Raw genomic sequence first — 54,602 nt, 5'->3', positions numbered from 1 at the left:
TAAATTTCAACTTCATGCAAAATAAATCGAAAGTACCAAAATTGGCTAATTTAAACCTAATCTAAAGTTACATAAACACGCATCTGATTTTTTTTTTCAAGGTAATGAAAAATTACCTTGAAACATGAGGATCGAAGGAAAGGAATAACATAAGCCGTTTATACAGTAAGCGAAACAACAATAGTACCACTATGCGTTTTTCTTTAGAGTGTCCATTTCCTAGCTATTTTCAGCGTTCCCGGGAATCGGGAAATCTGATTCCCGGGATCCCGGAAAATATTTGAAAACATGTAAAATATATGCACTTCGATTCAAATGTAGCTCATCGAACCATTCGTGCATACAAGCCCATAATTTGTCAAAAACGTACTCTTCCTTATGGGTTTTAACTTATTTTTCATGAAATAAATCATACTGTTTTCGATAATGATAAATAACAGCCAAAAAAAAATTAATGAAATAATATGAATACTTCAAATGAAGAATTCATTCATGCAATAAGGGGTCAATAAAATTATATCTTTTTATTTGTTTGATTGATCCAACCATTTTTCGTTTTTTTTGAACACTTTACATATTTGCTTTTCATATAAAAAAACATGTCTTCTTATTTTTTTAAGTTTTGAAATTCATCTGGCTTTCAAAGCCAAAGGGAAACAAGGGCATGATTGTAGCTTTCGAGAAAACACAATCTACCTACCTGTACGCGATTTTCCATATATTTTTTGAAGTGATGTGGGTTTTTGTTCAATGAAAACGGTGTGGAAAAGCATACGACTAATCTTTTTAAACTTATTTGAATAAAAAAAATATTGCACACAATGGCTGCAAAATGTCTTATGCTACAGGAATCGGCATACTCTCAACGAGTTTTGTTTGACTACATTTTCAAAAGTACAATAAGAATGGTTCTGGAGGCTATCAGGCCTTTCCAGAGGAACAATTTCAAACATGTCGGGAATTCCCGAGAATGAAACTTCCCGGGAATCGGGAATTTCAGATTTTTCAAATTCCCGGGAAATCCCGGGACGGACACTCTAGTTTTGTTGTTAAAATATGAATGATTGAAAATCACCTAATTTTACTTGTACTATTTGTTTTAAATTGTTTAACGGATAAATCAAGCATAATTTTACTTTTTTTTGGATGTACCAGCTGGCGTTGAGAGCCAAAAAAAAGGGTGCGAAATAAGAATAGTATCACTAATGTTTTTCAACAAAAACAAGATTATTTCTAAAAATTCACTTTGTAATAGTGAATAAAAATGCTTCTACGAATTATTTGAATAGATAACTGCATTTTAAGGAATTTTCGAAAATTCCAAAGGTTTTAAAAGGGGATTTTAACAGATGCTCTTCTAGGACAAAGCAATTTGAAATTTTAGCTGTAGTTCTATACCAAACTATTTACATTTTACATTAACATTACGTGAAATGATAAAACAAACATTCAAGGTTTATTTTTTATCATAAATAACAGGTTGGAACTCTAAAACTTAGATATTTTTCAGGAAACCACACTTTTTTCCAGTTTCAAGTCGTAGATGGCAGCACTAACTTGCATTTTAAAACCAAATTAAGTCGCAATATTGATTTTTCATGTTCATTTACGCCCATAATAATCATTTCAAGGTAATGTTTCGACACAGTTTTGTTGGAGTTCACGCTGCTTTTCCGAATTTGCAAAAAATCACCAGCACAAGAATATACCACCGCCAAATTTCCTGCTCATCTCAAATTCGGGGCAAATCATATTCAAATATCATATTTTTTCTTTTGGGATTTTCAGCAACGATACGTCATATTCATCCCGACAGATTTAGGAAACAAATTGTAAGTGTTTTCTTTTTATAAAATTGAATTTCCAGACTCTGAAATAGAAGGGATTTTTTTTTGTTATCTGACTATCAACGCCGGGGTTCTTCAGATCTTCCCAGAATTGAAATTTTTATTCATTTTTAATACCTTAAAACACAGGTTTTTTTTTCAAATATTCTTGTTTTTCAAATTAGATTCGGTAAGAACTTTTTGAAGATTTCAAAGCTGCATAACTCTAATTTTTTCTACGGAAAGCATTGACTTATGTAATTTTATTTTTAATTTCTAGATTTGGTTTGATAACCTTAGAACTGTTTCATTGGCAGTAGGTTTTAACTTCATAAAAGTGATATTTTCTTAGGCTGTTGTTTAATGTTTCTTTCGAACATATAAAAAACTATTGCGGAATAAAATAAAGAAATAGTTTTTTCCGGCTTTTTGATGTTTTTGCTAGATTGTTTGGGTTGTCCCAGTGGAACACTGCACGCTTTCTATAAAAATTCGAATTTGATTAGCATTTTTGGCATCTGGTTGTTTTTACAGCCAAAAATTCTAATAAAATTTTTGGAAGCGATTCATTCAGTCCTTAAAAAATTGCTATATGTTCAATTTTGTAAAGAATTAGTACTGGGATAAAAAAATTTCCATATAAAATCTTCATGGATGTATTCTTTGATTCTTGCAGTACATTTTATGTGAACAAACCTTAAATCTATCTTATACCCCAGAAAAGATATTTTATGTTATGCAAAAAACAATTCTAAATATATATATATATTTTATAATTTAAGCGTTTTAACTGCTTATTCATTTGATAGCTGTTTAACCGTAGAATGAAAATAGAATTCACAAAAAAAAACAAATTTGAACAGCCAATGAATTTGTTTACTTATTTAACTTTGAAAAAAAAACATTCCTTGAAATGTGCCAAAGCTCTAGCCAGCAAAACCTGCCACTTATAAATATTTTTTATTGAATTCAGACTTTTTTATAATAAAATTGAAATATTTTTTTTAAATGAAATACTTTTTTTCCTCTGCCAAAAAAGATGCTTAAACATAGGCAAAACCAATTATTTAAGACAAAATTCACTTTAAGCTTATTTGAATTTTCTGGATGATTCTTCTTCCATACAAATTAATTATGCTAGGTGACCCAAAAGACATTGAAAAAAAAACATATAGGAGCAAAACATATAAGAGCTGCACACACAAGAGGGTATATAGAACAAAAAGTTTACCAAAAGTGTTCTTTGATATTTGTACTCAGTCACACATTTGAATATCTAGGAATAAGATTATTAAAATATCATTAAAGTTCATAAAATTTACTTTTAAACAACTCAATTACCTAGAAGTGATTTTTGAACATTCTGTAAAAAAGGCGATATCATTATTGAATCCGCTTGATACTTCGAATAATATCTTCCATCTTGAATAATCATTTAACTATTCCAATTTTATTGTACTGATTTCTTCCAAAATTTGCGTCAACTAACTGTAGTTGATATTTTATGCAATATGCTTCAAAAAGATTCTACAATTAAGCTGCTTTGATATATGTTTCAGGATCTTTTTTGATTATTTTGTAAGCATGCGACCCTTAGTTCATTTGTGCTGCATAGATGAAAACATCTATAGGCTCAAATTTATGGAGTTTCTGTGTTTTTCTTCGAGTTTATTTTCGCCTTTTTGGACTAATACTATAGAGTTTATCGTGAAATTTCAAAGAGCCATTTTTCTCAAAACAGAAAGATTCGCTTCTATAGAGCCATCTCTATACTGCATGATCATTTTATACAGGTGATCTCTAAAATATACACGTTCATTCTGCAAAAAGAGTTAAAAATTTATTTGAATGAATGCTTGACATAAAACTCGCAAAATCCAAGAGTTTTTTTTGTTAGAATAAAAAAAAAGTAAATAGTTTTCAAAAATTTAAAATAACATAATGCGACTTTTATAGGTGTTCCAAGAAATTATCATCAATGAAAATGTATCATAATGTAAGTTAAATATTTGCAAAAGCACAAAAGAACATTTTCCAACTTTAACCCTTTAATGAATAGTGTTGTTTTAAAACAACAATAATCAAAATATCCCGAAAACAAGTGGATATTTTTGAGTAATGTATTCACAAAAAATCTTCTAGAGATTAAAAGAAATTAGCCAAACCTGTTAAGTTTTGTCATTCGAATCAAAATGTTATTATTTCACTGAATCAATAACTGCAATTCTCATTTTAAAAAAGTCATGCAAAAAAAGGTGACAAACATTCATACTTCAAAATTGAAAAAAATCACGAGTGCGGAAGTATGCGGAAGTTTTTTTCTGTACATGGTTCACAAAGATATGAATTTTCATTTTTTTTTCTTTTGTTTCGATAAAAGTCGTTTTAACATCTTTATGTCATTCGCGACTTATATCAACGATGAGGTTGCCGGACAAGTCATTGAAAAACTTATCCGGTACAACTGGGATTGATGTTTATTGTTGGGCTCGAACTTATGAATTTTCATATGGTTTCAAATTTGTTGCTAAGACTTGCCCAGAACATAAACAAAAACACTTTAAAAAAAAAACAAGCTTTGAAAACTGCAAACAAAATAAACAGTTTTTAAGTGCTACATTCACACCATTATATTCTCAAGAAATGTACGCTTAGAGTTAAGAAAAAAGAATTTTTTTCGAGGAAACATCAAGTTTCATTAAGATCCTATATGTGTTTGTGTTTGTTTTTTTTAAAAAATCTTAGTTGTCACGGATGAGAATATTCTAATGAATTTAACAAAGATTGCATGATTCTGAAAATTTGATTTTCCCTGAAATGCCTTTAAAATAAATAAAATTATGAGGATTTGCTTTATCCAATGCATGAATATAAAACAAGGTTAATCTCGTTTACTTCTTTTGCTTACTTAATCAAAGCAATTTATCACATTCAGAAGTGATTTTAAAAACAATATCTTATTTTACCACTTCTAAACATTTCGAAACATTAAAAATCGTTTAGTTTTTATAATTCTTTATTCTTTATTTTGTACCTATTACTCATACACATCAATAAGTTATTTTCATACTTGTATAAACAAAAGAAATGTTAACTTACAAGCCATTTTTTTAATTCTTCATACTTAACACGCGCATTTAAGAACACTTTCCTTGACCTTCCAAATAAAGAGTATTAGTAAGTTAGTAATTTGATTTCATTGAAGGTGATAAAAAGAATAATGTTGATCTTCGAATAAAGCATAGATCCGAATCCTCCATCTCGTTTCTCGAATTGATCGTTTCATCAGACAAAAATACATATTACACAAATTCCCTGCTATTTGATTTCCGTCGGAAACAAGACGCAAGACTTCCAAGTTCCACTCGTTTCATTACATCGAGCTCATTTCACCCGATGACGGATAATGATAAAGCAATGCGTTCCGAAAGTACTATTTATCAACGGGCTCCATCGATTTAGTTGTTCATGAGCCGACAATGCACGGAATCATCTTTCTCACCACCATTAACTGGGCGGCGAATCTTCATTCAGACCAAACCCAAAAGGAAAAAATTGCCGCCCAACATCGATGCGCGATGGTGGCCTTCATGATTGCTGCTGCGATGCGATCAAACAGCAGCATTAAAAACAACACAGCCATAATACAACAATCGAAGAATCTCTCATTAGTACGTCAACTTCCGTTCGTCGAAGCCGACTTAAGGCTTAACACTCTCGGCGCAAGGTGGCAATTTCTGCAATTCACCAACAACCCAGCCAAAGGTTCAACTTTCGCTTTCGTAAGAGTTGCACCATGGAATGAACGAAAAAAAAAGAATAACCATTGAGGTAGGCTCACTGCCCAAAAACTCATCATATTTTGGGGGGTTAGCATGCAACTTCCTTGTCGAAAGCTGTCGATATAAAAGGAAAAAGAAAAACATTCATCGGGGTGGCAGTAAATGACGTTTTTGCGGTCACTTTTCAAAAGAGGAAGATGATCATCATCCTGTCCAGTGAAGTGTGCAAGAGATAAGATACTGGCACTGCAACTGACTGTAAAGAAAGAGCAGCTTATTTCGGTAGGTTATCCGAAGGGCAGAGGTTGTGAATTGTCGTTGTGGAGTTTTGAGTTTGCTCGGTTGAACATTGAACAGAAGCTTTGTTCCGGAGAATTCTCAACAGTGCAGGACGGTTCGATTTTTACAACAGTCCGTCAGCCCTACCAACCTACAGCCGATTTGTCAGCTTGGCTGCCCGAAAAAACGATATAATAATGGCTCTGCCCTGACAGAAATGACAGCTGGTCTTTGACCTGTCCATATAGCCGTGTATTTCCGATTGTGGATTCCGATGTTTTGGCATTGTTGTCATATTTCGTGTTTGGATTATGGTCAATTTTAATTTCACTTTGACCTTCGGTCATGTGTCGAACCAATTAAAATTCATAATTTGGTTTAGCATACCAATTGAAATGTTCTCTTTAAAGGTTTTTTTTTTCTTAAAAAAAGATTTTTGAAATAAAAAACTGGCAATAAATTGTAAAATTTTTCGACACTAATAAATGATCTTTTTTTAAAAAAATATTTATATTGCAATATTCAAAAACCCTTTAATGCATAGCGTTGTTTTGAAACAATACAAACTTAAATCAATTTATTTAAGAAACGTGAGGATATTTTTGATTTAATAATTCACAAAGTTCATTGCAGAAATGAAGCAATTGACCATTATTTAGTATTATAATAACTGTATTTCAATGTATATAAATGTAAGACATAGATAATGAGCAAACAAATATTTAAAAAAATAAAATGTAGAAAAAGTAGTGGAAAGTATTAGTAGAAAATCGATGTTATACCAACAGATCTGGAAATTTCAAGTTATTTCCATTTCCAATCACAAACTTCTTGCTGCGTTAAATGGCCATTAGCCATTCTGACTCTAATGCGCTTTAGGCAAATATTATCACTCAAATAACCATAGAATGAATTAGCATTGTAAGCCTTCGATTTAAGCAATAAAAACGAAAAAAATGTCATTTTTTAAAAAAATCAGCATTTTCAAGGCAGTAGGAAGAACCGGCTCATGGGGAGGGCGTGGGGAGAGGGGTTTCTTAAAACAGTTTTGCTTGAACAAATCATAACATAAAGAGTTAAAAAATATGTAGGTTATTCAGCTTTGATTTTTGACAATATCAGTTGGGTATTTGTTTTAAATTCTATTTTTTTGAAATTAAGTCTTAGAAATATTGTTTTTTATTTAGATCCAAATAACAAATATAAGATTTCAAAGTTCAAATCAGATTAATATTCAACCATGGCCGTAGGAACGGGGGGGGTTTTGGGGGTTAAACCCCCCCCCATGAGGGTCCATCAAAAGCAAGCTAGGTGTTCTACTCTTCACTCCAAATTTGTTTTTTTCTTAAAATTTTAATGATGAAGTAGGGTTGTTCGATAGTAACAATCTTGACTCCTAACTGATGTCAAAACCTCGAAAACTGATAACAGCTTCAGAATTCAGCTACAGTTTTTTTTTAAATTTCCTCACTTATTGATAGTAATTCATTTCTGAATGCTAAATTTTAAATAAGATTTAACTCATTTCAGAGATTCTGGTTCCTTATAATCAAAATCGAAATTGTATTTGTGTTTTCATATTTCGGATTATGTATCCGGTTTTGGATTGAAAATTTTAATGAAAAGCTGTGTTTGAAATCGTCGTTTTAATTTGGTTTGGTGTTTACAAAATAATTTTTTATACAAAAATCATTTTTACAAAAAATTGACTCACGATTTTCGAAACTCATACGCATTATATAGTTAAATTTTTTTCCGTATATGATAAAAAAAAACTATGAAATCATATGCAAAGTTAAAAAAATAACAAAGCTTCAAAATGGCTATATAGATTCATCATTTGATTTTTTTTAATTTTATTTAGATTTGCCGGAAGTCGGATTAGAAATTTATTATTGGAATGAAGAATAATCTATAAAACCCAAAACATCTGAACTATAATTATGGATTCATGATTGAGGGCCATGACATTTATTTCAATTCTTGGGCCATATTTCTAAATTGAGAAACCGTTGTACATGTACATATTTAAGAAAACGTATTGAAATTCCGAAACAAATTAAAAACTCAAATTTTGAATTCTGCTCGTAGCTCGTAGATGAGTTCCACAATCAAAATATAATTAACAAGATGACTATTTCGGTCAAGAATTTAAATTGCAAGTGATCGCAGGCTTATAATTCTGAATGTTGTTCGATTTTAAAATTTAATCGAAATCAGTTCGTTGGTACAATTCAACCAAAAATGACAAAAATTAAGTAAAATTTGAGTTCATTTTGCAAGTTTTTACTTCTGAAAAACTTATTCAAATAAACCACAAATAAATTCACAAAATCGATTTTAAATAGAAATAAATTGATGATGACACATGTATCTTCTCTTAAAGAAATTGCAGGAAATTCCATATGGTTTGGCTTATTGTTCCACATTATTTATATTGCAGTTTGTCAAGAACCAAATTTTAGACTAAAATTTTCAACTAGAATAGAGTTTGCATAAATCCTATTCGAACTGCAAAATTAGAATCTTTATGTTTTAATGTGTAAAAAAAATTATAAGTTTTAATGTGGGAAATTGGATTTCTTCTTAAAATTTTTTCGAAATTGAGGGCTTTCTTAAAAAAAAAAACTTTTTGTAAGTTCAATAGTTCAAATTATATAAGCTAAATTAAGCTGGCCAGATTACCCCAGCCCAGTTGCACAAATTTGGTTGAAAAATATTCTGATTTTGTCCGGATACACTCACATTTTGGGAAATCAAATAAAAAATTAATTATTAATTATTAATTAATTAAATAAAAAATCATTTATGAATTTTGTCGCCCGAAAATGAAATTTCTTAAACTATAAAAAAAAAACGATTTTTTGGGAGTTCAAAATACAATTCAACATCTGGTAATGGTTTTCGATGCAAAAATGATACATTTTTTTCCATATTTTTAATGAATCGTTCTTGGATTTTTATCAAATTTTCCTGGGCAGTTTCCAGATTTGGGTTTCAAAATTTGGAAATAGAATGCCCGATTTTTGCCAAGTTTTAAATAAAATTGTCCAGATTTACTCGGCCCGGATACTTAAGGGAGAACTTTTGCAATCTTAAGCTAAGCACTCCAGGTTTTCAAGCGAATTTTAAGATTTCAACCTAAGTTTCCTATTTTGTTACTAAAGGATTCTTCATGCAAATCCTAATCATCATTTGAAAGATTTAGGGATGGATTTTCAAAAGTTTTTTTTAACACTAAAAACTATTTTTGATAAAGAACTTAAACATGAATAATCAAATAGTATTTATAAATATATTTTTTTAGTTCATACATTGTTTGAGAAAAAAGTCATAGAAAAAAATCGGTCATCAAAACCCCCCCCATGAGTCAGTTCTTCCTACGGCCCTGTATTCAACTGTTGTAAGCTCGATTTAAATTTAAGATTAAAGTTTATTTTATTTTATTTTATTTTTTAATAACTTAGCAGTTCGATTTTTTGATACTTCAATCTGTAAGGCCTTAGTCAGCAAAGACGGTGAATGTCTTTGATTTGCAATATGAAACCATTAAAATATATTTACAGCTCAATTTTCTCTTGAAGATAAAGTACAAGGTCTTTGACCAATAAAATTTCATCATAAATATTTTCATTCATGATTAGAGTGCTGTGAGTATTTTTTTAAATCAAAATGAATCCATTTTTTTAAATTGTGGTTTCTGCTGGTTTATGTTTTCAAAATGACTCTGATTAAATTTAATATTTCAATTTTGAATCCAAACTTAAAACTTTGAATCTGCGATCACTTGCAATTTGAGTCCTCAAATAAATATTTATATCGATATGTTTATCTTGATTATATAACACACCAGCGGAATTTGTATCTAAACTCTCAATCAGAAATCTTTTATTAAAATTTTTAATTTCAGCTCTTACTGTTTTTTTCAGTTATTTCCATGAAATGCATTTTATAAATCTAAATAACTATTGCGAATGATGAAACTGTTTCAGATTTTCCAATACTGGATAACCATTATAAAACTCTTTAGTCCCAATTCTGCAAAAGAATTAAAAGTTGAAATGTTGTTTTTTTTTTCACATTCCGAAATGATAAGTTTGGAATATGCAAAATGTATTTAGTTAAGGTTTGAAATGCAAAACCAAGACTCGAATCAGGTTTGTTTCCAATGATGATCTTAGCTGGATTCCAATTATAAAAAAAAACTGTACGAAATTTGATCACAGCCAACGTATTTTAATTTTTGTACGCCAATTTGGAATCGCAAAAACCTAAGCTTACCAAATATTTCCGGGACAATATCTAAATTATTTAGTAAAAAGTAATTTTGGGAAGCACTTGAAAACCTGTTCTTAATATCAAAACACTTTTATTAATTAAGATTAATCACCGTGATATATGTTTTGAAATTAATTTTTACGGCCTTATCGGTGAATGTTATGTTCTCATAGTGAGAACATTTCAAGAATTGAAAATTATAGATGGATAGAAAAAAAAAGAAAAGTGAAAATGCTTCTTAAAAATTTCTACCCGCTCATTTCAACACCTATAATTTTCTTCTAATCTTCTTCTATCCATCTATAATTTTCAATTCTTGAAATGTTCTCACTATGAGAACATAACATTCACCGATAAGGCCGTAAAAATTAATTTCAATATCAAAACACGTAAGTGAATTTTAAATCATATTTAAAGTTTTCAAAAAATTGTTCATATTAATATTGATCAAATTTTCTCAAAAAGTATGAACGTAAAATACTTATGAATAAATTCAATTTTCGCGTGGTAGGGTTGGGAGGGTTTAACCCAAACACCCCCCCCCCCCCCCTCTACCCGTTTACACATGATATAGCAATTTTTTTCACTCTTTGGTCTAAGGATTCAATCAAACATCTTAGGTTTTGAGTTGCCTGACGTTTCGACCATTTTGGTGGTCTTTCTCAAGGGTTCAACGAAATTGGCAATAGCAACGGACAAACAATTCCCTTGAAAAAAAAATAACCGAAGTTATGAACTATAAATTGACGAAATAAAAACTAGATATTTTGTTTCTTAAATCAAATATGTTCTATTGATTGGTTTTTCGTAATAAAAAAAATGTAACTTCTAAGAATTTTCCAATAAAAAAAATTGGGGTCTAGAAAGTTAAGTTTGCATTGAAATTCGGGCTTATTTTGCGAGTCAAGTGACGTGAATCACAAAATTTATCGTCGACGCCCTGAAAGAAAGAGTAGGAATAAAGGTTCAAATGAGCTTCGAAAACAGGTCGCAGCTCATCCGAGGTTAATTTTTTAGTCTGAGAGGGTTACTGGAGTCAGCATTACGAAATGAAATTTGGCAAGTTTCTTCACGTGACCATCAAAATAAGCCTTATTGCAGTTTTATCCTATATGTTTGAAAAAATGTAAAAAAATGGTTAGAGATTTTGCATCGAACTGGAAAAAAAATTAGACGATATGTAGACAGTATTTCAAAACAGTATTTGAATCAAACGAATTGGCATAAAACTATTATCTTAGCTAAAAAATAATTGATATTTTTGAGTTGCTGTTAGAAATTTTTATTTACTATGTGTATGTTTTGTGTACATTCAAATAACATGAAGTTGAAAAAAAAAACATTAATAGTTTTCCAGTTTGCGTTTTGTTTGTCTACAAAGAGTGATTAAAGATTAGCGCTATAAGCTTCAAGTGATTACTTTTTCAGCACATGGTTTTAGCAGTGGCAGTGGTTTTAACTAGCGATTGCTAACTTTGATGGAGTTGGCGATTTGATTAGCGGGGCAAATGTCTCAGTTAGCGATGCTACACTGCTTAGACTTCATCTTGACACTAATTGTTAAAATTATCTTAGATCACTTGATCATTTACTAAAGTAAAATTGATCCTCAATTCAGGGTGCCCTGACTCTAAGCGAACATCTGGTAAAATTTGAAGATAAAGGGTCTGGTGACTATTTTTTGCCATAGTAGTTCTCATTTCACTGATTTTGAATATCAGACAACGAGAATTCCCTATCCTAGAATCATTGCATACTTTAAGGCGCAATTTTCCAGTTCTAGATACAGTATTTTTAGTCCTTTTTAACAGATAATTACTGGATAAACATAAGTTATTGAACAGAAACTAGTCATTTCATAATAATCTATGACCAAGTTCCATTCAGAAGAAAAATATATCATTTTGAGCCCAAGGGATCAATTATACCCATAACATACATTTTGGAAACTTTTTCTTAAAAAAAATTGAAAGTTTACTATTACTATGAAAAAATGGCATAATTAAGATAATATTATACTCTAACGATTAAAATTTTGATATTTTTATTCTAATTTTTTCATGTGAGAAACATTTTGAAGTGATAAAAAAAGATTTTCAAACATTTTGTAAAAATTTCCAAACAATGTTCAATAACCCGAAAATAAAATTCCTAAAATTTGTTGAGATAACAGCTTTGTTGATTCGTTCTATTGAACACATTTTTCTAGAACATTTGATGTTTGTATGACATTCCTGTTTCGAGATATAACGAAGAAATTAAGTATACGCAGGGATCGAGTATCCCCACATTAATTTCAAGCATATACATAAAAAAAAATACAAATGGTTACGAAGTCGTAATGGAGGTGGATTTATAAAACATAAATAAAAATTTAATCAGATTGGAACGAAAATTGGAAAAATGGGGGAGTAGGCGTTGACCTGATTGCATCGCATTTTTTCAGATCCATGATTTTTTTTTTAAATTTATTGTTTTAAGTTGAATTTTTATGACAAATTATTCTAAAATATATAAAACGAGTATCCGTAAGTCCATAGAAAAACTTATCGTCAAAAGTGGTTTTTAAAACTACTTGTTGACGGGCTTGTGGATGTGTTTTAAACTGAGTCTTTGTGCAATTGTTCCATGGCATTCGGAGGTGAATTTTTTATTTCTATTCCGAAAATGTGAAAACTTTTTATAGGGCTCACAATCTCATGATCTAAAAATCTGCAGTTGTTGTTTCAAAAATGTGCTTAGCTGGAGTTTTTTTTCATATCTCATGAAAAATGTGAGTTGATCGAATTGCAAACATCGAATTAGGAAATCCATTTCAATGAAGAACAAGCACAATAAAGTTTCAAGCATAAATGTTCAAATTGATGATTGGATTGTGATTTTTGGGAAATGAATGGGCGTTTCATGCGAGTGTTAAGAAAAAAGGTTTCCCAATTCTGGCAAATGTCGTTAGGGTCTTGGCATGCTACGATCGGGTAAGTTTGTTTTTGTAAGATTTGTGATACGCTAAGAAATTACTGAAGCCTTATAATGATTCAATGATCATTATTTTAACATTTTTTTTCTATTAATACGATTGTTTTTAATGTATCAGGATTTTATTTTTAATTTCTCCAGATTATATCACTTGTTCACACTGCATTCATCCCAGGCTAAAAAGCAAATTTTATAAAAACCTTTCAAGTTCTTAACAGATCTTGGAAGGTTTTGTGTCCTTCTAACTTTCTTTTGAATTATTTTTTTTTAGAGCGAGATAAGGCGCATAAATTTTGGTCAATGACCAGAAACGATGGTATACAGAAATCCAGAATAAAACAAAATGATAAATTCGTTATGATATAATATAAACAATTATTACTTTTAATGTGTGTGTAAGAAATAACTCAATAACAGTTGAGAATGGGACATACTTCCACTAACGACAAAGAGCCATTTTAAACTATGCTTAAAAGAGTTACCCTTTGGAGTGTACGGTACAGTCTTCTTTTCCTTTGATCCTGATGACTTTGAATTCTCTGCTCCACAGTGGGCCCGGCCGATTAATGTTTCCTCTTTTTTAATGTGTTTATGTTAACATTTTGGAAAACATGAACAAAGACAAGAAGAGTAATTACAATCTTTTATTACTCTCCGGGATCAGGCATGAGTTCTGGCTGTGGAAGTATGAATTGTGAATAGGGAATAGTGATTGGATAAAATTGATTGAAAGTTTGTATACTAAGAAATCGAGTTATTTGAAATCGAGAATTTGAAAAAGCTTGAAAACAAAAGATGGTGGGTTTTTCAACTTTTAATTCTAATTTTCGAATAAATCCTTAGATTTTATTTAATTCTCGCTTCGAAACTTCCGGATGAAATCCCCCATTTGTTTGTCCTGATCCTCAATTCCAGATATTCCTATAATTTGAGGGAAACACTCCGTCAATCATGCGTCAGTCTGGTATTCAAGAACCATGATATTTTAATCTTTTTTCCAGTATTTCAATAGTCATCTTTATTTTTTTCTGAAAACAGCATGGTGTTGTTAAAATTTCGAAATCTGAAACGTTAATCCATTATGCGATCGTTCCTTTTTAATTGAATAAAACTTCAACTGTTCGAATGAATATCAAAAATCGTGAACCATGACGACAACAAAATCTCTTGTCATATTTTTAAGTTCTCAAAATATTTGAATGAAACCGGATTGATAAATATAATTTTTAATAAATGAAATTATCAAAGCCCATGAAACGAGACAGTCCCTGCATTAAAATTTTATGGAAAATAGTGTTCAGCATTCCAATTTTTTCAACATTATATTATTGTTGAGATCAGCATTTGCCTCATTTTTTCCAAAGAGTAATTGCTCTCGGTCCTTTCAAATGTTGCATCCTATACTAAGCTTGTTACTTTTTATAAACTAAGTTTCCCACCGCCACACCGGTAATTGACCGAAACAAATTGATTAAATGACTCAATACGATAAACTTAAACTTAACCCTCTCCATTAGCACATGATTGTTCATGGGCTTATGAATTTTTCCTTCCCCTTTTGCTGTAAGGTTGTCCTTGAAAATTACTTCAAAGAGCTCTTCCATAACTCTTCCGGCAACTAGCTAGTTGGGCTCAGGTCTCAAATGGCCCCCATTCTGGCCCGGAGCTTCAGTGCTGATGATAATGATGATGATTATGATAGCGGTTCAAATGAGAAGGCACTCGCCCGTAACCCTATCCTGGATGATCAACGGAATCTCCCGGAGGGCTCCAGAGGCCACTCTCATCTTCGGCCCAGCGGGAGTCTGCGCGAAAAAGTCTATTTGATATGTAACAATTCTCGTTTTGCATCTTATTACGAGCGATGGGCATTTCGGGGTGTGCGCTCGTTCTTCATATTTACTACGGCTTGCCACAATCACTTGCCTTGAATCGTGCGGTCAGTTGCGATCGACCAAGAGGTAGGGTCATCAGTACGTCATTCACTATCATCAACCCGGAATATCTGTGAATATTGTACGTACGTCGCTCGAAGATTGCAAGTTACCGACCCAAGAGCAGAGGTGGAGTGCTAACGATAAAGTTCCCCCCAATTTCGCAAATCGCGAAGTTGAACTTGACAGGCGTCATTTCAGACGACAAAAGGGTTGCCAGTTATATATTTTAGAATTTTTAACAAAATATTCATTTAAAAACGCTTTTGTCTGTTTCCTTTAGAGTATTTTTTTAAAATTTTTAACAAGGAATTGAGGATTTATTTACTTTAACAAATGTGGATAAAACTTGCAAATGTCGGTTTATTAAAACATCCGGAAGGCATTTCTTTTTTCTCAGTCATTCCGGCATGCGTCCCATGGGTCAAAATTTCTCCAACGAATGGTGTAAAGTGGTGTGGTGTAAAAATTTTATGCCTTCGATTCGCAAATTTCGCATCAAACCGGGAACAGCCAGCTAGCAGCAGCAGCAGAAGCAGCGCCGGCCGCTCGTTTGGACGCATCTTTTCGCAAATTTTACACATATCTACATATCCACGCTTCTTGTTCGACAACCGCCAAGCCACAAAACAGCAGACATGGCGAATGATTGTCTTATACCCTACTTGCCTCTTCGTCTTCCCAAGCAGTTCCCCCATCTGATCCATGTTCCGGAATCGCCTTGTCGCCGCTTCTTCCAGTTGTTGGTGAGGAATGCTCATGTACATAGGTACTACTACGTAGGAATAAGCGACGAACCTCGTTAAAATTTCGAACCGAGAAACCGAACAACGATGGATAAAAAAAGAATGCACAGCTCATTGGTCGAGTTTTGAGAATTTATGACGGTAATAAAGATTTGCCTTTTTCGGGACGAAGCTGCTCAGCTCTTGTTAGCCGAGGCCAGTTTGGTGATCTTCATCTTCCGGTTTTTTTTCATCTCTTGAGCTTCTCTACCGGGGTAATCCGACATCAGAACCACAACTTCCCGAGTTATTTTTATAGACATTCTTTAGCATGTCACCGAGATAAGCGAACAATTCATGCCAAATCTAAACTGGTGCAAAACATTGAAAAATGGCTCGTGCGAGATTATGATCTAGCAAGAAAAAACAAAAACTTTGTGATTTAAAGGCTTGGTCGTTTTTCATTCAAGCTGTTGTAGAAAGCGTCTAGCTTTAAGGAAAACAAAAATCGCACCCAACAAAAGAAGCATGACCGATGATGATAACACTCTGCTCACATAACAGGTTCTCCCTAGAATGAAAGAGCCGGCGAAGTCTGGGGAAGTTGAGTTACCGACAGGTTCGACTGAGACTAGGAAACTTAAGATAAGCTTCTCGCCAGTTGATTAAGAAGATTTTTTTTACATATTTGAATTTGGGTAGGGGAGGTAAGGGCATAACGAGCACCCGGGGCATAATAAGCACTCCTCTTTTCTACAAAAGTACATATTTTCTTGAATAAATTTTCATGAGGATTTGTTTCGTATTTCCTATAGTATTGATTTTTCACAAAAAAGGAATGTCCTTATCATCTTTACAGAGATATTTAAAAAAAATCAGCTTGGTTCTTAAGTGACGAAAACATTTTAATTTTTGAGCACCACTAAAAAAGTTTTTATGATCTTTAAATCATCTTGATCTATAATGTACGCACTGCAACATGATGTAAACATTGTTTCTCAATTTTCACCATCATAAAATTTTTGATTTTTCACTTTAATCAATTGTAAAACACGTTTTCACTTAAATTTGTTGGCTCGGGGCGAACAGAGCACTATTAATCGGGGAACGATGAGCGTTTTCTGCCGTAAAATCTTGCAGCGATTTCAACTTGATGTAGTTAATTGAATTATAGAGCTGCAGCTTGACTAGTTTACATCTGACGATGTGGCCTATTGGTAAGGTGTCGAAGAGGTAATCAAAAGACTGGAGTTCGATTCCTGTACGAGATGATTTTTTTTCCATTTACCATTCATGATCGTTTTTTTTATTGTGACATTATATGGCTAGTAGCATCATCCGCCAAATAAAGCGCCAGAAACATAATGTATGAGCGTGTGTGAACTGTTTGTGTTCTAAAAACAGACCTAGATTATTTTGCTATTGCTTTGCTTTGTTTGATGACTTCACTTTGACGACTCACATGACTTCATCGAGTTGAATTCACTGCTAGTTCCCCGACAGAAAACGCTCGTCGTGCCCTGAATAATGGTGCTTATACTGCCCCAGGGGGGGGGGTTCTTGATACGCCCTTACAGTGACTGATTTTCAGCTTTTGGCAATTTTTTTTAAAATGCATGCGTTTAAACATTTTTATCTATTTTTTCAAATAATGATATTATTCACACATCATAGCTGTTTTCTATGGTTAAATAAGTGTTGTTGTTAAGTTGGCCATTATGCCCTTATTTCCCCTATAATTGATGTATTTGTGAGGTGAATATGTTTTATGCATTGAAAAGTAAATATTCAAAAATTTCTTTAAAAACACAATTGAACATTTGATAAAATTATAAATAAGTTAGATATTGATGGTTTTTTTTTGTTTTTGGTGACACGCTCGTAAATTTTGTGATGCCTATATGGAACGAGGTTTGTCACATCAACAGTGCTGTTCTAATAATTTGCCAAGCCACCAAAATTTCAATCGATTCGTAAATTTTAATCCAACAATTTAAGGGAGCGTCCAATGAGTGTAATAAGTATCTTTCAAAAATTCGTTGAAATAAAAAATTTGTGATCATAGGGTATAAAAACTTACCCTGCTTCCAGGCCCCATAAACGTCCGATTTCCAAGCGTGTCCGATTTTAAAGCTTCAGATGTATTTAGAAAAAAAATTGATTCAGAAGTCAGATTCACAACACAAGTAGATTTTGATGCCTAAATCGATAGTAAAATGCTGCCAAATAAGGTATCAATACCAAAGTGATAGCATTTTTTGGTGTTGATTTCCATGCAATAGCGAGACGATGCATCATTAAGGCATCAAAATTTGCTTTTTCGGCAGCAAAATGAAACAAAATGGAGGTGTCACCAGAGAAATGATAGCATCATTAGGTGATGATTTTTCCATAACAGCAAATCTAGATATCAACTAGGCTCATTGACTCTCATGTTATAGCAAAAGAAAACAACCATCAACAGCTTAGTGTCAAGTTGATGTAGAATTTAGTCTGAGAGCTTAAACAGGCATCATTAAAATTATTGTAAATTTTATAAAATTCAATGCACAGTCCAAAATGAGATACCAAACACATTTTGTTAAAAAAATATATCAAAAGCAAAATTATGTACTGAAGTGGTTAAATTTATTTAAAAAAAAACGAACATTTTCTTAAATGTTTTCCAACAAACATAGAATCAAAAATTGAAATTGACTATCTTTTCTAAACAGAATTATCAATGCATATAAAAATTAATGTTTGTCTGTTTGTCTGTCTGTTCCCTATAGACTTGAAAACTACTGAATCGATCAATGTGGACATGGGAAGCAAGAGTTTTTGCAGTCGGAGATGGTTTCTAAAATACTTTCAAATCACCCCGACTTCAAGGAGGGGGGAGGGGATGCTTCCATACAAAAGTAATAAAAATATGACACAATTCAAACAATTTTCAGAAACTACTGAACTGTTCACGTAAAAATTGGTGTAAAGCCATTTTCAAGACCGGGAATGATCTCTATATTACTTTCATCCGAATCCAAAAATGAGGGGCTCCCAAACAAAAGGATCATGAATTTGACAAAATTCGAACAATTTTCGGAAGCTACTGAATCAATAAACGAGAAAATTCCCATACAAAATTTACAAAAATTGATAAAATATTTAAAATCTCTTAAGGATTTTAGTTAAAAATTTATAAACGTAAGCGTTTTTAAAACAACGAGATAATTTATTGAATTGTCTAATAACTATTTATAGAATTTGATGATATATTGTATCGTTAGACTTTTCCCATTTTAATGAATGAAGACTGTTATCTATAGAGTTAACAAATGGATTTCTGTTTGTCTTTCTGTCTGTTCCTTATAGATTCGGAAACCAATATTCTTGAAACTTGTCACTTGGGTGCAATTTTAGCCGTTAAATTTTCCTATAACAGTTTGAGACCCCTTTCTCTTGCTAAAAGAGGAGAGGGGGTCTCCAAAGCAAAATCAAAATGTTTGCATAATTTGAGAACCATTCAAGCAAATGGTAGCAAATTTGGCATGGGAGAGGATTCGGCTACGAGAAATATTTCTATGAATGATTGGTATCCCCCTTTTTAAGAGGGGAAATTGTAAGGGGAAAGGGCCTTTTTTCAGCTTAATTCAAGAATAAGTTAAGCAAATGAAACCAGGTTTGCCATGAGATAATATTTTGATGCGAGAAATGTTTCAGATATTGAAAAGGGGAGGGAAGCTTCCATACAATTTTAATTGTAATTTTTTGCAATACTCGAAAACTGATCGAAAGAGAGGAATCAAATTTTGCATGCGAGAGTATTTGGTTGAAGGAAATGTTCCCAAGATGGATTGAAGCTTTTCTTACCTTTCATCGGAGAAACATAAACGGGGAGAGAGCTTCCATACAGGTTTTTGCATGACCAATGAAATAATCGAATTAATTGAACTCAATTCAGCATGGGAGGATATTTGGACACTGAAAAAGACTCTATGGTTGTTTGAGACCCCTCCTTGATCCTAGTAAAAAAAAATAGGAAGAGAAGAGACGGGCACCACAATTTTTTTTAATATGTCGAGAGTTAATAAGTCGAAAGGCACCGAATTTGCATATCTATAGAATCAGTTATGCAAAAGAACCCATCTTTAAATGGGGAAGGTTTTGGTATGGAGAAATGTTTCTATGCTTATTCGGGAACGCTCCAGTGAGGGATAAATAGGGAAGAGAGGGCCTCCAATTCATTTTTTGCCTAACTCGATAAAAATTTCCAAAAATTTTCATAAAACTTATATATTTTATATTTTTTTAATTTTGTTTGAGTTAAATACTACACGTAAAAAATGGAAAATGAACCAAATTTGTATCAAAATGTTAAACAAGTAAGCTATTTCTAAGAAAAAAAATTTTTTTGGTCCTAAAATTTTGAATTCAACTGACCAAAATGTGTACCAAGCGTATAATACTGACCAAAATGTGTACCAAGCGTATAATATTTTTGAAACCAATGCCATCAAAAGATGCGGATTTTGTCCACTTAAACTTTGCTGAACAGAACATGTTGTTTGTATCATCGTGTGAAGAGCTATTTACGGTTGAATGTTTAAAAAAATCACAATTGAGGATATTTATTAATTTAATTTATCAAATTGTCATAATAAATACCTACTTTAAAATCAAAATACTTCCAAAGAAAAGACTTGGATGGTTTAAGGAAGTCATCAAAAGGCCATATGCCAAATTTGAGCGGAATCGGACAACAGAAAGGGGTTTCACTGAATCTCAATTGTGAAAGGGATTCTGAGACATAGTGTTCTAAAGAAGCATAAAAAACTGGTTTTTCATCATACATTTTTGCCTTTACCAATCGATTGCTTGATTATGTATATTTTATTAAAATTTCAATTCAGACTAACATTTCATCTGAAGACTGCAACTCGATTGGACTTAAATCAATAAAGTTATGGATGTTCAAAGATTGTATTTTGGTTACAAACTGTCCTGTAAAACGCAATGAGTAAAATGTACTCATTGTGTGTTAAACGACAATTTGCCACAATAATACAATCTTGGACAGTCATAACTTTTTTGTTTTGAGTCCAATCGAGTTGCAGTCTTCAGGTGAAATGTTAGTCTTAATTGAAATTTTAATAAAATATACATAATCAAGCAATCGATTGGTAAAGACAAAAATGTATGATGAAAAACAGTTTTTTATGCTTCTTTAGAACACTATGTCTCAGAATCCCTTTCACAATTGAGATTCAGTGCAACCCCTTCATGTTGTCCGATTCCGCTCAAATTTGACATATGGCCGTTTGATGACTTTCTTAAACCATCCAAGTTTTTTTTTGGAAGTATTTTGATTTTAAAGTAGGCATTTATTATGACAATTTAATAAATTAAATTAAAAAATATCCTCAATTGTGATTTTTTTTAAGCATTCAACCGTAAATAGCTCTTTACACGATGAAACAAACAACATGTTTTGTTCAGCAAAGTTTAAGTGGACAAAATCCGCATCTTTTGATGGCATTGGTTTCAAAAATATTATACGCTTGGTACACATTTTGGTCAGTTGAATTCAAAATTTTAGGACCAAGAAAATTTTTTTTTCTTGGAAATAGCTTGCTTGTTTTACATTTTGATACAAATTTGGTTCATTTTTCATTTTTTACGTGTAGTATTTACCTCGAACAAAATAAAAAAAATATAAAATATATAAATTTTATGAAAATTTTTGGACCCAGAATTTATTTAAAATCTAATCTTTTGAAAGTGGACTTTTTTCAAAGATCGCGCTTGCGGAACCTCCAAACATAATTTTTTTAAGTCGGCCCCATACAAAAGTTTGTTCTGCACATCCTAATCTACCATTTGGAGGGTGAGCCCCCAGATTCCCAGAAGTTATGCAATTTTGGGACACCCTAGTGCACATACTTTTTTTTGGAATGACTCGAGAAATGATCGAGCAAATTTTGCATTGAAGGGATTGGGGTACGAGAAACGTTCTCTTGATTACTAAACAAGGGAACTCTCATATTATTTTTAATGACTTGGAAAGTGATCAAGCAAATGGAACCAAAAATGGCATCAGATAGGATTTTTATTCAAGTTAAACAAACATTTATTATTGCCGAATTTGGAACTTATGAATTAACAATCTTTAAAAAATAAATGCAGCTGAATGAAATATTTTGTAAATTTCCTATGCCTAAGCACAAACTGAAAATAGTCTTTTTAATATGACGGTTTAAAAATAAGTTCTTAAACAACGCTTTTTCATATAGGTTTCAGTCCATTGGAAAGAATCAACGAAAAATACTTTACATTACTTTCATCGTATGGATATTGGTTCCACTGAAATTATGTTTAGATCAAGTTTAACCTGCCTTTTTTTAAAGAAATTTTGTAAGCAAAACGATGCCAAATTTGGATCTCATTAAAAACTAAAATTTGGCATCGCTGTGCTTCAAAAAATTCTTTTGAAGATGGTGCTAAAACAAGGTATCATTTACGTTTCAAAGAAACTTACACTAGGCGCGATTATGGTATCCACATTTGAAAATTGGGACCCAATTTTTGGCATTGTATCACCTATATTTGGGCAGAATTATACCAAATTTTTTTTTCAATTCATGATAGCAAAATAAGTATAATTTTTCCATAAAAGTGTACTCAGGGAGCTTGTTTTAGAAATAAATTCCTTAGTAAGCTTAGTACTAAATAAGGATAAAAATGAGGGAAACTTAAAACAATTATTCATTAAGGTTTCAAAACCACTGACGCGTGAAGTGAAAACAGTATAAAAAAAATCTATAAACAAGATAAGAGAACAGTTTTATTCCAAATCTGTTGAACTTTTTTGATATTTATTTCCAAAAAAATTATTCAGCTCTCATTTTAACTTTTATATAGATTGTTCTGTTTTAAAATTTGGTTTTTCAATTCATATTTTTTGGAAAAATCTTAATCCTGGTGGAACGTTCATTAAAATAACAGAAATTTTCAATTTTCATGGAATGTTTATTATTTTATCCGGTATCCGGTCCGGACAATCAGGGCAATTTTATAAAAACAACCTTGCAAAATCCGGGCATCAGATTTCAAAATTGACAACCAAAATCCGGACTGTATCCGAGCAAATTATATGATTTTTTGAAGAGTAGCAGCCATTATCATCTCTATTTTCTTAAAACTTTACAAATTAAAGTGTTCAGTCATTGGATCACAGAAAACGCCAATGTTTCAATTATTGAACGCTCATTCTTACAGTATCTACTCGTTTCATAAAGAAATGCATGTAACAGTTATTGAACAAACATGCATCAGTTTGTGTTTGGAAATATAAAAAAAAACTGTTTCTTGGTTGCTAGCTCAACCAAAATTGCCTCTGCAAAGCATACTATCAACCGAAATACCCCTAAATATTTAGGGCATCTGTATTCGTGGTCTATTCTTGGGTCTTATTTATACAACACAGCAAGAAAAAAACGTGTAAATTTAGATCGAAAACGATGCACGAAAACGGAACATCGATTTTGATATAAAATTGTACCACGGTGTATTTTTCTCAACAATGTAATTTTTGAGGCGTGTAAATTTAGATCGAAAACAATGCACGCAAACGGATGACATAAACCGTCGTGTAAAAATACACAATGATGTAAATTTCAAAACATAGCACCGTTAATATTACAAATCTTTTTTAAATAATCAGTTTTTGGGTGTTGTTTATGAATAAATACGCCACATGTGTCATTTTATTTAACATATATTTCCGATACACTGAAAACTCAAAAAACATTCACCATCACTTGCAGCTGGAATTGTGGTTGTGTCCGATGATCCCCAGCAGGGCAATGTTTTGCCGATCAGCTTCAGGCATTCTTGAATCCTTCCGGAACAGCATAGTAATCGGAATCCCCTAAACATCAGAAACATTCAACATTGATTCGGCCTTTGATCCATTTATAAAACTGCAATTCCTGCAATCGAAAGAGAATTTGAAGTTCCATTTTTTTCATTTCGTCTAAAACTAAACCTACCATTTTTTAATTCAATTCTGAAAGAATTTGGTTCAGTTTTAATACAAAATTAACAGCGGAAGCGAATTTTTTTTCTTTTCGCACAATAAACCACCATCTCGGATAAAAACAGAACAATTTATGCCGCGAAAAAAGGAAAACAATGGATCTGTCGTGTTTTATATTGTTTTCGATGTAATTTTATATTGAGATATATTTTTTAGATCAGGGCGTGTAAACATACATCATACAAAATTAAGTTTATACCAACGATTCAAAAATAGATCAAAAAGAGTGTAAAATTACATCAGTTTTGAATTACACTGGTCAAAAAGTAGATCACTCGTATTTTAGATTGCGTATACTTTTAGAAATTTTTTGCTGTGAAGAATTGAACCAAAGAAATTAGATCCGATCCAATGAAAAAACTGGCAACTGCACTCGTGTTCCATTAACTGTCAAACGGTGTAGAACTGCGTCAAATTGGATCCAAATCTTATCAGTTTTGGATCAATCCTTATACCAGCTCTAAAAAAAGTTGAGTTGAAACTGGTATAATGGATCACCAATGCGGTTACTCGGGTCGGAATTTTGGTCTAAACCGGCTGTTTGGACCACGGATACAGGTGCTCTTACAATTATTTCCAATGTTTACGTGTTCAATAATTAGAACATAGCCCGTTCAATATAAGAATCATTGTGTTCAATAGTTGGGACAAAAACAGTTTTGAATGCAAAGCCTTAAATTATGATTTTAAAACACATTTTCGCGAAAAAAAAACATATCAATTCAAAGCTGTGGAGCAAGCTTAAGCTACACTATCAAAATTTCATCCAAAAACCTCTCGTTATTTTTTGTGGGCCACAAATTCGCTTAATCCCAAAGATGATGTTCAAAATATAGTGTTCTTACTCTAACACAATTTTTTTTTATCAAAGCAATCGAAAGATTCCCCTTTTTCAACCATGGTATTAGAAAAATTCAGAAACCGGCATTTCGATAACAACTTACTATCTTCTCCAGTGAGCGTTTTCGAGTGAAGAAAGCAAGAAAGAATTTTCTCACTGAAAAAGATAATAAGTTGCTATCGAAATACCAGTATCTGAACTATTCATATACCGTGATTGAATTGAAGGGAATCTCTCAATTGCTTTGATTCAGAAGAATTATTCAACCAAGTTGGCTCACAGCACACAAAAGTTTTTTTCACCAAATGAAGTGAAAACATCCGAGAAAAATCCGGCAACCGGACCGAGATTGTTCCCAAATTTTGTATAAAATATCCGGGCAAACCCGAATAAAACTGGGCAATCAGGCAACCTTTACTTTGAATTATTCTTAAGAGTTTGAATTTAAAAACATATTTTCATCAATAGTTTATTTAAAAAATTAATAAAAAAAAGTAAAAATTTATTTTTGATTTTTTTTACTCGAAGATTCAAATTACCATTTTTATGCAAGGGAGGATCGGTGTTCTTAACAATTCCAAAAATCATGGAAACAACTTAATTCATCAAAGTTTTTGCAATTATAAACATTTTTCAGAAATGATGTGTTTTGAACTTCTGTCTATCTTCAGAATCATCTTTACATATCCTACTAATCTTCCATCTACTAACTACCATCTACTAAATTTCTTATTATCGAAAAATAAGCACCAGTTACTTCAACTACGGATTTAATATCGTTTAAATTGGCCCAAATTCGCGTCCACGGGAACGCCAACAAACTACATCCTTGAAACAAATTTGACGAATATTTTCTGAACAGCTTTGACAGGCTCAGTATTATTTCTCAAATATTATTTAACGTTTTTTTGCAAATGTTTTTTATTTAATTGATTACAGTTTAATTCACTCGAATTTATACTTATTTCCAAATTCGATAATAATTGTTTGCTGAAAAATGTGATTTTTATTACCATCGAAAATGCATTTTTATCACCTGAACTTCTGGCTAAAGTTTTCCAAGATATTGTCTATTCAAGTTTTTTTACGATAAATGCATCAAAGCTATAAAAAAACTAATTGTGATTTTCTCATGGATGTAACACTAATAAAATTTTGAACTTTTCATATTTTTTTTGAAAAACTGTTAACTGAAACATAATTTAATAGACAAAAAACCTTCACTTCTTTCGAATACCGGATTCTGTTATTCATTTTATGGAGCTTTGTTGATTGGCTCAAACCTCTGCCGAAATTAAAAACAGTTTTTTTATTCCTAGAAAGTTTAAATATTATCGAAGGTAACTAATTGTGGTATTCAATGATCAATTTGTCCTTTTATATTTTAAAATCAGGAATTAATGGCTTAAGCTCCTTATGCATACTACTAATTTGATTTGTTTTGTATTACATGGAATACAAAACTTTGTTTAAGTTTTTATCAACATGATCTTGAAATACGGACTACATTTTTGTTATTTTTTTGGATAAGTGCCCGCCGAAAAAACACGAATTTAAACTTTCTCGATCGAAAGTCTTGTTCCAGCTCATGTTTGACATTTCGAGAAGCCCTGTGACAACAATAAACAAGCTCATTTATCTTCGCCACACCTCGTGGCAGGATCAATCAGCAATTTCTAATCTCCCCCCGCAAGACTAATGGGCTTCTAAGAATAAAAATGACTTCTCACTTGCAAAGCTGATTGCCGGGAGAGCTCAACGACATGGCGCAGCATCAAGCAACGAACCCGCCGTGGTCTCGTCGAACTGTTTTTTTTTCTTCCTTTCCGATGGAAGTGAAAATCAAATAAATCACCAAAACCTGAAACCTGAGCTTTCTAATGCCAAATTATGTCTTGTAGTTGACACGCCATCCATCCGAAAACTTTGTGTTATGTGCTTCAATCTCCGGAGTCATTTTCTTGGATCTCCGCCTCGAGGAAGGTATCAAGTGTCGCGCACTATCGAACCAAAATCCATGCTAATAACATCAAATTTGTGTATGATTCCGTCGTCACGCTGCTGCTGAAAATGCGGTCCAATGCGGTTGGGTTCGTTAAAACAAAAAAAAAAATACCCAACAAAAATTCCAAAACATGAAATGAACACCACCGAATCTGTCACTCTAAAGCCGATTGGATCAAGGGGTACCGGTCTTGATTGACGACAAACTGAAACGCTGATCTCATGCTAAAATCCCCCGGTTCGTAATTCATAAATGGACCCCATTTCGTTCGCCGTTGAGGCCAGGCCAGTGTTAAGGCGATAATTATAGCAAAAGAAGGTGGATGGATGGCTGGATGGTTAGAAAGAGCTAAGGCCTCACTCACTGGAGGAAACCGCAAAAGCCCCAACTAAGTAGGGGTAGACTAGAGACTCCATAGAGGAAGACCCCAAAGCAACGCAGAGTAGTGGTCTCGTAATATGCGGAATAGCCGAAAATTGAAAACCTCAAGAAATGTGACACGCCCGATTTGTTTATCTGAGCGCGCGGGTTCATTGCTCAGGTTTGAGATTTCTTGGGTGCTCCAAAGTCGCCCGAGGCGGAGGAAGAAGGAAAAGGGACGTCGAGAGTTGGTGAGCGCAGGAAGAGGCAAATTATAGTAATCCATAAATCATAAGCCTCATGGGCTGTGCGTTGTTCCGTCGTTGTTTAGCTATTGTGAGAAAGGGTTTTGCTTCTTTTTTTTTCAATAAGTTATTTCACTTTTTGAGCAATAAAATATGGGGGTTGAACAAAAAAACGCCAACTGTTTGTTGCCATCAGCTGAAACATCTCGCGAAACTAAGCACCGATTAATATAGATTTGGTCTTGTTTCACAGTTTATATTAAAGTTATTTATGATTTTTTTGGATTATTGTTTGATGTTTTCGCAAAGTTGAAAAGGTTTTTAAAGTTATATTTATGAGATTGTTCATAAAACAGTTTCGAGGCCGTATGAAATATCTTTTTTAATTAGCTTTTGTTTTTAGGGTTGCTCATGAAAAAAATAATAATCACTTGGTGATTTTTTTTTGGCAAATCTATTAATCATTACAAAGATTTTGAAAATATATATTTTAATCCAATGATCGTTGATCTTTTCCCGAAAAATGCAAATAAATTTTCATTTTATTTAAAAGTTATTTGAAAGTTGAAGAAGCTTTCATTTAGTAAATTTTTTCCAATTCGGCAAAATACAAAGATTTTGATGAAATTTGACAGAAATTTTAATCAAATGGAATCTTTAATATGAATTTCTCAAACCCTACGCCAGATTGTTTCACAAAAACTGTAAAATAATATTTAAAAAGAACCTTTTTTGCGTTTAACGCCATACCACTAAAATCAGTGGTAAAAGTCAAAATCTGACGAATGATTTGAATTGAGGAGTTAAAATCTTCTAAAATCAGTTGCACCAGAAAAAAACAACTGTTCAGCCCAAGTAACAATTTTAATTTTATGCCAACCATCACAGTTCGTTTAAGACTGTTTCAGATATTGTTGTATTCAAGTTTTAGCAAAACTTTCAGGGCACTTTTGAAACACACGAAAATTGAAGCATTTCCTATGTTACAATTAAACCCTTTTTAAAAATTGGATGCCATGGAAAAGTGTTCATAAAACATAATTTAAACTCTAAAAGACGATTGGCTTAATCTGTGTTAATTGGGTGTAATGTACTGATTTCAGAAATCAAAGTGCTGAATCCAAAACAGGCAATTATTTTTCTTTTCACAAGTTTTTGAGTAGGGGAAAGTGTTCCTAAATGCGCATTAGACTGCCCCAAATGACCCGACTTTTGAAAAAGTTATACGCTGCAGGCTTAAATTGATCCTGGGCCTAGTACAAGATCTCATGCCAAATTTGGGCCAGATCGGACCACGGGAAAGGGTCGCTCAATGAGCCTGAAGTTTTTATGGGATTTTGAGACATTTTGTTCGAGAGAAACATGGAAATCCAGTTTTTCATCAATAACTTTAGTTCCCGTCGGCCGATTTCTTTCAAAAATAGGTTTTCTTAAAGCCTAAACTATGACAAATATTTCATCCGAAGACAGCACATCGATAAGAGTTAAGATAAAAAAGTTATAAGGCTTCAAAAATGGGGTAACTTTTCTAAGGATGGTATTCATCACTGTTAATGAGTCGGGGCGGTCGAACATATTGACGCCTCATTAACAGTGATGAATACCACCGTCAAAAAAGTTACCCCATTTTTGAAGCCTTATAACTTTTTTATCTTAACTCTTATCGATATGCTGTCTTCAGATGAAATTCGGATGAAACAGCGCACAACATTTCACAGGTTTTGAAATTCCCATACAAATTTGAGGCAGTCTAATGCGCATACAGTGAATTTCCGATTTTGATAAGCACCGATTATGACATTATTTATCAAGGGATATTAAACAACATTCGTATACCATGAATAATATCATTTATAATTTCTGGAAAATCACACAAATCATTTGAAGTCGAAGCTGCTAAATATGTCGTATGGTTTCCTGTTAGGTACATTATTATAAGACATCAAAAAATGCTTTTTTTTTAAATTACCCTTAATTGTCATTTTTCCCAATTTGTTACCCAAAAATACATCATGGGGGGTGAAAATATCGGAAATTCACTGTATTGAGTAATATGCGTATGCAGACGATTGACGAAATGGCTGGTAGAAAAACATATCTAATAAGTACAGTTTGAGGTTAATCTAGGCTTGCCAGATACTTTCAGGAAAAAAGCGGGACATTTTACGAAAAAAAGCGAAACACAGCTGGAAAAAAAAGAGTATTTAAGAAACTCTTAATAAAAACTTTATAGTAATAGCCTGAATTATTCGAAAACCATTTGTCAGAGTTGTTCATACAATGTATACTATGTTTTTGTTACGCGGATTGATTTTGCTCAGTTTTTTCTTGCCTGACTTTTAATTTCAAAATTTTCACCAAAATCACGTTTATTTTTCACGGTTCTTTCGAATCAACACGTTATTTGAGAGAAAAAAAAATTCAAGTTTTACAAGTAAACTGCGGATTTCTTACCGCATATAAAACCTTTGTGCAATAACAAACATACTTCAAATTTGTTTTAAAAATTTTAAAACTCAAGAAAACTTCCATCATTTCATAATTTCGACAATTAAGTCTTAAAAAATGGTATATAAAATAGAAAATACAGTACAGTTGAGTATTCTTTGTCATACTCCCGCGTATGCCTATCATCGTACTTTATAATGTCTGATTCTTCGTCAGATTCAACGAACAAAATATTAGAAAATGTTGGAAATTGATAACTGATTCAAAACGCAGAAAACTTTTCAATTTGGAATTAATTTTGGAATGAAGAGTAAATCACCGTAAATTATTTTTATGAAATTATTTCATTGGCTATATCGGTGAAGTTGAATGTTCTTTGAGAAAGAATATTTAAGAATTGAAAAGATTTTAGACGGATAGAAGATTAGAATAAGTTGAAAGATGTTGAAAATGAGCGGAAAAGTAATTTTAATTTGAAAAATTTGAACTTTCTATCCGTCTATAATCTTTCAATTCTTGAATATTATTTCTCAAAGAATTTAAATTTCACTGATACTGCCAATAAAATAGTTTCATTTCGAAGTAATGTTATGTTAAAATAATTAAAAACTCAAACCCAGTATCAAAATAGTTCAACATTATAATATGATTCAATATCAGATTGAAAAAAAATCAGTTTCAGAATCTATTTCTGATTAAAAATATGTAAAACAATTAATCAGTCATTTAATTATGTATGAAGATTTCATTTAAAAGTAAATTTTCTTTTAATTAACGGTTTATTTTAAAATCAAAGACTAAATATACAAATCAATTTAATGAAAATTCAACTGGAATTTGCAAGCCGAAATAATAGATTTGAAATATAGTTATTTAAACAAGAACCAAAAGCCTTCAAATCTATATTCAATACTCTAATTTCAATAAACAATTAACTTTTAATTTTTAATTTAAGTATATTTTCAGAATGTTGTTTGCTTTTTTTCTGAATTTAGAGGTTTCAACCAGTGAAAAGTAGAAATTCTATGAACTTATTCGCACATTCCAAAGCTGTAATAGAATTATTAAAAAAACACTTCGAAAAGTTAAATTTTATCAATGAAAATTAATCGCGTTTAATTTAAATCATTGATTTCAATTGATCTTTTATTTCAAGAAGAAGCAAAAACATATCGAATAATGTTTACAAATTGACATTTTTTTTCAATTTCTTGCATTTTAAGGATTTTTGAAGTTTAGACCCTGTAGGCCCTCAACAAAACTTTCTAGGAGAAAATGAAAATATGAGCGGGCCTCGAGGTTCGAAAGAAATACCAGAAACATGAAATAATCATTTGACTAGTGAGATTGATTAAATCCTTACTCTTTCTTGTCCATCAATTGAATGCATTCTTTAAAGGGTGATGTTTTCAATGTTTTTTGTTAAAAACATTCAAAATAATTTGAATTGTGCTTTTCAAACAAGAGCTAACTTATATATGTGAACAAATACGTATACGAGTTAAAATATTGATACTTTTATAGTAACTAAGCAAAGGTGAATACGATCCAGCAAACAATTTTGTAGGTATATTTCGCAATATACCTTTTTATACGTTTCTTATACATTATAGATTCATCGAATAAAACTCGAAAAAACAGTATTTACCTAACAAAGTGAAGGCGATATATATAGGGGAGGACGGGGATATTTCATCCCCTTTTAGCATTTTCATCATATCTTTCTGGGAAAATTTAGCAACTCGCCTTCTTTTGCATTTTCTGACAGCATGTTATTTCAAGTAAATATGCTTCAAAAGTTAGATCGATTTATGAATTCGTAGATGAGCAAGAAGTATTTTCGAGAAACTAAAAAAAATGTGATATTTTCAATGTTACAGGAGACATGATCCTTTACTGAAGGAGACTTGATCCCTTATTCAGGGTGCCCTGACCCTAGGCAAAAATTCGATTATAAAAGGTACGTAGTCTATCTCTTGCCATATTAGTTCTTATTTCACAGTTTGTTAGTATCAGACAAAGATATTTATAAAAGATTGTCTTCTACCCTAGAGTCATTGCATACTTTAAGGCACAATTTTCAAATTATAGAGAAATACAGAATTTTTATCCCTTTTTAACATAACTACTCGATAAACATTATTAATTGTTCATATATCAGTAATTTCATGATAACCCTTGATCACGATGCATTCAGATGAAAAGTACATCATTTTGGACTCCAGGGATCAATTGGTCGGGATTCGACCAGACCGAACTGAACGCCATTAGCATTTTTTCGAGTCACTTGTGTTTAATGTAAGAATATTTCTAACAACTTACGCACTATGTAGAACTAAGCAACCAGAATCAAAAGTTTATAATCCAAGAAACACATCCCAGTGAATTATTTAAGTGTTTTCGGTCTCACATAAGAATAACATGAGTTTCAAAATTTGCAGTATAAAAATTTATTCATGGCGTTCAGTTCGGTCTGGTCGAATCCAGGCCAATTATACTATATATATATCAATTATATTATTCATGTTATACTCTAACGGTTGACATATTTGAATAAATATTTTGAATTACAATTTTTTCATGTGAGAAACGTTTCAAAGTGATGAAAAAAGATCATCAAATCACATTTTGTAGAATTTTTCAAATAGAATTTTTAAAATTAGTTTAGATCAAAGCATTATTGTTTTGATCTGTTTGGCACATTTTTCTATAAAATTTGATATGTTTAAGACAATATTGTTTCGAGAAATAGCAGAAAAATCAAGTATCCCCAGGGATCATGTATCCTCATTATCCCCTCCATATTTTTAACTTCTGGCTTAAGCATTAAGAATTATACAAATTGGACGATATACAATATCTTATTCGTACATCCTGAAAGTATGCAAGAGAACGCAAGTTTTGCTCTCAATGCTTGTTAACCGTTGTCAGTGACAATATTTGCTGCATATCTCATTAGTAAATTTTCCATATGAACCATCTGATTTTCAGCAACCTGGTTGCACTGCTTATCGCAAAGAGAACAACACTAAGGTTGTTTTCTCATTTGAGTCCAGCGTGGGAGAACGAATTCGCAAACATGGTGGACTTTTTATTATATCCGATTTTCCCGACTTTAAGTAACGATTTTTACGATCGTTTACTTATTTCAAAGGAGTTGTGATTCGCATTAATGATTAGAGCTATTATGTCAAATGCGATTTCATATTTGCTGAGGAATTTCTTCCTTCAATATAATTTATAAATAACATATTAGAAGTTATGATTCTGTATTAATAATATGAAAAATAAGATCAAAATTTTAATTTTCGAAACGATTTTTTAGAAACAGACACTAAGTTCAGGTTCTTGAAAACAACAAATCATTTAAATCTTGTTCAGATATTGATACTAAGTTTGCGGAACCTGTCATTTGAACGGGTTTGGAGTTTTATTTGGCTGAATTTTAATAACCTCGAGTTTCGAGGAGACATCTGTTTAAAGTGTAAATTAATATTTTAAATAGACAAGAATCGATTTTAATAAAAGTTTCACATATGTGGTATACATTTATTTGCGGCAGGAATAAATGTCTTCATTTAAGAGGTATCGCATTTTGAAATAAATTTAATTATGAAATTCAAAAGGGCGTCTAAATATTTCTGGAATCATAGTTGAACATTTTTAAGTTTTTAAAATCGTTAAGACCTTAACTCATTTATTAACTTTGTTGAAGACTGCAAAACGTTTTGACTTATGGTTAAAATGATATTGGATATTCTTTTTAAGTTTTTATGCCATATTTTGCTTCAATATTTTCAACTTTTTTCGTAAAAGCCAAATTACTTGTCGTCTTCAAGTGTTGGTTTTTCCCACCAGTAAAATTAATGGATTCCCGTTTGAAAAGGTATAGCTAAAATTCCGAAACATTCGACTATATTTGCATAGCTGTTTCTAACTTAAGGTGCAGCTAAAATTTTAAAAAGTTAGCTTCTATATGATGTTTTTACAGAAATTAAAAATGAATCTAAGCCAGAAAGTTTCAAAGGTTTAAGAAACTCAAGCAATATAAGCAAACCATGCAAGAACAATACTTGATAAATTTGAAAAAAAAAACATTTTTAACTTTTTAAATGCCTTAAAAATTCAATAAGCAATTATGAAACCCAAGACAAAAAAACTAAGAATCTTTTTAATCGACAAACTTGACTGATTCTTGCTACAAAATTTTTAAATAATTGTGAAAGATATTCCACTATCGATTAGCTAGAATTCAGGTTATTCATCAAATCTCGTAAATTTTCCTTTTGTGATAATTTTCCTACTGTTTGCGAACCGAAAATTCCAAATGACGAGAGTTCTAACATAGAACATTTAGATTCTTATCGTAGCATTTCTTTAATGCAAATGTTTCGTTTTATAGATTCATTGTCTTTTTAGAAAGAAAAAAAAATTAAGTTCAAGCCATATATCAAGGTTAAACATTCAAATTTCTTGCTCAATCTGGTCCATTTTTTTCCAATTTAGATCGTGTTAATTCTTTGTAATTAAGCACTTTTTATTGACTTTGGGAATGCATGGGATATTCTAGCGTTTCCCGAGAAACGAGAATTCCCGATTTTCTTATTTTCATTCTCGGGAATTCCCGGTGGGGAAATCAATATATTGGCGAAGCTTTCATGTATGGATTCTAGATATTTTCATTTTGGAATATCAAACACTTTACTTACCATTACTTTTGTTGAATTTCATAGCAATAAAACAAATAATAAAATGAACGATTTATCTAAGACGCCAAAGACTAAGTCCCTTAAGTTTTATTTGTCAAAATAGGAATATTCTTTACTGTTCTATTGAAACACAAGTGCGAATAGTTTTCATTTGTAGTTAATTTTTTCGTTTTATTTCGCCTATATACAATCTAGTATAATTTCAACATTTTCAAAAACACTAATAAGTCTTATCATCTTCTTCGCCATCATCATCGTCTTCCTACTCAGGATTAAGCTTTGGGAAAATTGAAACATCATTCATTCACTCTGTGTTTCTGTCTGTCAAATTATGCGCACCGCAACACATTTCGATCACACATTTGTCTTGCCAGGAAAACTACCGCAAATCGAGAAACCTACTTATCAAACATATGGCTCAACGCTGTTAAACTTCCTGCCTGGAATGGATTTTCCCTTAATCATTGCGCTAAAAAGATTGTTTTCGGTGCCTTCTCAATGGTAGTCTCATTATTGTGGCGAAGTCGGAAAACCGCTAAATCAAATTTCCAGAATCTGACCTACCTTAGTAACTCTTTAGACCTGTTTATAGCTGTTTGGGTGTGTATGTTTGTAGCGTGTTGCTGTTACGAATGTGTTTCTTAAACACTGCATCATAAATGCAGGAAGGTTGTTGTTGTTGTTGTTGTTGTTGATTCTTGACAATAATGTCCCCTAAATGCTGTTCTCGGCTGATGGGATTTTTTGCTTCCTGTTGTTATTTTTTCTCGTTCAAAAAGTATCTCTCTCTTCTGTCTGGAATTTAGTTTCCTACCACAAAGTGGGGCCTCAACCTCAACTATACTGACAACAACTTCTTGACTTGACTCGGTTTTGTGTTTGGTATTACAGTTTTATCCGTAACTTCTTTTTGCATCATCTTTGAGGAGGGCTCTGGTGCAGCAAACGAGAGCAAGAAAAAAAGTCCTACTGCTAAACCTTTCATTCCCTAACTGCCTGCCTTACGGTTATAATATCTTCTGGAGGTCTTCTGGAGGTCTCAGAAACGGATGAAGGGGGTTTGAAGAGTATAAATAATAACAGTAATAAGCGCAAAAATAAATGGAAAATGTGTACAAAAACAGAAACCTTGCTTCCCGCTTCGGGTTTTGCAAACGTGTGGTGCGGTGTAGCTCCCTGTCCAGGCAAACGGTTCCCTTCTTTCTTCGATGGACGGATTCTGGACCGCAGGAAAAACTTGGCCGATGCGCTGTTTGCATTGCATGGTGTTGTATAACATTTCTTCCCCACCGCGCCGCGTCATCTGTTGCTTCAGGTTAATCGTTGAAAGAGGGAGGTTCGTCGCTTGGCCGTTCGCGTCACTCGTTGAAGTCACTTGATCGTCGAAGGTATAGCGTGACTCCTGCTGCCTGGCTGATGTGTGTAAGTGGAACGGCGGTAATTGTTGACCATTCCACCTCGTGGTCACACACTGTCACTGCACTCGACTAGGGGGCTTTGGGGCCAGGGTTGCTGGTCTTGAACCATCCCCGGGACAGGTATTCGATCGATCTTGAACGGAGGAAAAACCGCAGAAAAAACACAACATCAACAACATCAGCAACATTGGTCATTGTTGAGTCCGGAGTCGCCGAAGAGTTGCAAAACGGAGCACACACGTTGATTATGCTGATGATGATCGTGTAATAAAGCTTTGACCAGATGACCATGGCCAGTGTCGCGACGAACCCCGTTTGGTGGCCACTTGTCAACCGTATCATGACTACTGGACCAGTTGTGGAATGGCCTCTTAGCTCTAGGTGCTGAACTGATTCCTAGAGACCTCGGGAACTTGTAGTTGGCGGTTGGCGAGGAGGTGGGATGTTACTATCATTATTAAATAGCGACCGGACCCCGGCTCGGTTTCTTCGCTGTTTGCCACAGTCTTGCATTTTTCTTTCAGCTTTCGTTACACTCGGTAGCTCGGGGACAGTGACAATATTTTTTTTCCTTTTCTTCATTTTTTTAACAAAACAACTATTCGCGGAAACACTGTAGACAGCAGCATTGGAACGATGGGGCACATTTTTTACTTTTTTTTCTCCCTGTCTTCTCACTGTCAACCGCTTGTCTTCCACAATTATCGATGTAACAATTATTTCCGAGATCGTTGAAAGAAGGAAAAAAACCCGGAGCTTATCTTTTCTTTTTCTCCTTACTGGGTTCCAAACAAATAACAACCTGCACTCCAGCAAACCATTCAGTCAGTGAGTGATAGCACATGAATTTGCATTTGATTTGTGTTTGTCATTGCCCCCAGGCTTCCCACCAACCATGATGTACTTGCTGCTGTTGTGTTAACACATGTTGCTTTCAACCCGAGAGAAGTTTTTTTCGTTTTCACCCCAACAGAAACTCTCTCCTCGTACTTTTTTTGTGCTCAGACTAAGCTTCACCTAGATAACTGGAGCTTCATTAACTACAACTTCTTTCTTCAATCACACCGGTTGCTCGCTTCCTGCTGCCATTTGCTTCTCTTCTCGCCGTTGTTGGAGTATTGAATCGGCTGGTTGATTCAAGATTTTATTGCGGTGCCACAAGTTGACATTGACGATGATAGTTGACACTCGTTTGCTTGGGTCGGTCGGTCTCTTCCCAGGACACAACAATGGTTCCGCGGTCTTCATCCAAGCGGATTAGAAACAGGGTGAAACCCGACAGTCGAGAGACCAAAGCCAAACCCGAACGTCGTTGATTGTGTCACTTGTTCTACTTTTTCGTTCCCAGTTTACGTTTTCCCCAATAAGCCGCGCCGTGATCACACATTCGTACTCGTGCTTGGCGCTTTTTTTTGCTTGTTTCTTCTTTTTTGGACTATGTACAACTCTTAAGACGGACGACTCACTTTAGTGCCGCTCCCAGTACGGACGACCCATATCATTAATTAGGCTGACTTAACGTTATAATATCACATTTGTTTCGCGTTTTTTTTCTTGTTTAACCGATAAATTTCATTTCATTTTTTGCTAAAATTCACTAATCAGTACTTGGTTCTACTACTATTCACAGGAATGTACACAATTTGTTGTCCACCCCTTTTCGGCGGTTTTACACACTAGTAGGATCACGTATCACACACACTGTGGTGGGCTTTGACTCGATCAGATGTGGATCCCCACCGTTCGGGGAGAATTATTGCCTCGGCTCTGGTCCTGACCGGCTGCTCCTCCCCTCAGAAGTTGTGGTGGAGGTTGCAGTTGCTGGGCCAGTCCCGGCAGCGGAAGTGGTTGTTGCTGCAGCGAAGGCCTCGGATCGGGTTGTGGTGGCTGATTCTGTTGAGCTTGCTGCTGCTGCTGTTGCTGCAACATGATCAACTGGTTATTGGCCCGATTGTTTGGCGTCCGGCTGAGCTGGTAGTTGTTTCGGATGTTTGAGTGAGTCATGTTGATGGGCGGGTGCTGCGGCCTTCGCCTCTGGTTGTTCGGCACATCTGGCAGCGCAAATCGAAGCTTCTCCCAGAACAACTTATCACCCCACTGAAGGTAGGTGTTGGTTTTCAGATACAACCGGATGTCCGGATCCAAATCTTTCTGCGGCACCTCGCCTAGCAGGATTACTATTAACCGTCTTCGGCGATCACGTAGAACCTGATGGTGAGCTGATTTGAACTCAAACCGACACCATTCGGATTTGATGAAGTTTTCGGACAGGACCATGATGGTCCTCCTAGAAGATTCCACAGCCTGAACGATTGTGTCGGCAATATATGCACCAACAGGGAAGTCCCGATAGTGCAAGCACAATTTATAGGAAGGATCGCCATTTTCCAGCATCGGTGCCAGCTCTTCAGCAACAAACGCCTCATCTTTGGAACTGTACGAAACAAACGCATCAAACAGTTTGTCCCGTTCGTTCTTGTCCATATCGGAGTTCCCGTAGAACAACCGAATGCCAAATCTCGAATGGAACCAGACACGCATCTCCTGTCGAAACACGAACACAATCAGCATCAGAATGATGATCACCGAGAAGCCACAGAGTGCAGCCACCAGCAGCGGGATATAGCTTTCGATTGGCGGAGGCGATAAAACCGTCTTGCGCGATGTCAAGTTTCCGTTGATGATGTTATCGAGTGGAACAGCACCACTGCACGGTGTCGTACTGTTGTCCAAATAAATCAAGAAACCCTGTGGCTCCGCGCCCTCCGCTGCACCCGGTATTCTTTTCCCTCCGACATCCCGGCTCAAGCTTCCATTCTGCTGCGAAGATCCAATCGCCAGGGCCGTGTCATTGCTGCCCGGCGTGAGCGTTATTGTACACTTTATTTTCAGCTTATCTCGAACGAAATCAAACGTCCTGAGATACTCGCGGAATTTTTCGACGTACTCGCAGTCGCAGGACCACGGATTCGATGCCAACCGCACATCCGACAACTGTTTCGGCAGATACCACATATTAAATTCCACTATCCGATTGTGATCCAATCGCAGCATCCTCAGGCTATGCAGATGATCGAAGGTATGATTTGCGATCGTCGTAATCTTATTGTACTGCAGCATCAGTTCCTTCAACCGCTCCAATCCGATAAACTCAAATCCGTTCAGTTCTTCGATTTGATTGTGATCCAACTGCAGCAGCTCCAGCTCCTTCAGGCCATAAAACGTCCTATTGCTGATCATCTCAATATTGCTGTTATTCAAAAACAAAATCTTCAGCTTCTTGCGACCCAGAAAAACATGACTATTCAGCGTCTTGAAGTTGTTCCCGTCCAGATAGATTTGAGTCGAGTCCATCGGCATCTGATCCGGCAGCTTCTCATCGTATCCTGCCCTGGAGCAATCCACGACATTGGACGTCCAGCTCTGATCATGATAACAGGTACACCTCGATGGACACTCCATCTTGCAATCGCACGCGTAAAAGTCGCAACAATGACACAACGCATGACAGTGCGATTCATACTTGCACAGGAACTGATTCGGCAACGCTTCCACCAATGGCACGTACGTCCTCCCTCGATTATAAAGCAATTTACAATAAATACTATCCAAATCCATCAGCTTCGGTTGCGTCCGCGAGTCCACATTATTCTTCTGCAGCCAATTCAAATTACAATCACACTGATACGGATTGCCACCGATATAAAACTCCGGCAGCGGCTTATCATCCGGAACCGCCGATATCCTCAGCGCATTCGGATCCAGAGTCGTAATCTTATTCCCGAACAAATCAACCCTTGTCAGATTCGGTTTCTTGAAGAAAGTATACGACTGAACTTTGGAAATCAAATTATCATTCAAATACAACAGCTCCACACTGTTCGGTATCGCACTGCCGGTGATCTCGGTCAGCTGATTGGAACTAGCATCTATCGTGCTCAACGCCAGCTGGCTCTCGATCTCAAAGTAGTTCCCCAGCTCCGCGATTTTGTTCGCGTGGATGTCCAACCACTGCAGCCCGACCGGTATCAGCGCGTAATCAAACACCTCCAGATGGTTATCCGATATGTTGAGCCACACCAAATTCGGAAGCTTGGTGAAGAGGCCGGCGATCTCGGTCAGATAGTTGCCATCGAGGCGGATCGCCTGCAGGTTTGTGTTGTTGTCGAAACTGGCCGGCTCGACCCGTTTCAGTCTATTTTTAGACAGGTTTAGAATTTGCAGTGACTTCATCGCGTCGAATGTTCCCTTGCGGATCTGTTCGATGTTGTTTTCGGTTAGCCGGAGCCCGTACATGTGGACCATTTCGCGAAAGCTCGCGTTATCGATGTTGCTTATGTGGTTTTCCCCGAGATCTAGGGTTCTCAGCAGAGGTACATCATACAGGGCTTCCGGAACTTGAAGCAGTTTGTTACCGTTCAAATGCAGATCGTGAAGGTTGGAAATGTTTTTGAATGCCACTCGATCTATTCGAGAGATTCGATTGTAATCTAGCGATAACAGCGACAGTCGACTCATGCCTTGAAATGTGAAGTACTCGATATTCGAAAGCCGGTTATTTGAAATGACTAGGGTATGAAGTGTGTTCAATTCCGAAAATGTACCTTCCGGAATAGTTTCGATGAAATTGTCCTGTAGCCGAAGAATTTGCAATCCAAACAAATCTCTAAAAATGGATGACTCTAGTTTTGAGATTTTGTTGTTGGCTAGATCGAGAAGAATCAACCTAGAGAGGCCTTTGAAGGTGGCCGAGTTAACCCATTCCGAGGTGAGTTCATTATTGGATAGGTCCAAAACCAGTAACTGCTGGAGTTCACTGAAGATCCCTGGAGCAAGGACGTTGATGCTATTGTTTTGCAGGTAGATCTCCTTGATATGTTTCGCCTCGGAGAAAAGCTCCGGTGGAAGGTTGGATAATCGATTCAGGGATATATCCAGTTTCGATAGCGATATTAATCCTTCCAGGGCTCGATCAGCGATGAAGTTGAGCCCATTGTTTTGCAATCGAAGTTCGGTTAACTTTCCTAAACCGGAAAAGATTGCCGGTGGCAGATTGTCGATGTTGTTATGCGAGAGATCTAGAACCGTGATTGCTCCTCCGCATCTTTTCGTTAATCTAGTGCTAAGCGATGCACTAAAGTGAAACACGGATAAGTCTCGTATCCGGTTTTGCGTAACATTCAGATATTCCAGCTTCGTCAACGGACAAATCATTCCATCGGGCAAGGACCACATATTGTTGTGGCTCAAATCTAGTCGCTCCAGCTTTGACAGCTCAGAATTTATAACATGAGGCGCTATTTCCAGACTGACTGAGGACCAATCTGTGTTGTGCGTTCGCAGTGTCAAATTGGTAAGCTCCTTGAGTCCCCGGAATGCCCCCTCACTAAGATTAGCTATCTTGCAGTACTCGACCGAAAGGGATCGCAGCTCGGATAGCTGCCGGAAGCTACCTGGGCTGATGCTGGATTGAAAGAATAGTCCATCGTTGCACTGCAACCGCAGCCGGACTGTGTTTTCCGGATGCAGAACACTAAAGTTGGTATTTTCCAGTTCACTATTGATAGTTCTAAGTCTACACACTAGCGTCAGATCATCTTCACTGTAGCCGGACCACCGGCATTCGTCTGGGGCCTGCGCTAGCAGCGATTTGCTAAGCGATGCACCCAGAACACCAAAAATGGTGCCAAACAGGACCGACAGCAAGGCCGGTGAGGAACGCATTTTCGTGGGCTGGCAATTTTGGCTGATCGCGACACACCACGGAGGGAAACCCTCAGGTGTTACTACACTCTATAGATCGATTTCAATTCGCGATAGCACCCAAACAGCTTGCTGCTTAACCCAGCCTCCGAATCTTGCACTCAATCTTCAACTAATTTGAACAGCACCGCCGCCGTATTTGCTTCGAACATGTCTGATTAAATAATTGTTTCTCTGTTTGTTTTACACTGTCTTTCTTCGTGGGTCCACTTGAAAACAACAAAACCAAAATACTTCTGCTCCCAGGTAAGATTCAATGTATGTTTTGATACCGACTGATGATTGTTTGCGGTACGTTTTCTTCACCTGAACGGCTTTTATCAACGTTAAAAGAGGCGAATAAATTTCACTTCACATTATCTTATTTTCTTATCAATTTATTTTCCCAGTTGCACTCTCCAATCTCCTTCTTCTTCTCATTACCGCTTCAGGAGATCACCGATGAAAAAACGCCCAGATCGGTGAATCCTTTTTCCATTTTCTTCCATTGCTGTCGCTCTCTTCACTTCCAAAATAACAACAAAAACACCCCACGATGCGCCTTGTTTCTTCGCTCCAGCTCTCGGAAGGCCACCGCGTCCACTTTTTTCTGTTCTCTTCTTGAAAATTAAATGATCCTGATAAAATAATCCATAAAAGTTGCTCGTAAATTTAAATTTACTGTCGCGATAAAGCCCGAGTAATCCAATTTTGTTCTTCTGCGACGCGCTCCAAAACCCGATCTAGTCAATGGGTGCTGCGCGACTTCCAGCGGCCAAGATGCGTGAAAGCGGCGAATTGCGTTGGCCGTTTCGATCTAGTTTTGCGCAACCCAGATCACGTTGATCACTCACCGGGAGGGATCGACACTACTTTGCACGCCACTTGTAATCAATCGCTAGTCGCGCTCAACTCACGCGGTTTTTTTCTTATTCTGGACTGCAAACCAACTCTCGAATCGTTGGTTCCGTGAGTGTGAGTGTGATGTGTTTTGCTGCACGTTGCCCCACTAACAGGAACAGAAAAAATACTATGCACAACAAAAAATCTTCGACTCGATCCGGCCGACGAAGCGCTAAGGTACAAACGCGTGCGATTCTTGCAAAGTCAACTCGTAAACTGAGCAATCGACGGGAGATCCACCTGGCTGATCACCCGTTTGAGTCGTATTTTGTGGCTTTCAGGAAAAACACCGTTGCTGGATCACCTTCCCTAGGTTAGGATCGAGCCCTTCTCGCTCAGGTTGGTTGATTGGTAACTGGTTTCCTTTTCTCTCAACTGAGAGAGAGAGAGAGCGAGAAAAGAGCACAGAATGAGCGGAAAACTAAAGCTCAACTTCTGAAAGGAGTGAAAAACGAAGTTCGGGCGAAGGCAGGAAAGAAAAACACCATGGCACCCAATTAAAACTGGTTCCGCTTGCACAAAAGAGGTTTCTCTTACCTACCTGTCTTTGAGCAATTTTTTATGCTCTTGGGATTTTTTCTCCTTTGCAGCGAATGCTGCTGAGAGGGTTGTTGGATCGGTGGATTCAAAACATTGCACCTGGGTGAATAAGCGCCCTGCTGCCAGATTTTTTTTGCTTAAAAACTCCGCGTCACAGTTGAAACTGGGTTTGCTCAGTTGAATACAAAAATGTTGTCAAAAACAAGCCAAAGATTTTTCAAAGCTTGATAGGTGTGTAAAAAATTTAGGTAGTTTCTGTCGTTTTTAAGCTATTTCACTTAAAGCCAGATAGGAATATGAGACTTTAATAATGAGACCTTGTAATTACAATCTGATATATTCAACATGATCCATAAGCCATGAGACAAATAACTTGACACATAAGAAATGAGAAATGGTGTTTAAGACATGAGATCTGAGACCTCAGACCTGAGCAGACCTCAATCCTGAAAAATTAGACTTGAGCTACAAGACCTGAGACCTGATAAGTTAGACATAAGACCTGAGACATGAGACCTGAAGATTGACACCTGATACCTGAGGCATGTGACCTGTGGCATGAAACGTGAAACATAAAATATTAAACATGAAACCCCATTTTTTAAAAACGTCTCCCTCTATCACATTGAACGTGCTATTTGCACGTTCGTCGCCATGGGACTCTCTTACTCAAGTAAGCCGCTCAGCTTAGCCACACTGTTGAAGTTCTCATCCTTTACTATTTCGCTCCGAGAATTTCATTAGGCCCAGATTAAGGTAATTATTTGGATTTTCTGTACAATTAGTTTTAAATACTTGTTAATGACGCAAAGGTTTTCGGAGTTTTTAGTTTGAAAAGACTGTAAGACTGAAGACCCCATAACTTTTAAGAAAACGAACACAAAAAGCTGCTGAATTTGCATATAGACTTTCGACAGGTGTTTCTATTATAAACAATAACGAAATTTGTTTTTTTTTTTAATAAAAGAAAAATAAAAAAGTTGAACTGGAAACACTGTTGATAAAACTCGATCGCTTCAGAAAAAGACAGCACTAGTGCCGAAACATTTCCTCTCAATAAAAAAATTTCTCAAAAAGAAAAGCTCTCTTTTTTAATCTCTCTAAACCTCTCTCTCGATTGGAAATTGAAAACGTTCGGAAAGCAACAAAAAGCCCCCATCGAGTTTTTCAGACTGCTGCCCAAACCCATTCCAACCTTCGCCGGACAAAGATCTTGTCTTTGTGTGGCTCCGACTGCTGCTAATCGGGCCAGCCAAAGAGCCGTTGCGTTGCCGTCAAACCTGAACATTAATTCATGTTCGATTTAATGCTCCGATGTTCTCGGTTTGCGATCGCCGATCTCCATCGATCGGTTGTGTCGTTTGCTGTTGTTGGGTTGGAGCGCGAGCGAGTGCAGATCGCTGCTTCGTCGTCATCGTCATCATCGTCGCCGCTTTCTGCACGATCTCCGTCGCGGTCGGTGAGATGTTGTTGTCTTTCGGGCGATCGCGCCGTTTCTTCTTGGACTCTTCAAATGATAGTTGTTGGTAGTTGGTTGCTTTTTTTGTGTATTAGTAAAAAGGCAGCAAAACTTGCCGAACCTACCGGAGGGAAACGACGACGTTTGGTTTGAGGTTTTTCGCAGCCCAGCACAACACATTACAACAACTGGAACTGGCGCAGGCGGCAAGACGCGAGATGGCGATGATCAAATCTTTCCAATCTTTCTGCTCCCTGTTGGCTTCTATTGGCGTGTTTTTTTTTTGCTTACCTATATTCATTTCGAGCCTTCTTCCTTTCGGACAACAGACGAACCCGCAACCAGAAGGAGGAGATATGGTTTGGTGGAATTGATCAAAAGGGTTTGTTTTTCCGTTCTGAGGAGGATCCCGTTGGGATGATGCGTTTGGCCTCCGGTTCTGAACATCGGCAAACTAAGGCCTCTTGTTCACAAAACGGTGGCAGGGCGCGAGCAAGAAGAAAAAGTCGGTGAATAGTGAATGAACTTGGCTGTTGGTTTTTGCTCTGATGGAAGAAGTGTTTGTTTGGGCAATGAGAAGAGGGAACCAGTAGAGTCGGTAGGTTGGTAGAGATCGGCTTCAACCATCACACAATGGATTGGAATTTTCGCTTGAGGTCGATATGCGAAGGAATCTTTCTTTATAATAAACATATTTTCAGTGTGTTTTTTTTTCAGTATCAAGATTACAAATTCCAATGAACTCAAGCGGGAAGGAACAATGAACTGACACATACTGTTGATTCTAGCATTAAGAACGAAACATTCGTTGCTCAGGATGAATGTTGAACTTAAGGAAGAAACTGCTCATTCTATTTTCAAATCATCCTTTCCAGCAACAATATTTATGAATTCAACTTACAAAGTTTGATGGGGTTTTCAGTTTCCATCAATCACGAAGCAAATCTTAAATAGGTTAAAATTTTTAATTTTATGAAAAGAATACTCTCCTTAATATACGTTTGTTACTTCATTCATCGGCCTCATCGGTGAAAAGGTTTTTTTTTTAAGATTGATAAAATGTAAAAAGAATTGAAAAATGGTAAAAATGAGCGGGTAGAAATTATTTAGATTCATTAAAAAGTAAAAAAAAACACGGCATCATAGCAAAGATGGTAGTCCACTATCAGACTATCGTCCATAACTTTTTGCAACCAAACTCCAGTTGTAACGAACGCGATGATAACAACCTGAGAAGGATACACATCGATCGAACCGTTTCTGAGTTAAAGATAGCTCATCTGAGCGATCACATATCATCATTTATTTCGTTCGCACTGCAAGTTTCTGCTTGTGGGGCGAAACATGACAAAAATGACAAAAATGACAAAAATGACAAAAATGACAAAAATGACAAAAATGACAAAAATGACAAAAATGACAAAAATGACAAAAATGACAAAAATGACAAAAATGACAAAAATGACAAAAATAACAAAAATGACGAAAATGACAAAAATGACTTACATGACAAAAATGACAAAAATGACAACAATGACAAAAATGACAAAAATGACAAAAATGACAAAAATGACAAAAATGACAAAAATGACAAAAATGACAAAAATGACAAAAATGACAAAAATGACTAAAATGACAAAAATGACAAAAATGACAAAAATGACAAAAATGACAAAAATGACAAAAATGACAAAAATGACAAAAATGACAAAAATGACAAAAATGACAAAAATGACAAAAATGACAAAAATGACAAAAATGACAAAAATGACAAAAATGACAAAAATGACAAAAATGACAAAAATGACAAAAATGACAAAAATGACAAAAATGACAAAAATGACAAAAATGACAAAAATGACAAAAATGACAAAAATGACAAAAATGACAAAAATGACAAAAATGACAAGAATGACAAAAATGACAAAAATGACAAAAATGACAAAAATGACAAAAATGACAAAAATGACAAAAATGACAAAAATGACAAAAATGACAAAAATGACAAAAATGACAAAAATGACAAAAATGACAAAAATGACAAAAATGACAAAAATGACAAAAATGACAAAAATGACAAAAATGACAAAAATGACAAAAATGACAAAAATGACAAAAATGACAAAAATGACAAAAATGGCAAAAATGACAAAAATGACAAAAATGACAAAAATGACAAAAATGACAAAAATGACAAAAATGACAAAAATGACAAAAATGACAAAAATGACAAAAAATGACAAAAATGACAAAAATGACAAAAATGACAAAAATGACAAAAATGACAAAAATGACAAAAATGACAAAAATGACAAAAATGACAAAAATGACAAAAATGACAAAAATGACAAAAATGACAAAAATAACAAAAATGACAAAAATGACAAAAATGACAAAAATGACATAAATGACAAAAATGACAAAAATGACAAAAATGACAAAAATGACAAAAATGACAAAAATGACAAAATGACAAAAATGACAAAAATGACAAAAATGACAAAAATGACAAAAATGACAAAAAATGACAAAAATGACAAAAATGACAAAAATGACAAAAATGACAAAAATGACAAAAATGACAAAAATGACAAAAATGTCAAAAATGACAAAAATGACAAAAATGACAAAATGACAAAAATGACAAAAATGACAAAAATGACAAAAATGACAAAAATGACAAAAATGACAAAAATGACAAAAATGACAAAAATGACAAAAATGACAAAAATGACAAAAATGACAAAAATGACAAAAATGACAAAAATGAAAAAAATGACAAAAATGACAAAAATGACAAAAATGACAAAAATGACAAAAATGACAAAAATGACAAAAATGACAAAAATGACAAAAATGACAAAAATGACAAAAATGACAAAAATGACAAAAATGACAAAAATGACAAAAATGACAAAAATGACAAAAATGACAAAAATGACAAAAATGACAAAAATGACAAAAATGACAAAAATGACAAAAATGACAAAAATGACAAAAATGACAAAAATGACAAAAATGACAAAAATGACAAAAATGACAAAAATGACAAAAATGACAAAAATGACAAAAATGACAAAAATGACAAAAATGACAAAAATGACAAAAATGACAAAAATGACAAAAATGACAAAAATGACAAAAATGACAAAAATGACAAAAATGACAAAAATGACAAAAATGACAAAAATGACAAAAATGACAAAAATGACAAAAATGACAAAAATGACAAAAATGACAAAAATGACAAAAATGACAAAAATGACAAAAATGACAAAAATGACAAAAATGACAAAAATGACAAAAATGACAAAAATGACAAAAATGACAAAAATGACAAAAATGACAAAAAAGACAAAAATGACAAAAATGACAAAAATGACAAAAATGACAAAAATGACAAAAATGACAAAAATGACAAAAATGACAAAAATGACAAAAATGACAAAAATGACAAAAATGACAAAAATGACAAAAATGACAAAAATGACAAAATGACAAAAATGACAAAAATGACAAAAATGACAAAAATGACAAAAATGACAAAAATGACAAAAATGACAAAAATGACAAAAATGACAAAAATGACAAAAATGACAAAAATGACAAAAATGACAAAAATGACAAAAATGACAAAAATGACAAAAATGACAAAAATGACAAAAATGACAAAAATGACAAAAATGACAAAAATGACAAAAATGACAAAAATGACAAAAAATGACAAAAATGACAAAAATGACAAAAATGACAAAAATGACAAAAATGACAAAAATGACAAAAATGACAAAAATGACAAAAATGACAAAAATAACAAAAATGACGAAAATGACAAAAATGACTTACATGACAAAAATGACAAAAATGACAACAATGACAAAAATGACAAAAATGACAAAAATGACAAAAATGACAAAAATGACAAAAATGACAAAAATGACAAAAATGACAAAAATGACAAAAATGACAAAAATGACAAAAATGACAAAAATGACAAAAATGACAAAAATGACAAAAATGACAAAAATGACAAAAATGACAAAAATGACAAAAATGACAAAAATGACAAAAATGACAAAAATGACAAAAATGACAAAAATGACAAAAATGACAAAAATGACAAAAATGACAAAAATGACAAAAATGACAAAAATGACAAAAATGACAAAAATGACAAAAATGACAAAAATGACAAAAATGACAAAAATGACAAAAATGACAAAAATGACAAAAATGACAAAAATGACAAAAATGACAAAAATGACAAAAATGACAAAAATGACAAAAATGACAAAAATGACAAAAATGACAAAAATGACAAAAATGACAAAAATGACAAAAATGACAAAAATGACAAAAATGACAAAAATGACAAAAATGACAAAAATGACAAAAATGACAAAAATGACAAAAATGACAAAAATGACAAAAATGACAAAAATGACAAAAATGACAAAAATGACAAAAATGACAAAAATGACAAAAATGACAAAAATGACAAAAATGACAAAAATGACAAAAATGACAAAAATGACAAAAATGACAAAAATGACAAAAATGACAAAAATGACAAAAATGACAAAAATGACAAAAATGACAAAAATGACAAAAATGACAAAAATGACAAAAATGACAAAAATGACAAAAATGACAAAAATGACAAAAATGACAAAAATGACAAAAATGACAAAAATGACAAAAATGACAAAAATGACAAAAATGACAAAAATGACAAAATGACAAAAATGACAAAAATGACAAAAATGACAAAAATGACAAAAATGACAAAAATGACAAAAATGACAAAAATGACAAAAATGACAAAAATGACAAAAATGACAAAAATGACAAAAATGACAAAAATGACAAAAATGACAAAATGACAAAATGACAAAAATGACAAAAATGACAAAAATGACAAAAATGACAAAAATGACAAAAATGACAAAAATGACAAAATGACAAAAATGACAAAAATGACAAAAATGACAAAAATGACAAAAATGACAAAAATGACAAAAATGACAAAAATGACAAAAATGACAAAAATGACAAAAATGACAAAAATGACAAAAATGACAAAAATGACAAAATGACAAAAATGACAAAAATGACAAAAATGACAAAAATGACAAAAATGACAAAAATGACAAAAATGACAAAAATGACAAAAATGACAAAATGACAAAATGACAAAAATGACAAAAATGACAAAAATGACAAAAATGACAAAATGACAAAAATGACAAAAATGACAAAAATGACAAAAATGACAAAAATGACAAAAATGACAAAAATGACAAAAATGACAAAAATGACAAAAATGACAAAAATGACAAAAATGACAAAAATGACAAAAATGACAAAATGACAAAAATGACAAAAATGACAAAAATGACAAAAATGACAAAATGACAAAAATGACAAAAATGACAAAAATGACAAAAATGACAAAAATGACAAAAATGACAAAAATGACAAAAATGACAAAAATGACAAAAATGACAAAAATGACAAAAATGACAAAAATGACAAAAATGACAAAAATGACAAAATGACAAAAATGACAAAAATGACAAAAATGACAAAAATGACAAAAATGACAAAAATGACAAAAATGACAAAAATGACAAAAATGACAAAAATGACAAAAATGACAAAAATGACAAAAATGACAAAAATGACAAAAATGACAAAAATGACAAAAATGACAAAAATGACAAAAATGACAAAAATGACAAAAATGACAAAAATGACAAAAATGACAAAAATGACAAAAATGACAAAAATGACAAAAATGACAAAAATGACAAAAATGACAAAAATGACAAAAATGACAAAAATGACAAAAATGACAAAAATGACAAAATGACAAAAATGACAAAAATGACAAAAATGACAAAAATGACAAAAATGACAAAAATGACAAAAATGACAAAAATGACAAAAATGACAAAATGACAAAAATGACAAAAATGACAAAAATGACAAAAATGACAAAATGACAAAAATGACAAAAATGACAAAAATGACAAAAATGACAAAATGACAAAAATGACAAAAATGACAAAAATGACAAAAATGACAAAAATGACAAAAATGACAAAATGACAAAAATGACAAAAATGACAAAAATGACAAAAATGACAAAAATGACAAAAATGACAAAAATGACAAAAATGACAAAAATGACAAAATGACAAAAATGACAAAAATGACAAAAATGACAAAAATGACAAAAATGACAAAATGACAAAAATGACAAAATGACAAAATGACAAAAATGACAAAAATGACAAAAATGACAAAAATGACAAAAATGACAAAATGACAAAAATGACAAAAATGACAAAAATGACAAAAATGACAAAAATGACAAAAATGACAAAAATGACAAAAATGACAAAATGACAAAAATGACAAAAATGACAAAAATGACAAAAATGACAAAAATGACAAAAATGACAAAAATGACAAAAATGACAAAAATGACAAAATGACAAAAATGACAAAAATGACAAAAATGACAAAAATGACAAAAATGACAAAAATGACAAAAATGACAAAAATGACAAAAATGACAAAAATGACAAAAATGACAAAAATGACAAAAATGACAAAAATGACAAAAATGACAAAAATGACAAAATGACAAAATGACAAAAATGACAAAAATGACAAAAATGACAAAAATGACAAAAATGACAAAAATGACAAAAATGACAAAAATGACAAAAATGACAAAAATGACAAAAATGACAAAAATGACAAAAATGACAAAATGACAAAAATGACAAAAATGACAAAAATGACAAAAATGACAAAAATGACAAAAATGACAAAAATGACAAAAATGACAAAAATGACAAAAATGACAAAAATGACAAAAATGACAAAAATGACAAAAATGACAAAAATGACAAAAATGACAAAAATAACAAAAATGACAAAAATGACAAAAATGACAAAAATGACAAAAATGACAAAAATGACAAAAATGACAAAAATGACAAAAATGACAAAAATGACAAAAATGACAAAAATGACAAAATGACAAAAATGACAAAAATGACAAAAATGACAAAAATGACAAAAATGACAAAAATGACAAAAATGACAAAAATGACAAAAATGACAAAAATGACAAAAATGACAAAAAATGACAAAAATGACAAAAATGACAAAAATGACAAAAATGACAAAAATGACAAAAATTACAAAAATGACAAAAATGACAAAAATGACAAAATGACAAAAATGACAAAAATGACAAAAATGACAAAAATGACAAAAATGACAAAAATGACAAAAATGACAAAAATGACAAAAATGACAAAAATGACAAAAATGACAAAAATGACAAAAATGACAAAATGACAAAAATGACAAAAATGACAAAAATGACAAAAATGACAAAAATGACAAAAATGACAAAAATGACAAAAATGACAAAAATGACAAAAATGACAAAAATGACAAAAATGACAAAAATGACAAAAATGACAAAAATGACAAAAATGACAAAAATGACAAAAATGACAAAAATGACAAAAATGACAAAAATGACAAAAATGACAAAAATGACAAAAATGACAAAAATGACAAAAATGACAAAAATGACAAAATGACAAAAATGACAAAAATGACAAAAATGACAAAAATGACAAAAAATGACAAAAATGACAAAAATGACAAAAATGACAAAAATGACAAAATGACAAAAATGACAAAAATGACAAAAATGACAAAAATGACAAAAATGACAAAAATGACAAAAATGACAAAAATGACAAAAATGACAAAAATGACAAAAATGACAAAAATGACAAAAATGACAAAATGACAAAAATGACAAAAATGACAAAAATGACAAAATGACAAAATGACAAAAATGACAAAATGACAAAAATGACAAAAATGACAAAAATGACAAAAATGACAAAAATGACAAAAATGACAAAAATGACAAAAATGACAAAAATGACAAAAATGACAAAAATGACAAAATGACAAAAATGATAAAAATGACAAAAATGACAAAATGACAAAAATGACAAAGATGACAAAAATGACAAAAATGACAAAAAGACAAAAATGACAAAAATGACAAAAATGACAAAAATTACAAAAATGACAAAAATGACAAAAATGACAAAAATGACAAAAATGACAAAGATGACAAAAATGACAAAAATGACAAAAAAGACAAAAATGACAAAAATGACAAAAATGACAAAAAATTACAAAAATGACAAAAATGACAAAAATGACAAAAATGACAAAAATGACAAAAATAACAAAAATGACAAAAATGACAAAAATGACAAAAATGACAAAAATGACAAAAATGACAAAAATGACAAAAATGACAAAAATGACAAAAATGACAAAAATGACAAAAATGACAAAAATGACAAAAATGACAAAAATGACAAAAATGACAAAAATGACAAAAATGACAAAAATGACAAAAATGACAAAAATGACAAAAATGACAAAAATGACAAAAATGACAAAAAATTACAAAAATGACAAAAATGACAAAAATGACAAAAATGACAAAAATGACAAAAATAGACAAAAATGACAAAAATGACAAAAATGACAAAAATGACAAAAATGACAAAAATGACAAAAATGACAAAAATGACAAAAATGACAAAAATGACAAAAATGACAAAAATGACAAAAATGACAAAAATGACAAAAATGACAAAAATGACAAAAATGACAAAAATGACAAAAATGACAAAAATGACAAAAATGACAAAAATGACAAAAATGACAAAAATGACAAAAATGACAAAAATGACAAAAATGACAAAAATGACAAAAATGACAAAAATGACAAAAATGACAAAAATGACAAAAATGACAAAAATGACAAAAATGACAAAAATGACAAAAATGACAAAAATGACAAAAATGACAAAAATGACAAAAATGACAAAAATGACAAAAATGACAAAAATGACAAAAATGACAAAAATGACAAAAATGACAAAAATGACAAAAATGACAAAAATGACAAAAATGACAAAAATGACAAAAATGACAAAAATGACAAAAATGACAAAAATGACAAAAATGACAAAAATGACAAAAATGACAAAAATGACAAAAATGACAAAAATGACAAAAATGACAAAAATGACAAAAATGACAAAAATGACAAAAATGACAAAAATGACAAAAATGACAAAAATGACAAAAATGACAAAAATGACAAAAATGACAAAAATGACAAAAAGACAAAAATGACAAAAATGACAAAAAGACAAAAATGACAAAATGACAAAAATGACAAAAATGACAAAAATGACAAAAATGACAAAAATGACAAAAATGACAAAAATGACAAAATGACAAAAATGACAAAAATGACAAAAATGACAAAAATGACAAAAATGACAAAAATGACAAAAATGACAAAAATGACAAAAATGACAAAAAAAATGACAAAAAGACAAAAATGACAAAAATATAAAAAAAAAAGAAAAAAATAAAAAAAAATGACCAAAAATGACAAAAATGACAAAAATGACAAAAATAACAAAAATAACAAAAATGACAAAAATGACAAAAATGACAAAAATGACAAAAATGACAAAAATGACAAAAATGACAAAAATGACAAAAATGACAAAAATGACAAAAATGACAAAAATGACAAAAATGACAAAATGACAAAAATGACAAAAATGACAAAAATGACAAAAATGACAAAAATGACAAAAATGACCAAAATGACAAAAATGACCAAAATGACAAAAATTACAAAAATTACAAAAATTACAAAAATGATAAAAATGACAAAATTGACAAAAATGACAAAAATGACAAAAATGACAAAAATGACAAAAATAACAAAAATGACAAAAATGACAAAAATGACAAAAATGACAAAAATGACAAAAATGACAAAAATGACAAGAATAACAAAAATGACAAAAATGACAAAAATGACAAGAAATATATTTGCATATTAGGAAACATGCAATTTCCACGTAAAAATCTGCAAGGAATTTACAATTTTCAGTGTTTTTCAATTTGAGATA

General features: G+C 32.9%; 1 protein-coding gene across 1 annotated transcript; it reads right to left on the bottom strand.

Annotated features, from left to right (window-relative positions):
- Positions 1–34,626: 34,626 nt before the first annotated feature.
- Positions 34,627–42,748, bottom strand: LOC129747477 (toll-like receptor Tollo). The gene has a single exon (XM_055741718.1). It carries the CDS (start codon positions 41,622–41,624, stop codon positions 37,623–37,625), a length of 4,002 nt encoding a protein of 1,333 aa, XP_055597693.1. The 5' UTR covers positions 41,625–42,748; the 3' UTR covers positions 34,627–37,622.
- Between the last annotated feature and the right edge of the window lie 11,854 nt (positions 42,749–54,602).

This window comes from Uranotaenia lowii, chromosome 2, assembly GCF_029784155.1.
Source record: "Uranotaenia lowii strain MFRU-FL chromosome 2, ASM2978415v1, whole genome shotgun sequence".
NCBI classification, from domain to species: domain Eukaryota; kingdom Metazoa; phylum Arthropoda; class Insecta; order Diptera; family Culicidae; genus Uranotaenia; species Uranotaenia lowii.
This window is presented reverse-complemented; position numbering and strand designations above follow the sequence as displayed.

Excerpts from the sequence above, each read along its gene's own strand:
- LOC129747477 (XM_055741718.1), bottom strand. The coding sequence starts at position 41,624 with ATGCGTTCCTCACCGGCCTTGCTGTCGGTCCTGTTTGGCACCATTTTT.